The 72,089-nt window shown below is 34.8% G+C and overlaps 1 protein-coding gene across 2 annotated transcripts; it reads left to right on the top strand.

The window, feature by feature from the left end:
- The first annotated feature begins 37,842 nt into the window (after positions 1-37,842).
- Positions 37,843-54,085, top strand: LOC105731571 (UDP-glucuronosyltransferase 2B19). Of its 2 annotated transcripts, XM_064367608.1 has the most exons (7): positions 38,082-38,218; positions 38,337-38,607; positions 39,866-40,014; positions 44,279-44,410; positions 47,013-47,100; positions 48,582-48,801; positions 52,782-54,085. In XM_064367608.1, the coding sequence occupies exons 1-7, from the start codon at positions 38,174-38,176 to the stop codon at positions 53,056-53,058; spliced, it is 1,182 nt and encodes a 393-aa protein (XP_064223678.1). In that variant the 5' UTR covers positions 38,082-38,173; the 3' UTR covers positions 53,059-54,085. The 2 variants fall into 2 exon arrangements, with proteins under 2 accessions (XP_012328833.2, XP_064223678.1); XM_012473410.3 differs by having other exon boundaries at positions 37,843-38,607.
- The last annotated feature ends 18,004 nt before the right edge of the window (positions 54,086-72,089 follow it).

Below are 72,089 nucleotides of genomic sequence, written 5' to 3'. Positions count from 1 at the left end.
CTGACTATATAAAAATGGAATATTACATAAAAAGGAAATGGAAAATAATTGACAACTGTTTGGAATCATGGGTTAGACAGTGTATGTTTTGCAGTTTGGCAGGATCATGCTATTTTGAGCAAAGTCTCAGTATGGAGGTTAGGGTTACTTTTAAGGACAAATCTATGACCTAGTGCACATATAAGCTGGGCCATAGTTGGCCAAGTCTCTTACCATAGTGTTTAGGCAAGTCTTTTGTGTTACAAAAAATTTTAATCACATTCTTTATGAAATACAGAATATCTCCTCATGAAAATTTTCTTTGTTTCAAACATGCTAGATGGTCATAACTGACTTTCTGTCTGAAACTATGAAATCTGATAAAATATATGTTTAGAAAGTCTAAAGATGTTTTCCACTCATGGCCTTAAATGTACTTGAGTTGCTATTTTTGTTTTAGTAGTGACCCTTTGTGATTGGATAGTAATACACAAAACAAAAGGGGAGTCTAATTCCCTTTAATTATGACTAATAAATGGAGCCCAGCAAGTTTAGTCCTGTCCCTCTAGATTATAATGTTACAAGATTTCTCTCCTGCATTAAGATCTCACATTTCTTGGCCTTACCTTGTCAAGTCAGATACTTCCAACTACTTTAATACCTGACATACTGAGGATATACAAACCAGAAATGTATATAATTATTTTACTTACTATCCTCTCATAACAAATAGAAAAAATAAATTGTAGATTAAATAAAGAGCCAAATATTCTATACAACAATTTTAAAGTCTATGCTGAAGAATGCATAATAGATGGCAAAATTTCTCTAAATCTTGCCTTTAAATTTTGGTCATTATAACCTTCATACTCGGAGCAAGAATTGCAAAGCAAATCACAGAGAAGAAAAAAACAAGTTAAGAGCAGTTCTTCTGTCTGATGAGATATATCTGAACAGAAATAAAAAGCATAATAATAATTTATGACACATGGGAAATTGAAAGATCAATAAGGCAATTAGTTATATGAACCCATTTCTTTTGATGCTTATAAAGAGATAAGAAAAAGCATTAAAAAAAAATGGAGTCACTAGCCCATTTATAAAAGGATTAATGGAAGCCATAGCAGACAACTTCCATATGCTCCCATGGGGCTGGTCAGTGCTAGCTAAATCAACTTTAGACATCAGACAATACTCCTCTGGAGGGCAGAATCTGATAAATTATGTGAACTGTCAATAGCAAACTCTTTTTTTTTTTTTTTTTTTTTTTAGACAGAGTCTTGCTGTATCACCAGGCTGGAGTGCAGTGGCACAATCTTGACTCACTGCAACCTCCACCTCCCAGGTTCAAGCAATTCTCCTGCCTCAGCTTCCTGAGTAGCTGGGACTACAGGGGCCCACCACCATGCCCAGCTAATTTTTTGTATTTTTAGTAGAGACAGGGTTTCACCATGTTGGCCAAGATGGTCTCAATCTCTTAACCTCGTGATCCACTCTTCTTGGCCTCCTAAAGTGCTGGGATTATAGGCATGAACCAAACCCTTACCTAATAATGGTCACTGTTATTTCTCCCCTACCTATAATGTGGCTTTCTCAAGACCGTATTTGGGTAGAGCAGTAGCCTTTAAAGGGAGAGAAATAACACCGAGTCCATGAATTAGTTGAGGAGCAATTAACAGCCGACCATACAGAACCATCTATCAGCCCTTGGAATTCACTCAATTTTGTCATTCCCAAAAATTCTGGCAAATTGAGACTTTTGCATGACTTACAGGCTAGTAATTCTAATCTATAACCTATGAAGCCTCTCCAACAGGGACTTCCTTCCCCTGTGGCAATTCCTTGAGATTGGCCTATAATTTTTATTTACTTAAAAGACTTTTTATACTATTTTCCTGGCAGAACAGTGAACATAAAAATTTGTGTTAATGATACCCCCTATCATTAATGAAAAACCAGCTCACCAAGTTCATTGGAAAGTGTTTCCTCAAGGAAAGCTGAACAGTCTACCATGTATCAGTATCATGCAATCAGGCTTTACTCCCCAGTAGAAAGGAATTTCCTAATTACAAGCTTATTCATTTTATGAATATTACTGGCAGCCCCAATGGAGCCAGTACTTTTAAGTTTTTATCCTTCTGTCCAAAGAAATACAAAGTTAAGAGGTTTAATTGTAGCACCTGAAAAGGTACAAATGTCCTGTCCTTGGATACATACTAACTTCCCGGTCAGTAAGGCCTCAAAATGTTAAATCAAAAACTAGCAACTTACATACCTTAACTGATTATCAAAAATTACCTGGTGATATTAACTGGCTTCGTACCACCTTGGGCATAACTACTGAAAGGTTGCAAAACCTGTTTTCTATCTTAAAAGGCAATGCTGCCTTGGATTCTCCTAGGTATTTAACCCCTGCAGCAGAAAGGGAAAAATAGGAAATAGAGCAAGCTATTTCTCAGAGGCAAGTAGATCACATAGACCCAAAATACTCAGTTCAATTGTTTCTTTTTCCTACTAAGCATCCTACAACAGGATTACTAGGACAGATGACCCGAGGGCTATGCTTTCTAGAATGGATTTTTTGCTCACATACCAGGACTAAAACACTATCTTCCTATATCCAGCTAGTTAGTAAAGTCATCTATATAGGCTACAGATGATGCAATGAGTTGCTAGGTTATGACCCTGATGTCATAAGAATTTCCTTGAGTAAAAAGCAATTTGAAGCAGTCTTGCCCATAGCTGTAGATCTTCAGATAGCACTCTCTGATTATGTGGGCCAGCCACAGAGAGTATGCCCTTCCAGCTGACAAACTACTTCAGTTCTTATCTCATACTCCTGCAGTTGTGCCTACAAAGGTAGTTAACTGTCCCATACTTAATGCTTTAACACGTTTTAATGATGGCTCTGATAAACATTGAAAATTGGCTGTTTAGTCGAAACCATATCATTTCCTCACTCAATCTCGATTTACTCAAAGAGCTGATGTTGGACCCCCAATATAAGCCTTGGAAACCTTTTCTGCTCAACCCGTCAATATTGTTAGTGACTCTGCTTACTCTGTTTATTTATTGCAGAACCTTGAGACAGCCTCCATTCAGTCTCCTCTTGAGCCTACCCTGTGTGCCCTTTTTCTTCAACTAGCAATTGCCAGATCTACAAACACATCCTATTTTTATCACACATATTGGAGCTCACAGCTCACTGCCTAGCCCACTAGCTTATGACAATTATCAAGCAGACCTGCAGATTATAAAGTCACTGCTTGGCCAAGCCACCCAATTGCATCCATTTTTCCACCAAAATTGAAGAACTTAACTAAACAATTTTAACTTATCCAAAGACTAGCTAAACAAATTATCCTGCAATGCCGGGATTGGCAACTCACAGGTACGCTCCCTCTTTCACAGGTGTTAACCCTAGAGGACTAGAACCTAATCAGTTATGGCAGACAAATGATACACACGTTCCTGAATTCAGAAAACTAAAATATGTACACGTATCCATTGATACCAATTCTCACCTAATTAGCACACAATTAGTGCACTTAATTTGCATCTTAAAGAAGATGTTTAATAATATATCTGAATAATTCAGCAGATATGTTATTAAACATCTTCTCTTAACTTTTGTGTTTATGAGGCAGCCCATGAAAATTAACACTGGTAATGGTCCAACTTATGCCAGCTCACAATTTCAACAATTTTGTCACACATGGAATGTCCAACATTCCATAGGCATCCTGTATAACCCCCAAGGACAGGACATAGTAGAATGTGCCCCCTTCACCTTTAAAAATATGCTCAGAAAACAAAAAAAGGGAAAGTATGTGTAATGATTCTGCAACACTACTAGCACAAGCCTGATGCACCCTTAATTTTTTAAATTTAGATGGAAAATTTCAATCAGCCATTGAAAAGCACTTTGTAAAAGCCTCTCAAGACATAAAACCTGCAGTTTTATGGAAAGATGTGAATAGTAATGTATGGTGTGCTCCAAATGATTTGCTAACATGGGGGAAAAATATGCTTGTGTTCACACCCCCTCAGGCCCTTTTGGATTCCAGCACAATGTGTCAAACCATACCATGGTGTAGCTGGGACCCCACTTGGTACCAGAAATAAAGGAAACACCCCTGGAGGACCTACAGCCCCAGACAATGTGGCTTCCTTGGACAACACAAGCCCCAAACATTAACCTGGGGGATGCTGAAGAAGACAACTCAGAAGGCTGAAAATATCTTGCTCCAAACACAAACACAATTTACTCCAGATAATTTGTCCCTTTTTTATTGTCTCACTTTGCCTGCCACCTGTACCTGCCACACTCTATTGAGCCCATTTTCTAAATCTGGCTTTATTTCTGCCTGCTATTTAGGCAGACACTCTCTTCCTAGCCTCTAATGATGCAACTGCTTAGCAAGAAAGGATTAACATACCCATGGTGGGGTCCTTCATTAATGGCACACATTGGACTGAGGTGCCAAGTAATATTACATGTCACTCCTTGATTGGAAAAGCATGTTACTAATTATATTATGTTTGTCTTATGTTATTTACTAATTTTAGGATGCAAAGCTGGAACACAACTTATAATTGCTGTGCCTGACAAACCTGTTGCTGTACACATCTGTAGTCTTCAATCAACAAAACCTGATGCAGAAAAACAGAAAAGAGGGAGATGTAGGAAATTGGTTAGGGTGGTGGGAATAATTGTAGGAAAGACACAATCCTTCTTGGAAGGCCGAGACATTTCGCAAAAGCCTTGGGGAAGAGTTATGGCTGAAGGCCGCTAAATCCTCTTATCTTGGGGTTAGGGCAAAGTGCAGGTTACAAGAAAGTGCAAAGGAATATATCTAGATAGGTTTGTTAACTTATTTCACCAGAAACCAACCTTTGATCATCCATGCGCATGACTGCTCACTCATTGGGGGGTTGGCAATGTTAATTACCCACAAATGGTATTTTCTCAAGACTTCTTCCATTAAATCTGTTCTAAAATAAATACAAGTGTCTCCGGTGTATCAGGGCTACACAGCTGGGCTCCCTCTTTGGAGTCTGTAACCTGTGGTGTTCCCTAGCCTCATTTTCACAGGCGAAACATCTGTGTCTGCAAACTTTATTCATCTGTCTCTTGGCCAGAGTCTGTAGGTCAGACTTGGCAGGAAATAATTTTACATCACTGTCCTCTATAAATAATATTTTAAACAATAATTGGTAATGAAACTAAATATAGAATAATGACTAGAAAAGAAGTATGCCCTGAATATTTTATTAAACTTTGAACATATAGTCATTCCATTAAAAAGAAGAAGAGTAAAATACAAGGAATGAAAAAAGTAATGCATTAATGCTCTTTAATTATATTAAATATTTTTAAATGGTAAACCTCACATATAAATATTAGTCTGAGTCAATAATGAAGCTCAATATGTACTTCACAAGCTAAATTCTATTTATTTATATTTTCTTAACAAAATATCTTCTGGAAATGTATTAATGCCATTGCCTTGTCAAAATAGATCTTCTTTCCAATTCTTACACCACACAGCCAGATACATAAATCTATATCTATAGGAGATCAAAAAATACTTTTGCTTATTTAATTTTTGTCTTTTACATAAAGTGATATATACATATATGGTTAGAAAAATATGTAAACATAAAGGTATATTTGATAAAGAGTTATAAAAATCCCAAATTTTTTAATATTAAATTTAAATTTAAATTAAATAATTTAAATTTATTTAATATTAAATTTAATATTAAATTTAAATTAAAATTAAATTTAAATTCCAAAAATTGTAATATTGTATATGTATCTGTCTTTTTGATGTTGATTCAACAAGCTTTTAAATGTCTCAGCCATTAGCAATATGTAAACACATAAACTTTCAGAAGTCACATAGAATAACTGAGTTTATGTCACATTCTTTATCTCTGTGATAATCTTTTTCATTTTTATTTTGAATATGATGCTTAAAGACAGGAATATGCAAGCACCACAGAGGTTGAATACAAAAATCAAATAATTGTGAATTTAATTTTGAAAATAACATATGAAGCTGGGTCTATCTATGTCAAGGACAAACTGTATACATAGGCATTTTCTATATTAATTCCTGTGCAGAATGCTATGCTTCTCAAAACATAAATAAATATGCTAATTGCAAGTTTCCTTCCTATATTCATTAAATATATTTTTATTATTTTTAAGTATATTCTTTAAAATGCATAGTGTTAAAACCCAATAATCATCATAAAAATTATTGAATGACAGTAAAGAGTGGGGCCTTGAGAGGGATGTGTCTTTCTGTCTCCACCACCTTGCAGTCACTCCAGTATCCTCTATTAATGAAGCTTACCATTCAGACAGCTGGCAAATAAAGAATATTTACAGTGTCCTGATTTAACATCACAAAGTTTATTTGGACCTGAGGGACAATCACTTGAAAACTGGTAAAGCAAATGTCAAATTTCTCATTTGTTAGCATCCACAAAGTTCTTATACCCTTGGTCATTGACTCTTAGATTCTCATGAGTAAGAGTCATGGCTTTCTTTTGAAAATGTTTTTGTAAGTTGGGGCATATAGAGGTTCCAACAAAAATGAGGTTAGAGTTGGCCCACAGAGTTTTCAGTTCCCCTGCTGCTCAGTTTCCTAATGTCCAAGTGCATAATAAGAATTGAGATACTAGTAGGTTGTAATCTGCTTTTCTGAGCCTCTGTGTACCCTTCAACGATCACCAATCATATTCCCAACAAACTAGCCCTGGAGTCACTAGTTATTTGGTGCTTTGCCTGTGAATAAATATTAATGTTATTAATGTAAATATATAAAAATGTGTCATTGGTTTCACTGTAAATTCCTAGTTATTAATCTGATTAATCACTTTTTTGTTTATAATCCAGTCAGAATTTTGTTCCTATACTGCCTTCATTTTTTCTTGAGGTTTTTTTTTTCTTTTTTTTTAATAGACTCTACTCTGGTATAGAGACTTTACAAAAGATAAATTTGTTATTTGAAAGAGATCTAGCATCCTAAGTCATCATAACTGTGACTCAGAGTGACTGGCAAAGACACAAGGTTAATCAAGGCAGAAAAATAAGTAAAAGTTAATGAATAATCCTTGGTCAGATAAGGTGAGCTTTGCAGTTGAATTGATCAATCATTATAAGGAGATACAAGTTGCAAGAGCTGGGATAGCATGAAATAAAAATGGAAACAAACACATTGAATCAGATTATAAATATTTTAACAAAGCATCAGATGGATAGTTAAGACCAAGAAAATAACTAGAAACATGAGAGCTTTAGAAGAAAAACAAGTAATGAGGATAGCTTTAATATAAGTTGTTAGCAAACAACATTATGTTTTAATCAGTTTACTGGCAATTTCTAAAGCATTAGGTGATTCCTCTTAGGAGTTCTATCAGTCAGACATTTCATTCTATTTTATTTTATGTAAGCCACCAATATTTCATATACTTAGAGAACCCGTTTCTATTTTAAAAAATAAAAATATCCAGTTTTTTTGCTGTTTATTTGTTTTTCAGAATTCATCCTTCTCATCTCATCCTTGTCTTATGTTAGTGACTGTTTTATCTCTGAATATTTGAATCATGCTTATATACAATTGTTATTCTGGCCAGGTGCAATGCTACACACCTGTAATTCCAACACTTTGGGAGGCCAAAGTATTACTTGAGTCCAGGAGTAACATAGTGAGAGCTAGTGTCTACAAAAAATTAAAAACATTAGCTAGGTGTGGTGGCATGAATCTGTGACCCCAGCTGCTGAGTGGGCTGAGGTGAGACAATTGCTTGAGCTGGGGAGGCTGAGGCTGCAATGAGCCATGATCATACCACTGAACTCCACTCTGGGAAACAGAGCAACATCCTATGTAAAAAAAAAAATAAATAAAAATAAAACTGAAACACAAACATTTCATTCTGACTTTTTTCTCTACCTACAAACCTTGGATGCAAATCTTTCTATTGTGTATGGTTAGTTGTTGTCTTATATGGTTTTCTTTAGAAACTCTTCAGCAAGTATTGATTTCTGAACACTTCTGGTGTAAGACCATCTCTTCATATATTTTTGAAATTGCCTCTGCTTTAGTCTAGGAAGATCTCTAGTTTTATAACATTTGTTTTATTTTATTTTTTCTTAAGCAGGAAGTCAATGAATTCTAAATTTTGTTCTGTACTTCCAGGGATCGTCTCATTTGATTTCCTCCCAAAAGTCACTTTTTCATAGCTCTTACAAGCATCTAATCATAGAATTCCCTATAATGTTAACAATTTGTGGACATAATGTCTTCCTTTTATACTAGGCTGTATATGTTGTTCAATTTCATTTCTTCTTCTGGAAGTGTATGGTTCTGGAGCAGAAGTGGGAAAGAATTGAGTCACTTATAATCATCTCAGTATATTACACTGTATTAAACTTTGAAATGTATGTTTGGAGAGTGGTGCATTCCTTTTTAATCAATTATTATTTTAAAAAATTTATTGCACTGTAGTCAGATATGTCTAAAATAAATCTTTCAGAATTTGTTGAGATCTCATCTGTGACTTTGCCTGTAACCAAGGTCAAAATAATTTATGTATTTGTATTAGTCAGTTCTCAAATTGCTGATAAAAACATACCCCAGACTGGGTAATTTATAAAGAACAAGAGGTTTAATAGACCCACAGTTCCATGTGGCTGGGGAGGCCTCACAATTGTGTCAGGTGAAAGGCAAACTTTACATGGTGTTGTACATGGTGACAGGTGAGAGAGAAATGAATGCCAGCAGGGGAAATGCCAGATGCTTATGAAACCATCAGATTTCATGGAACTCACTATCATGAGATCACTATGGGGAAAGCCACCTCCATGATTCAATTATCTCCCACCAGGTCCCTCCCACAACATGCCGCAATCATTACAATTCAAGGTGAGAATTGCATGGCATGAAGACCCAGAGCCAAACCTTATTAATACTTCCATATACTCCTTCAGGGTTTGGGAGACAATTAGCGCTGCTTAACTTTAATGTGCAGTCAGAGTCAGCATAACTTTTTTCCCTCTGAAAACATAGATTAAAACATATCCCTGTAGAATTTATGTGGAACCAGAAAAATAGCAATGCCAACGTGCTTCTTGCTACAAAATTGAGTCATTTAAGAAGTTTTGCTTTCAGTACCTACTTTTCAGATATGTTGTGATATTCAACATGTTTATAAAACACAGTTTAAACTCAGAATTCTTGTTTTATATAGCCATAATTTAGATGAGCATGTCTTATTCCTTCTCTCTTTCCTCAGAAGACTATTGCTACGCTCTTTTCAAAACACTAAATAATTTGGCATGATTAAATACAGGGTAGTAACAAATTTCTTTTAAATCTAGGCATACTGTGGTTAACCATAATCATTAATAATGCAAAAAATACAAAAATTACAACAATCTTATGGATATTCACAGGGATATCCCAGGCCCTTCTGAAGGCTATATATAAGCAAAGTACTTTACGATGAAAATTTTTGTGTTAAACAACACCACCACAACAAGTTGTCTTTATTAGTAAGAAAACTATCATTCTAACTGTGCAAGAAATATTCTCCAAGCTGAAGCATGAACTTAACTTGAAAACATATTAAAACTTTGACACTAAGAGAATTATCGAAAGAGTTTACAACAGAATTTTTAACTCATGCAGATAATTCATATATTTTTAAAGAAAAATAGAACTAATATACTGCCATCATAGGTAATATTTTCTAATTTTTCACATAATCCAAAATTAATTTTTATCAAACCTATTCTATAAGACATGTAACAAAAGATTGGTATCCACTGTACAGTAAAACTAGTAAAAACTATCAACCAAAAAGACAAATAGACCAATATAAATATAGGTAACATGTGAACAGGCAATTCACAGAAGTAAAAAAGGCAAATAACATAAAATACAGTCACTGATATTTAGAGAAAAAGTATAAATCAATGAGTTGTTTTTCCAGAGATGATTTGCAACTTATAAGAATCTAAGATTAATTTTTTGATGAAATGTAACTTGGAATAATCTTTTCACATTAAATGTGAAGATGCTGTTTGGCTCCATAATTCTCCTTTTGATCCCATTTATCTGTGTTTGCTTTGGTTGCCTGTACTTCTGCGGTATCACTCAAGAAATATTTTGCCCAGATCAATCTCCTGGAAAGTTTCCCCAATGTGTCCTTGTATTCATTTTATAGATTGAGGTCTTATATTTAAGTCTTTAATCCATTTTGAATTGATGTTTATGCAAGGTAAGAAGTAGAGCTTATATCATTATTCTATAGATGAATATTTGATTTTCCCAGCACCATTTATTAAAGAGACTTGTCTTTTCTGTACTGTATGTTCTTGGCAAGTTTCTTAAAAATGAGTTCACTCTATGTGTGTGGATTTGTTTCTGGGTTCTCAATTCTATTCCACTGACTTATGTTTCTTTTTGACACCATTACTGTGCTGTTTTGGTTACTATAATGCTGTAGTCTAATCTTTGATTATTCTGGGTTTTTTGTGACTTCACATATATTTTAGGGTTTTTTTTCCTATATTTGTGAAGAATGTAATTGGTATTCTGATAGGGGTTGCATCAAATCTGTAGATTGCACTGGGAAATATGAATATTTTAATAAAATTGACTCTTCCAATCCATGAAAATAAAATATCTTTTTATATTTTGTGTCCTCTTCAGTTTTTTGAATCAGTGTTTTATAGTATTTATTTTAGAAATCTTTCATTTCATTGGTTAAGAGAAATTTTAGGTATTTAATTTTATTTGTGACTCTTGTAAATGAAATTACATTTTTATTTATTTTTCAAATTGTTTACTGTTTGGCATATAGAAATGCTACTCATTTATGTGTGTTCATTTTGTATCTGCAACTTCATGGAATTTATTTATCAGTTTTAATAGTTTTTTGATGACACCTACAGGTTTTTTGAAATATAAGCTATATCATCTGCAAACAAGGATAATTTGACTTCTTCCTCTCCAATTTCAATATCCTTTATTTCTTTCCTTTGTCTGGTTGCTCTACCTAAGACTTTCAATACTATGTTGAATGCCAATGGTGACAGAGGGCATCCTTATTGTGTTCCAGATTTAAGAAGAAAGACTTAGTTTTTGCCTCTTCAGTATGATACTAACTGTGGATTTGTCATATATGGCTTCTATTAAGTTGAGGTATGTTCCTTGTATATTCATTTTATTGAAGCTTTTTATCAAGAAGATATATTAAGGATTAGCAAATGCATTTTTGGCATAAATTGAAATGTTCATACAGATTTTGACCTTCATTCAGTTAATAAGATGTATCACATTGATTGATTTGCATATACTTAATTCTCCTAGCGTCACTGCGATAAATTCCACTTTGTTGTGATGAATATTGTTTTCAATGCGTTGTTGAATTGGATTTCTTAGCATTTTGTTCAGGATTTTTGCACCAATGTTTACCAGGGATATTAGCTTGCAGTTCTCTCTCTCTCTCTCTCTCTCTCTCTCTCTCTCTCTCTCTCTGTCTTTTTAATATGTCTTTTCCTGGCTTTCTATTTGTCCCATAGAATGAGCTTGGAAAGGTTCTTCTTATTCTATTTTTGGCAGAGTTTGAGATGTATTGATGATAGTTTATTTTTTTTTAACTTTTTAATGTTTGGTAGTATTTAACAGTGAAGCGATTGGGTCCTGGGATTTTCTATCCTAGAATATGGTTTCAGTCTTGTTCCTTGTTATTTTCCTGTTCCAATTTTGAATCTTTTTATGGCTCAATTTTGGTAAATTGTATGTGTCTAGGAATTTGTTTATATTTCTTCTAGATTTATTTTTAAAATTTTGGCTTATAATGGCTCATAGTAGCCACAAATGATACTTAGAATTTCTGCAGTATAAATTATAATGTCTCATTTTGCATATCTTATTTTACTTATCTGTGTCTTCTTTTTTTTTCTTAGTCTAGCTAAAGGTTTGTCAATTTTCTTTATCTTTTCCAAAAACCAACTTACTGTTTCATTAATATTTTGTGTTTTTTTCTTTCAAATTTATTTACTTCTGCTCTAATTCTTATCCTATTTTTCTTCCACCAATTTTCTATTTGTTTTGCTTTTGCTTTTCTAGTTTTTGAAGATGCATTATTAAGTTACTTATTTGAAGTTTTCTTTTTTGTTGCTGGCACTTACAGGTATCTTTTTAGTACTGCTTTCACTGAATCCCATCGGTTTTGGTATCTTATGATTTTATTTTTTTTTTAAGAATTTTTTTTAATTTTCAAAAATTACTTCATTGATCCACTAGTCGTTCAAAAACATATTGTTTGATTTCTACGTGTTTATATAATTTCCAAAATTTCTCTTGTTGCTGATTTGAAGTTTTATTCCAGCATGGTTAGATAAGATGTTTAATATTATTTCACAGTTTTTCTAAATTTTTAAAAATTTGTTTTGTGACCTGACATATGGTGTCTCCTCAAGAATGATTTATGTGTTGAAGAGAAAAGTGTATTCTTCAGCCACTGGATAATATGTTCTATAATTATATGTTAGGTTCATTTGGTCTATTGTGAAGATTTGGTTCCATGTTTCTTTGTTATTTTTTTTTTTTCCTGCGAGACCTCTCCAGTGCACAAAGTGTGGTATCAAAGTCTCCAGCTCTTATTGTATTGAGGTATACCTATTTCTTCATCTCTAATAATATTTGTTTTATATATCTGTGTGCTCCAGTGTTGGGTGCATATATATTTAAAATTGTTATATCATCATACTGAATTGACTGCTTTATTATATGGTGTGCCTCATTTCTTTCCTATAGTTATTGTATTGAAATCTATTTTGTCTGATGTAAGTATAGTACCTCCTGCTCTTTTCTCGTTTCCATTAGCATGAAATTTCTTTTTTCATCTCTTTATTTTAAGTCTATAAGTTTCTTCCTAGGTGAAGTGTATTTCTTGCAGGCAACAGATCAATGGCTATTTTTATTTTTTACTCATTCAGTCATTCTACATCTTGTAATTGGAGAGTTTCATCATTTACATTCAACGTTATTATTGATAAGTAGAGACTTACTCCTTCCAATGTGTGTGTGTGTGTGTGTTTTTGTAATTTTTCCCATGGTTTTAGCCTTTTTTTTCTTTCCTTTCTATCTTCCTTTTAGTGAAGGTGATTTTCTCGGGTACTATATTTTAATTTCTTGCTTTTTAATTTATTTTGGTTTCAGTTGTATGTTTTTCTATTTGAGATGAACATGAGGCTTACAAGTACTGTCTTATAATCCATTATTTTAAACTGATGACAACTTAACACTAATTGCATAAACAAACAAACATGCAAAAAGGAACTAGTAAAAACTCTACACATTAACTTTATCTGTCTGACTTTTAACTTTTTGTTTTTTCTCTCTATGTCATATTGTACCGTCTGTCTTGAAAAGTTGTAGTTATTCTTTTTGATTGGTTCATTATTTATCTTTCTACATACCACAATTGCAGTGTTACACTATCCTGTGTTTTCTGTGTGCTTACCATTACCAATGAGTTTTATAACTTCATATGATTTCTTCTTGCTTATTGACATCCTTTTCTTTCAGCTAGAACTCCTTTTAGCATTTCTTATGCTACGTTTCTATTGTTGATAACTCTCTATAAGCTTTTGTTTGTTTGAGAAGGTCTTTATTTCTCTTTCTTTATTAAAGGGTGTTTTTACCAGACTAACTATTCTTGAGTAGAAGTTTTACTGTTTAACCTTTTAAAAATATACCATTTTCTCCTGGCTAGTAAGGTTTCTACTGAAAAGTCTGCCAGCAGACTTACTATAATTCTATTACATATTATTTTTTCTTTCCCTTTGCTGTTTTTAGGATCCTTTCTTTACTCCTGACCTTTGGGAGTTTGATTATTAAATGCCTTAAAGTAGATTTTTGGAAGTTAAAACTGTCTGATGTTCTATAACCTTCTTGAACTTGAATGCTGATATCTTTCTCTAGGTTTGGGAGGTTTTCTGATAGCCCTTTGAATAAACTTTCTACCTCTGTCTCTTTCTCTACCTCCTCTTCAAGGCAAATAACTCTTTAATTTGCTCTTTTGAGGTGATTATCTAAATTTTATAAGTCTGCTTTATTGCTTTATTGATTTTTACTCTTTTTTTCTTTTGTCTTTTCTGACTGTGTATTTTCAATTATCCTGTCTTCAAGTTCACTAATGTTATTATTATTATTATTATTTGGAGACTGTGACTCACTTTGTCACTCAGGCTGCTGTTCAGTGGCTTGATCATAATAACTCAGTGCAAACTTGACCTCCTGGGCTCAAGTGATGCTCCCACCCCAGCCTCCTGAGTAGTTTAAACTATAGATTCACATCACCTTCCTTGGCTAATTGTTTTACGTTTTTGTAGAAATGAGGTCTCTCTATATTGTCCAGGCTTGGTTTAAACTCCTGGGCTCAAATGGCCCTCTTCCATTGGCTTCCCAAAGGGCTGGGATTACAGACATAAGCCACCATACTCAGCACTAATTCTTTCATTTGCTTAATCAATCTTGCTATTCGGAATTCCGATGCATTCTTCTGCATGTCAATTGCATTTTTCAATTCTAGAATTTTTGCTAGATTCTTTTTATTAATTTCAATCTTTTTAAAAAATTTATCTAATAAATCTTGAATTTCTTCTCTGTGTTATCTTGAATTTCTCTGAGTTTCCTTATAACAGTTATTATGAATTTTCTTTTTGAAAGACTATATATCTCTGTTTCTCAAGGATTGGTCCCGGGTGACTTAATTAATGAGGTTGGTGTTGATGGTTGTAGATGTTTGTTGGTGTCTGCAAATTGAAGAGTTAGGTATTTATTGTAGTCTTCATGGTCTGAGTTTGTTTCTGCCTGTCCTTCTTGGAATGGCTTTCCATGTTTTCAGAGACTTTGGCCCTGAATGCAATAATGCTGTGGTTTTTGCAGACTCATGGAGGTATTACCTTAGTGATTTTGGATAAGATCTGAAAAACATTATCCAGATTACCAGAGCAGAGACTCTTGATCTTTTCACTACTTTCTTCCAACCAAATAGAATTTCTCTCTCTGTGCTGAGCCACCTGGAACTATAGTATAGCCATCTATACTATACTGGAATGTATAGATGTTAGCAACCCCCTGACCACCACCACCCTAACTTTGCTGGATTAGATCTGAAGTCAGTTCAGGACTGGGTCTTGCCAAAGCCCATTCTTTCAGGGTTGTCTGTTGGCTCAGGACCCAGGCATATTCAGAGATGCTGTCTGGAAGCCAGAGACTGCAGTCAAGAATGTTAGAAATTTACTTGATATTTTATTCTGCTCTGGCTAATCTGTCTCTCAAAGCATAATACAAAGACTTTTTTTGTCTTTCCTCTCTTTCCACAGGCAAAGAATCCTCTAAGGTGCCCACTACCACCAGTTTACAATGCCATATCACCACTGATGTTCACTATTGTGCTAAGCCTCCAACCAAAGGTGTACAGCTAGTGTCACAATTGCATGGTAGTTTGCACACTGGTAAGGCAGAGGAGCCCTTTTTCATTAATGTAAAAACAAATATTGCAGGAGTTTAATTGTATTATTTTCTATTAAAATATATTACTATGTGTCCTTGGCTCTTGGCTGTAATCCTAGCACTTTGGGAACCTGAGGCAGGACGATGACCTGAGGTCAGGAGTTGGAGACCAGCCTGGGCAACATGGTGAAACCCCATCTCTACTAAAAATACAAAAATTAGCTGAGCATGGTGGCCATGCCTATACTTAGAAGGCTTGAACTGAGGATGTGGAGGTTGCAGTGAGCTGTGATAGTGTTATTGCACTCCAGCCTGGACAACAAGGGTGAAATTCTATCTCAAAAAGAATAAAACTAAACATTAAAAACCCCATATATTACTATGTATCCTATTTCTAAAAAAATTATTCTTAGCCCTATTAACAATGGAAGGTATAAACAAGAAGAAAATAATACTCAATGCTTGCCTAAGAGAAATGGAGGTCATTTTATTAAAAAACTTCAGCCATAAAAAAGGATGAGTTCATGTCCTTTGCAGGGACATGGATGAAACTGGAAGCCACCATTCTCAGCAAGCTGACAGAAGAACAGAAAACCAAACACCACATGTTCTCACTCATAAGTGTATGTTGAACAATAAGAACACAGGGACACATGGAGGGGAACATCACACACTGGGGCCTGAGGGGTGGGGAGGGCTAGGGGAAGAATAGCAAGGGATGGGGGGATTGGGGATGGATAGCATTAGGAGAAATATCTAATGTAGATGACAGGGCGATGGATGCAGCAAACCACCATGGCACGTGTATACCTATGTAACAATCCTGCACAATCTGCACATGTACCCTAGAATTTAAAGTATAATAAATAAACTATTAAAAAATGTGGTTGTAAATTGTCATACTGCTAATTTCAAAAACAAAGAGGTCAGGACTCTCTTGGGCTTCCTTACAAATAATATTTTACTGTATTTGTAAACAACTTTGTTGGTTGGTTAAATTATGCTGTTCAAGTAACAGTTTTATGAACCATGAGAAGAACTATCCTTTATTAACTACTCACATTTTTTCTAATCCTTTATTATCTACTCAAATTTTTTTTAATCCAATTTTATTCCATGCTTTTACTTGTGATTACTGATAATGTATTTAAGCCATAAGTTTTAGAATCATAGTGATTCTTCAGGAGATTAGACAAATCTATGTGTGAGAAGAAAGCATCAGCCTATGTCTCTGACATTTCTTTACTGTTTCTAGTTAGAAGTGTATATGAAAATTTTCTTTCCTTTATGATCTGGATGTTGGTAATAGAGAGAATTTTACCTTTACAGGAAATATAAGAGTTAGGACAAAGTTTAGGTCAGTATGGGGTCGTTTCTTTTCTTTAAGATCAATGGTCAAATATCTCACAGAAGAAACATCAGCCTTATTGCCTGATATGTTTTTTCTGTGTCACCACCCAAATCTCATCTTGAATTGTAGCTCCCATAATTCCCACATGTCATGGGAGAAACCTGGTGGGAAGTAATTTGATCATGGGAGCAGATCTTCCCCTGCTGTTCTCATGATAATGAATAAGTCTCATGAGATCTGATGGTTGTGGAAAGAGGAGTTCTTTCACACACCTTGTATTGCCTGCTGCCATATAAGAGGTGCCTTTGCTCCTCCTTTGCCTTCAGCCATAATTGTGAGGCCTCCTCAGCTATACGAAACTTTGAGTCAATTAAACCTCTTTCCTTTAATTGGCAGTCGTTTAGTCATAGATGGTTTGTAATATTTTGAGGTATGTTCCTTCAATGCTTATTTTTATTGAGGGTTTTTAACATAAAGAGATGTTGAATTTTATTGAAAGTCTTTTGTTAATCTATTGAAGTAATCATGTTTTTTGTGTTTAGTTCTGTTTATGTGATTAATCATATTTATTGATTTGCATATGTTGAATCAACCTTACATCTTATGAATAAAGCTTATTTGATTATGGTGGATTAGCTTTTTGCTGTGTTTCTGCATTTAGTTTGCTGATATTTTGTTGAGGATTTTTGCATCTATGTTCATCAAAGATATTGGCATGAAGTTTTCATTTTTGTTGTGTCTCTGCCAGGTTTTAGTATCAGAATGATGCTGCCTTCATATAATGAGTTGGGAAGGATTACCTCATTCTCATTTTTTGAGACAGTTTAGAAGAAATGGTAGTATCATCTTTTCTCTATACATAGGTAGAATTTGGCTGTGACTCCACCTGGTCCTGGGCTATTTCTGGTTGGCAGGCTTTTTATTATTTATTCAATATAAGAACTTGATGTTAGTCTATTTAGGGATTTAATTTTTTCTGGATTCAGTCATGGAAGGCTAAATGTGTCTAGAAATTATTTCTTCTGGATTTTCTAATTTGTGTGCTTGGAGTATTGTGTTCATTTTAGGCTCTGATGGTTTTTTGTTTTTCTGTGTGGTCAGTGGAAACAACACATTTGTCGTTTGTAATTGTGTTAACTGGATATTTGCTCTTTTTTCTTTTTACTCTAGCTAGAAGTATATTTTCCTTTTTATTTCTCACAAAGAATTAAATTCTGTATTCATTGATTTTTTGTTTGTTTGTTTTTGGTTTCTTATGTGTATCAATTTTCTTCAGTTCAGCTGATTGTTTATTTTTTGTCTTCTGATAGCTTTGAAGTTGGTTTGCTCTTGCTTCCCTAGTTCTTCTAGTTGTGCTGCTAGTTTGTTAATGTGGGCATTCATGCTATCGACTTCCCTCTAAAACTATTTAACTGTGTTCTGGAGAATCTGGTATGTTGTATCTTTGTTCTCATTAGTTTCAAAGAATTTGTTGATTTCTGCTTTAATTTCATTGTTTACCCAAATGTCTTTCAGTAGTAGTTTTTTTTCAATAATTATTTTCCATGTAATTGTACCATTTTGAGTAATTTTCTTACTATTAATTTCTATTACCATTGTGCTTGGTCTGTGAGAATTCTTGATACAATTTTGGTTTTTATTTACATTTGCTGACTATTGTATTTTGTCTGATTATGTGGTTAATTTTGAAGTAGCTGCATGACTATGAGAAGAATAGAAATTCTGTTGTTTCGGTAAAAACTTCTGTGGATGTCTATTGAGTCTATTTGGTCAAGTTTTGAGTTCAGGTGATCAATATCTTTGTCAATTTTCTTCCTTGATGATCTGTCTAATATTGTCAGTGGGGTGTTGAGGTCTCTCACTACTATTGCATGGGAATCTAAGTCTTCATAGACAAAATAACTTGCTTTATAAATCTGGGTGCTCTATTGTTGGGTGCATACATATTTAAGACATTTAGGTCTTCTTGTTGAATTGAACCTTTTACCATTATATAATGTCTTTCTTTATCTTCCTTGAACTTTGTTCACTTAAAATCCATTTTATCTAAAATTAGGATTGCAAGCCCTGTTTTTTTCTGTTTTTTATTTGTTTGGTAGAATTTTCTCCATCCCTTCATCTTGAACCTCTAGGTATCATAAGATGAGAAATGGATCTCTTGAAGACAGCATGACATTGGATCTTGCTTCTTTATCCAGCTTTTCACTTTGTGCCATTTGAGGGACCCTTAACCTATTTACATTGAAGGTTAGTATTGATATATGCAGATCTGATCCTGTTATTGTGTTGTTAGCTCATTGTAATGCAGACTGGTTTGTGTGGTTACTTTATAGTGTCAGTAATCTCAGTACTTAAATGTGTTTTTTAAGGGTTGGTAACCATTTCCTTTTCATATTCAGCATTCTTCAGAAAGACCTTTTAAAAGTCAGCATTGGTGGTTAAATTCCCTGAAAATTTACCTATCTAAAAAGATCGGTAAATCTACTCTTCTTCATAATGCATTACATTGGCTGGATATGAAATTCTTGCCAGGAAATTTTCTTCTTGAAGAATGCTGAATATAGGCCCAAGCTCTTCTGGCTTGTAGATTTTCTGTTGAAAGATCTGCTGTTAGCCAGAAGAGGTTCCCTTTGTAGGTGAACAGCCTCTTCTCTCTAGCTACCTTTCACATTTTTAAATTGTATTTCAACCTTGGAGAATGTGATGATTATTTGTCTTAGGGATGGGGGGTCTTTTTGCATAATTGCAGGTGTTCTCTGCATTTCCCAAATTTGAATGTTGGCCTCTCTAGTTAGTTTGGGAAAGTTTTCATGGACAATATCCTGAAATATATTTTCAAAGTTGCTTGCTTTCTCCATGTTTCTGTCAGTTATGCCAATAAATCATAGATTTTGTCTCTTTACATAATTCCATATTTCTCAGAGATTATTTATTTTTATTTATTTTTACCTGACTGATTATTTTGAGAGTCTTTCATTAAGCTCCAAGATTCTTTCCTCTGCTTAGTCTATTCTGCCCTTACTTTTGTGATTGCATTATGCAATTTTTGTAGTGTGTTTTTTCAGCTCCATTAGATTAGTTTGTTTCTTTTTTATAATGGCTATTTCATCTTTCAGCTTCTGCATTGTTTTATTGTGATTCTCAGCTTTGTTGAATTGGGTTTTGACATTCTCCTGAATCTCAATGATTTTTTTTCTATCCATATCTTAAATTATATTTCTGTCATTTTAGCCATTTCAGCCTGTTTAATAAACTTTGCTGAAGAACTAGTTCAGTCATTTGGAAAAAAAGAAGGCACTCTCACTTTGTGAGTTGCCAGAGTTGTTGCATTCATTCTTTTTCATTTGTGTGGATTGATATTCCTTTATTATTTGAAGTTGCTGTCCTTTGGATGGAATTTTTTGCTTTTTACTCCTGTGAGTGATTATGATATTAGGTGGATCTGGCTGACTGGCTTCAATTCTAGTTCACTCCTGGGTTTTGAAGTAGTGGACTGTTTGTGTTTTGTCTCCAGTTACTGTCTCCTTGTCCTTGTTTCTATTGTTGATTGTTTTGGCCCATGGGGCTTTCTCAGGCAGGAGCCACAGTTGGCATTCAAGCCATATCCTTGGCAGGGCAGCACTAATATGTTATCTGTATGATTTCTGGGTCAACTGAGGGTTCCATCTGTCAGCAGGAATACTAGATTGGAAGCTCTAAACAATATAGATGTTTAGATGGCCATCTGACTATTGGAGGAGGGGATGATTATAGCTGCCTACCCTGTAGTCTGGGTGTTTTCAAGGCAGTAAGAGGCTGTGATGCTCAGAAAATTCAGATAGCAGTAGACTGTTGGGCAGAAAGATCTAGCAGGTTTGGCTTGCCTGGCTATCAGCAGCAGTAATTGTTGGGGACACCTACCTTCCTGTCTGGTTGCTTCCTGGAAAAACAAGAGGCTACAGCCTGAATTCCCACAGAAGCAGGACTGCTGGGCCAGAAGCATCTAACAGCTGTTAGGGAAAGTTGATCCTCAGAGAGTGTGTGTGTGTATGTCCATGTATAGACTGCAGCTACAATGACTAATCCAGTTTGCATTACCCATGAATTTTTGCCAGCTGGTCTTCTAATGATAGTCATACAAAGCAAGCTACCTGCAGAACATCAAAGAGAAGGAGAAGAGAAAGCAGCCAATATCTTATCTACTCTTTCTCTACCTTGGCCTACCTTGTTTACAGTGACTGTGCTTCTCTGCAACTCTATCATTTACCACGTTATCTTGTTTCCACAGCTCTACTGCTTAAGGAACTCTAAAATGTCACTTTTACTTTTCCTTTCTAACCTAGGGTTGATGGAGAGTTTCTTCTCTTGAAAAGTCATAGTTCCTAGTTTATTTTCTTAGCTCTGTCAACATTCCTGGGAATAGTAACAACCTAGAGTTGAATTATCATGGGGATATACCTGTGAATAAAATTAAGCCCCTAACCTTTCAAGCAAAACAAAACAAACTCACCACCCAGGCAGATTTTGTGGCTTTGGCAAGGCAGAAGGTTAGTCACACCTCAATGCTACCCTTGCTTGATAATTGCCATCAAACTTTATTTTCTAATTGAACAGACACCAGTTCCTGAAAAACAACAACTGAAAGATTTTTCCACCAACGTTGACAGACTGTCTAACATCATGATTAGACTCTCCTCCCTTACTGTGGTTTCTCTGGGAGAGCTGACTGGACTTTAAAAGCATTATTTCCGAAGCATAACAACTGACCGCAGACTGGTTCTGACCAGCCAATAATGACTGTGCACAAGATGCCTTTATGCCCTCTGTTTGACTTTTTGACAAGTTTCATTTCATTTTAATGTTAAGTCTCCATGCCAAAGCGAACATGGAATGAACATACCTGTTTGTTCATTATGCACGTGTTTGACCTTCTCATAGATATTCCTAGAATATGTATGCATAACTGGTCCAGTTAGGCATAAAGTCCAGCCTCTTTTTTGTCTCTAAATTATATGCTTTTTGTATTAGCTGGAGACTCTGTTTCCTAGCCTGCAGATTGTAACTTTGTGTAACAAATAAATCTCTCCTTTCTCTTTTTCCACATATCTCATGGTATTTTGTTAACACTCTTTCCTAAAACTCCTAAGCACCTACCTAGATCTTAAATTGACAATTTCAATACAATTCAGTAAATTATTATTATCTATGCATATATTTTAAAAAGCCAATTGAAAGGAATAATTGAGATGGGAAAAGAGACAACCAAGTCTGACTCTTTAGGATTGAATTTAAGCCAAGTGTTGAGAGTATTCCTATTTGGAAATGAACGCGTTGTTCCCTTTGTCCAGAAATCATGGTACAAAGGCTTTGAAAAGATTATTTTATGTAGACTAGGTCCACTGAAAAAAAAATACTGCACAGAATTCCATTTGGGGTTGCCTTCTCCCCTACTTCTCCAATATCAGGCTTCAATAATAAATGGGTTATTATAACTATCTTTCAAATTTGGACACTGAATAGAATAATTGTCTCAGATAACCTAGAAACAAGTTTAAGGTACCTATACAAATTTGGAACAAATACTGAGAAAGCACAATAAGAAAACACAACCTAATAACCATTTATACAATATTAATTTTTTCTAAATGACAGACTAAGAAGGCAATCAAGCATAACATACGCTATGGTCTGAATGTGCCTTCTAAAATTTATGTATTGAAACTTAATTGCCAATTAAGAGGTGTGCCTTTAAGAGGTGATGAAATCATGAGGACAGGATCTTCATGAATGAAATTAGGAGCCTTAAAAAGGGCTTGAAGGGATGGGCTTCTTCTCTTTCACTCTTTGCCATGTAAGAATACATATTAGCCCACTATTTACCTTCCATATTTTCTGCCCTGTGAGAACACCAAGAAGGCAACCTTTATGGTCTTCAGCAGATGCTGAAACTGCTGGTGCCTTGATCTAGGACTTTCAAGTTTCCAGAAATGTGTGAAAATAAATTTCTCTTCTTTATAGATCGACAAAACTCTGTTATTTTTTGTGGCAGCAGAAACAGTTTGAGATAATATGGAATCCCCAAAAGAGGATATTTGAAGTAAAATAAGGATGTGAGGGTAATGGAGACTAGATCAAAAATCTGATTTTAAAACTAAATGATAAAAGAGATAGGTGAGATGTCAAATTAAATTGTGAGAAGTAACACTTGAAAGAATTGATAAATAAATTAGAAATAGAAAGCAATGCTTATGACAAAGTGAATTTACTAATTGAGATTATTTAAGGCAATCTCAATGAGCTAAGAATAGTAAAAATTGATTAAAACAATTAGAAAATAATAATGAGGATATCAAAATATTTTAATAAGGAAACAAGTGAAATCTGATGTCCCTAAAGTAGAGAAAACATGGAACTAAAAGTTATCCTAATAAACAAAAATTAATTTCTTTTTTTTTAAATTTATAAACAACAGAAGTTTATTGCTTACAGTTCTGAAGGCTAAAAAGTCCAGGATCATGGCTTTAGAAACAGAAATACCATTTTACCCAGCAATCCCATTACTGGCCATATACCCAAAGAACTGTAAATTGCTCTATTATAAAGACACATGCACAGGTATGTTCATTGCAGCACTGTTTACAATAGCAAAGATCTGGAACCAACCCAAATGCCCATCAATGATAGACTGGATAAAGAAAATGTGGCACAGATACAGCATGGAATACTAGGCGGCCATAAAAAAGGATGAGTTCATGTCCTTTGTAGGGACATGGATGAATCTGGAAACCATCATTCTCAGCAAACTGACACAAGAACAGAAAACCAAACACCGCATGTTCTAACTCATAGGTGGGTGTTGAACAATGAGAAGACACGGACACAGGTAGGGGAACATCACACACTGGAGTGTTTTGGGGTGTGGGGGGCTAGGGGAGGGATAGCAGGGAGTGGGGAGGCTGGAGAGGGATAACATTGGGAGAAATGGCTAATATAGGTGACGGGGGGATGGAGACAGCAAACCACCATGGCATGTATGTACCTATGCAACAATCCTGCAAGATGTGCACATGTACCCCAGAACTTAAAGTTAAAAAAAAAAGAAAGAAAAAAGAAATGAAGAGTACCAGAAAAGATCAATATCTGATACATATCAAAGATCTATTTTAAGTACTTTTGTTATACACATCCTGTATTTAATAAATTATGCTTGTGTGGAAAAACAAGGACTCATAATGAAAAGTTGTCAGTTCTCCCTAAATCGATCTGTAATCTGAAAGGCAGATTCTAAAATGCAAATGGAATATCAAGAACCTAGAATAGATCAGCTTCTCTTGAAGAAGAAAAACTTGGTAGGATTATTCACAATAGACAAAAAGTAGAAGCAACCCAAGTGTCCATCTGTGGATGAATGGATAAACAACACCACATATATATATGTATACACACACACACACACACACACACACACACACACATAATGGAATGGAATATTGTGCAGCCTTAAAAAGGAAGGAAATTTTGACACATGCTGCAACATCTTGAGGACTTTATGCTAAGTGAAATAAGCCAGTCAAAACAGAACAGACTATACGGTTCCACTTACATGAGGTATGTAAATTAGCCAAATTCATAGTCAGAGAAAGTAGAATGGTAGTTGCAAGGGGCTGAGGGGAGATGGAAATAGGAAGCTATTGTTTAATAGGTACAGAGTTTCAGATGGATAGCTGTAATGATTGTACTACAATATGAATATACTTAATGCCACAGAACTGAATGCTTAAAAAATAATTACAATGGTAAATTTATATTAGATGTATTTTACCACAATAAGAAAAACCTTGCTAGGAAATTTGCTCTACTGGATTTCAAAATTTATTATAAATATTAGTAACTAAAATATTGATGTTGGTACAAAGATGGACAAACCAGTAAAACACAATAGAGTCCAGAGACAGATCCTCACATGTCTGGACACTTAATTTATGACAAAAGCATTTCTTCCATTAGTATCTACACATTTTTTCAGATTTCTTTTTCAGGTATGTCAGGTAAAAATACCACATTATAAGTAATATAAATTATTTTTACAGTATTGCTTACTTTATATCATTTCTAGCTTATCTTTTATGTATGTTTTATAATCTATAAATATATTTTTATAATTAAATACACATGTAGCAGAGGTACACAATAAAATCATTTGGGGTGCTCTGCAGTCTGAATATATGTGTCCCCTCAAAATTCCTGTTGAAATCGAATCTGCAATGTGTTGGTATTAAGTGGTAGGGCCTTTGGGAGCTGACTAGGTCATAAAGATGGAGGCCTCATAAATAGGATTAGTGTCCTTATAAAAGAAGACTGAGGGAGCTTGTCTGCCTCTTTGTCCTTTTGCTATGGAAGGACACACAGAAGGCACCATCTATTGGAAACAAAAATTAATTCCTAAAATAAAAATGAATATATTGAATCTTAGATTAACAATGTTATAAAGACACAGCATTAGCCTGGAAAATGTATAAAATTTATAAAAACATATTAAAATTAAGCTTCTAAGTTTAAAATGTAATGATTTTCTCCTAGTCAAAATGGAAACTTTAAAAAAAAGAAAATTATTAGATCTCAAAAGTTATTTAGTAGCATTCAAAGATAGAAGACTGAATATCATTTACACAGTTCTGAAGGGAAGAAAGTGAGCGCTAAGTGCATGATATTAAGATTTAGATTATGGTCATTCTTACTTAAAGTCAATGAGTAAATATTGCCAAACTTGATCTCAGAGAATTAATATTCATGAGTCTTTATTGAAAGCATATTCTGTATGATATATTCAAACCAGAAAAAAATCGAAACATTCTGGAATAATCTCTGATTCAATGGTGAGCATTGAATTCCTTCAAATATAGCAAGAAAAAAAAGTGAAGAAAATAAATATCAGAACTATTGACAAGTTATAATTATAATATAAATAATATAAATTGGGGATGAAATTACTTTCATAGCAGAAGTCTGGCGAATGGCTAAAAGTAAAATGCATGGTTAAAAATAATGACTAAAACTATGTATAGATATATCATACTATTTCTTAATAATATATAAAGATATATATCTGAAGTTCAAGATTAGAGTTCCATTTCAGTACCTTTAAGCTAAACCAAATAAAACTATATTTAAAATTTTATTTAAAAATCCACAGATAGTACTAATCCATGAGTGTGAATGACTCCCCCACAAAAAGGCTGTCACACTGCCCTTTTGCTCTTGCTGGTGGAGGGCAGCTGCCCCACACGACAAGGCAAAGGACTAACTTAGCTGTTAATGCCTAAGCCGTCCACAGATGGCTGAGCTGAAAGTGCATTGTAACACACCCTCTGGAGCTTCAAGGGGTCACAGGCATCTCTACCTTGATGCTGCCATGGGGTCCACACAGAATTTGCTTTTGCTGGCACCCAAAAGTAGCTGGCCAGATCTCATACTCCCTTGACTAGATGCTCCCTCCCACAATGGCTTGAGCCTGAGAAGTTGAGTAAACGGAGTTTGTTCCAGCCAGCACCCAAAAGTGGTTGTCCAGTTCCTACACTTGCTCACTCCCTGTTCCTACACTAGTTTGCTTGCATGCTCCCTCCTGCAAGGGGTACAGGAGCAATCTGGGTAAATGGGAAACCTCTGTTGTGAGTCCCACGAAATGATCCTGCATCAATAGGTTAGACTTTATACACAGTGGTACTTATATGGAGGTTTATTAATGACTACTCTTAAGACATTTAAAAAATTAACTCTTGTCATTGTGTTTACATTCCTCTCCACAGCTGCCACTTTGACCTTTATGTGAATGATGTCATTAGGCTGATAAGAAAATATGGGAACCCACGCCATACAGACCTATGAAAAATAGCTTTATAAATTCCCATTAGTTACATCTTAAGAGATAAATGCTTTTGTTTTGAGATGACCCGCCTTGTGGAATGGATGAGAATGAAATAAGGATTTCATTCAAGGGCAGGGCCAAGATGATAAACTACAACCAGCTCATGGTGTGCTGCTCTCAGAAACAGAAAATAAAAGGGTTACAGAACCCTGACCCTGCAGGTCAATCTTTGAGAAACCATGCAGGGATCTATTAAAGCAGCAGGGGAACACAGAGAGCTGAGAGGAGCAACCATCATCCCATCATCTACATTAGGTACTTCTCCTAATGCTATCCCAGCCCATCCCCAGGGGCTGGGGATGTGATGTTCCCAGGGGTGTGATGGTCCCCTCCCTGTGACCATGTGTTCTCATTGTTCAACTCCCACTTATAAGTAAGAACATGCAAAGTTTGGTTTTCTGTTCTTGTGTTTGCTGAGAATGATGGTTTCCAGCTTCATCCATGTTCCTGCAAAAGACATGAACTCATCCTTTTTTATGGCCACATAGTATTCCATGGTGTAATGTGCCACATTTTCTTTATCCAGTCTATCACTGAGGGCATTTGGATAGGTTTCAAGTCTTTACTATTGTGAACAGTGCCACAATAAACATAGGTGTGCATGTGACTTTATAGTAGCATGATTTATAATCCTTTGGGTACATAGCCAGTAATGGGATTGCTGAATCAAATGGTATTTCTAGTTCTATACCCTTGAGGAATCACCACACTGTCTTCCACAATGGTTGAACTAATTTACACTCCCACCAACAGTGTAAAAGTATTCCTATTTCTCCACATCCTCTCCACCATTTGTTGTCTCCTGACTTTTTAATGATCACCATTCTTACTGATGTGAGATGGTATCTCATTGTGGTTTTGATTTGCATTTCTCTAATTACTAGTGATGATGAACTTTTTTCATATGCTTGTTGGCAGCATAAATGTCTCCTTTTGAGAAGTGTCTGTTCATATCCTTTGCCCACTTTTTGATGGGGTTGTTTTTTTTCTTATAGATTTAAGTTCTTTGTAGATATTGGTTACTAGCCCTTTGTCAGATGGGTAGATTGCAAAAATTGTCCCCCATTCTGTAGGCTGCCTGTTTAAACATTTTTAAGAGACACTCCTGAGTGGGACTGTAAACCCTATGTTTTGTTCTGTATATTGGAAATTACTCTATGAATCTCTAGGCAGGTATTGAGATTGGTTTAAAATTATTGTTCAGTCCCATGAGAGCCTTATTTATCTGCTAAAATGATTTACTTGTTTTTTCTGAAATTTCTCAGTCCTTTTATTATATAGTTATGCTCATTAACAGTAGAATTATGCTACTAATGTTCATTTATATTTTTTTTGTTGTTGTCACAGCAGAATGGCCATCTCAGGTAGCATAGGTTCTTGGTGCCCATGGACAAACATTAATATTAAGTATTCGCCAGAACTGGATAGTAAATCAGGGACTATTTTTCTAATAGAGACAACATTTCAGGAAAATAGGTGATAGTTTTGCACCAAAATCCTAGAATTCTTTTACTAGATTTTGTTAAAGGTTTACTTAACTTTGGTACTTACTACAGACATAGGAACTTGGATTTTCTGAATTATAAGATGAATGTTACAAGGTGTCTATAGGCAACCTAATTATCTATCTATCTGTCTGTCTATCTACTATCTAATCACACACGCGTTCAATACATGTATATAAAAGAGGAAGCAGCCGGGTGCGGTGGCTCACGCCTGTAATCCCAGCACTTTGGGAAGCTGAGGCGGGTGGATCACGAGGTCAAGATATCGAGACCATCCTGGTCAACATGGTGAAACCCCGTCTCTACTAAAAATACAAAAAAAAATTAGCTGGGCATGGTGGCGCGTGCCTGTAATCCCAGCTACTCAGGAGGCTGAGGCAGGAGAATTGCCTGGACCCAGGAGGCGGAGGTTGCGGTGAGCCGAGATGGCACCATTGCACTCCAACCTGAGTAACAAGAGCGAAATTCCGTCTCAAAAAAAAAAAAAAGATGAAGCAATGTCATAGTAGGCTGTTCATAAACTTTATTCCAAAAAGTAAAATGAGCAATTAGGCAATTCTACAGTTACCTGCACAATTTTGGGCCTTTGGCTGGATTTGGTACTTTTTCCAAATCAAGTTTTTGTAGTTAATATAACCCAACCAGCCTTTACCATTATGGGTATCTGTTATTTCCACTGAAATTGTGGATCCCAGTTACATTTCAGCATCTTTTATTTCCATCTCTACCCTACAGAAGGAAAACACCACAGAGATTTTCAAAGATATTGATATGCCTATTACCAATGCATTTTTTTAATGTCACTGGTATGGTGAAATGGATTCTAAGCATATTTCACATAATACATGTCCTGTAACATTTTCATTTCCCTCAGCCTACAGATTATTTTTATGTAGAATATTAAAAATGTCATAAAATTTCAACTTTATTTACTATAAACCATGATAAATCCAGTCTTTAATTATCCAACCAAACGCCTGACAATGACAAAATTAACAATTTGGACCAACACATTTACTTCAAACTGCTGGATAAATGGATCTTTATAAAATGTTGGCCTGATAAATATTATTTTTAGTAGTTTAACATGAAAAATAGGACTCTAGTTCAGTCCATCAAAGTTATAAAATTGTGCTTCATGTTGCTGTATATGTGAGAGGACTTTGCAATTCTTTTCTTGAACTGAAGCATTGAGAAGTGGTAGAGTTGGATCTTACAGAATCCATAGATTCCCTTGCTAGATCACTATTGCAGTCCAAGTTATTATAAAGTCTTATACAACACAAAATTAGTGTTTTTAGATAGAGAAGGAGGGTATCATTTAGCCCATAAAAGGAGTTCAAGGAATTTTAGGAGTACAAGTTCCTAAGTTGTCTGTGTCTGCTGAAATATCCCTCTCTAAATCTTAGGGTCCTACTCATTTCTACTTAGTTTCCTGAAATAACATTAAGCAATTGGAGACATTTATAAGCTTGCGCATTGAACAGTCATTACAATTCCCCACTACAATTAGATCTGGGGCCTCATAGTCATGATTTCAATTTGACTATCTTATATTAGGTATTATTTACAACTTCCTTCCATAGAGGTTCTTTTCTTCTTTCATGAGTTATAAATTCAAAGCCCTGAGCTAATCTTTCCTTTACAATCTATGTATTTTCCAAGTTAGTCTGAAACACTTGTCTCCTTGTGGATCTTTGATTAGCATTATAACAAGCAAGTTTCAAATTTGAGCTCACAAAACTTGCTCACAATAAACATGTTAGAACATATTGCAGCCAGTGATAATTTGAAGAGTCAAGAACACTGCTACATGAAACATGTGACCAGTGTTCTATTTTTTCATAAAAAGCATTTGTGTATCAATTAAGCATGAGAACAATCTCAGAGTCAGACAAGGTCTGAACAATTAGAAACCTTGTGAAATTTCCCAGCCTCTGATAACTAGTCAATAATTAAATATTGACCCTAAATTCTTCTAGAGTCCAGATAGCCTACATACAATCAGTCTCAAACATTAGAAGTCCCAGGATTTACATGGTGAAAAAATATTTCCTATAAATCTCTATATGTCATTTTGTAATGTCTTCATAATATACTCTATTAGATGACACAGCTGGGCAAATAACCCACACTCACCAAATTGATAGACTTTTTGCTTTCATTGTTGTGATCCCAAGCATAAAAAGAATCAAGAACAAAAAAAGTCATACAGTGATTATACTTGAGAAGTATCTGAGCTGAACTTTAAATTATAGGCAACAAATTGAAAATACTTAGATAAATTAATTTTTGCAATGATGTTCTTTAAAGCCATTGAAACATGGACATTCAAAACATGTTTACATAATTTCCATAATTTTTTCCAAAATTTATTCCGTTCATGTTGATCACATTTTTATTTAGATACCCATCAATCAATAAAATAAAGATAGCCAAAGGTAGTAACTGATTCTGATTGTCTCCACATTCTTTGTATCTAGCGATCATCTGGGCACAAAGAAGAAACTTGGTAAATACTGATTGAACTAATCAATAAATAAAAATATTCACATTTACTATAGAAAGAGACTGTCATATCTGATCAAGAAGAGGTAACAAGTAAAAAATAAGAGAAAACTGTGAGGTTATGGTGAGTCATAAATCAAAGTAAGAATTTTAGTAGAGTAAAATAGTATTGAATTCTAGATTATGTCAATAAAATGACTGAAAGGTTTTTGCAATCTGATTTGAATACTTTATTTTTTTTAACTAATTCTGGAATGTTTGCTATTTCAATGAAATGGCAGGAACAGAAAACAAATTACAAAACAGAAGTAAGAAAAGAAGATAAAATGCATAAAACTAAGTTGTGAATGGAAAAAAAGGAAATAAGATGAAACTTGAATGACTGTAAGATCCACGAAACTTAAAGATAAGCTATCAAAATCAATACCAACCTGAAGATATAGCATCAAGATCAAGACCCTGTATGTTGTAGTATTGTTTTATATTAAATAATTGATGTTATTTTAAGTGGGATGTATTAACTCAATAAATTCTTAAACATTATAAAAATCATATTAGTTTTAGACAAATTTTGCCAATAAGAGAACAGAGGCAAGTAGATTATATAATTTTACAATGTTATGTTCATTGGTAGTGATTGGGGAAAAATTTACCATAAACTGATGGAGCCCAGAGTCAATACTGTTTGAAAATGCATTAACTATCTCTAATTTAAATGGGAGTTATTATGAAACGAAAGTTATGGATACAAAATAAAAAAGGAGGCATAATAGATAAATAAGGATCTCCAGAAGACTGTCCTTAATAGAAGTGAAATTCAGCATAGAAATTCATTCAATAAATACAAAAAATTAGCTGGGCATGGTGACATGGACCTGTAGTCCCAGCTACTCAGGAGGCTGAGGCAGGAGAATCGCTTGAACTTGGGAGGAGGAGGTTGCAGTGAGCTGAGATGGCGCCACTGCACTCCAGCCTAGGTGACAGAGTGAGACTGTCTCTCAACAAAATAAAAAAGAAAGGGAAGGAAGGACAGAAGGAAGAAAGGAAGGAAGGAAGGAAAGAAAGAAATTCAAAGGAAGAGGAGGAGTAGAAAAGGAGGATTATACTTGTAATTGAGATTGTGGCATTTAGGTTAGAAGTAAGCAGCTTGATTTTTTATAAAGATAAGGAAGATTCTTGTTTCACCTTTTCTTCAAATTCTATGCAGATGTTAGTGTTTTAAACTTAAGCTATGCACTACGTATGCTCTTACTTATATTAAGAAATGTATTATTCATTTCATATGTCATTAAATTTTACCTGAAAGTACTAACAAAAAATTTACAACTTTCATGTGTACTCTGCCTCTCTTCTTTGCTCTGCAGTGACCTCCTACCTTGTTTTACTATAAGTGTGTCAAAGTTTTGTGAATCATCCCATATTCCATCTTCTCCAACAAGGACCATACTCCTTTTTTTTTTTGCCATATACAGCTATTCTCACATGGTGGTGGGAAATAGTAAATGTGTAGGGGCCCTACATAACAATCATATTATTTTAGATTTCCAGGTCCAGATGTAGAACCAAACATTCATGAAAGTAAACAAGTACTTTTCACATAATCTTGTCTCTTTCTTGCCACATCTTCAAAATATGAATGTAATATCATACCTCCTTTAGTGAAAATCTTGAGGTTTCTTGTTAAAAATTAACACTAAATTTTAATAGCTCTAGCATCTTAACTTTTTATCTTTCCAACTACATTCTACTGTGTGTGTTTTTCTGGCTATAACTGTCATCCTACCAGTTTGTGGTTGGAAAAGTAGATTAAATATTTGCATAGACCATGGAATGACAAATACCACTACAACAGAAACTGGAAAGTGGAAGTCTTTATATCTTGCTTTGGAGGTAAGTGTTTGGCTAATTATCCACATGTTACTCAAATAGCAAAGATGTGACTTCTGATTCTTTCTCCCATCTCTGGCTAATGAGTAAAATCTGTGTGTCTCTGGCTAATAAGTAAAATCTGTGTGTCAATAAGGCAATAAAGTAACTTAAAAATATTCTATGTCTAACTTCTTCAATGTTTTCTAATTTATTTACATTTTTGCATATCACTGTAGTTTGTTCATTTTTATACTATAATATTCCCTTACCTAAATATACAATTAATTAAACCAAATTTGTGTATATACTACATAGAAAATTCAAACAGGTTTCAATATTATGGTTTCTTTACCACAACCAAGTAGCTATAAAAAAAGGACCCACTTAATTTTTTACTTTGTACTATATATGGACTCTTCTTCCTCAATGAGAATGAAGAAAAAAAACTCCCTCATTATTACTGAACCAATGAGAAGTCTTTATCATACACATGTACCAGGGACAACTCATAGAAATATTAGCTATTTTGGTACTATCCATGATAATGGTTGTATTAGTCAGGGTTCTTCAGAGCGATAGAACTAATAGGATATATGTATATACAAGGGTGTTCATTAATAACAGTTGGCTCACACAATCACAAGGTGAAGTCTCATGATGGGACATCTGCAAGCTGGGGAAGAAAGAAGCCAGTAGTGGCTCAGGCCAAGAACAAAGTCTCAAACACAGGGAAGCCTAACAGTACAGCTTCCAGCCTGTGACTGAATATCCAAGATAACCTGGCGAACCACCAGTGTAAGTTCAAGAGTTCGAAGGCCAGAAAACTGGAAGTCTCATGTCCAAGGGCAAGAGAAACAGATAGAAGACTCTAGCATAAGAGAAAAATAACAGCCAGAAGACACAGCAAGTCAGCTTATTCCACTTTCTTCCTTCTGCTATGATCTAGCCATGCTGGGAGCTGAGTTGATGGTGCTCACCCACATTGAGGATGAGTCTTCCTCTCCTAGTCTACTGACTCAAGTGTCCATCTCTTCTGGCAATACCCTCACAGACGTATCCAGAAACAGTACTTTACCAGCTAGCTATGCATGCCATTACCCAAGTGAAAACATATGGTATTTGGTTTTCAGTTTCTGTGTTAGTTTGCTGAGGATAATCACTTCTATTACCAGGATGCAGGCATCCCTGCAAAAGGCATGATCTCATTCCTGTTTATGTCTTCACAGTATTCCACAGTGTATATATAACACATTTTCTTTATCCAGTCTATCACTGAAGGGCATTTGGGTTGATTTCCTTTGCTATCATGAATCATGCAGCAGTGAATGTATGTGTGCATGTATCTTAAAAATATAATAATTCAGATTCTTTGGGTATATACTCAGTAATGGGATTATAACAATATTAACCTTAAATGTAAATGGGATAAATACCCCAATTAAAAAACACAGAATGGCAAGCTGGATAAAGAGTCAGGACTCATCAGCATGCTGTATGCAAGTGGCCCATTTCACATGCAAAGACACATAGGCTCAAAATAAAGGAATGGAGGAAAATTTACTAAGAAAATGGAAAGAAGAAAAAAAGCAGGTCTTGCTATCTTAGTTTCTGATAAAACCGACTTTAAACCAAAAACGATCAAGAAAGATAAAGAAGGTGATTACATAATAGTAAAGTGTTCAACTCAACAAGAAGAGCTAACTATCTTAGATATATATGCACTCAAAACAGAAGCACATAGACTCATAAAGCAAGTTCTTAGATAGTTACAAAGAGACTTAGATTCACACACAATAATAGTGGGAGACTTTAACACCCCACTGTCAATATTAGACAGATCAATGAGACAGAAAATTAAAAACAACATTCAGTACTTGAACTCAGCTCTGGATCAAGTGGACTTGACAGATATCTACATAATTCTCCACTCAGAAAACAACAGAATATACATTCTTCTCAGCACCACATGGCACTTACTCTAAAATTGATGACATAATTGGAAATAAAACACTCCTCAGCAAATGCAAAAGAACTGAAATCATAATAAGAAGTCTCTCAGACCATAGCACAATAAAATCGGAACTCAAAATTAAGAAACTCACTCAAAAACCCCACAACTACAGAAATTGAAAGACCTGCTCTTGAATGACTCCTGGGCAATAATGAAATTAAGGCAGATCAAGAAGCTCTTTCAAACCAATGAGAACAAAAAGACAATGTAGCAGAATCTCTGGGATGCAGCTAAAGCGTTGCTAAGAGGGAAATTTAAAGGACTGAATCCCCACATCAAAAAGCTAGAAAGACCTCAAATTGACACAAACATCACAACTAAAAGAACTAGAGAACCAAATACAAACAAACCCCAAAGCTAGCAGAAGACAAGAAATAACCAAGATCAGAGTGGTGCTGAAGGAGATAGATATATGAAAAACTATTCAAAAAATCAACAAATTCAGGAGCTGGTTTTTTTTTTTTTTTTTTTTTTTTTTTTTTTTTTTTTTTTTTTTTTTTTGGAAAAAAAGAATAGCTATCTAGACTAATAAAGAGGAAAAGAGAGAAGAATCGAATAGACACAATAAAAAATAATGGGAATATCATCACTGACTCCAGGGAATACAAACCACCGTCAGAGAATACTATAAATACCTCTGAGCAAATAAACTAGAAAATCTAGAAGTGGATGAATTCCTTGACACATACACCCTCCCAAGGATGAACTGAGAAAAACTTGAGACCAATAACAAGTTCTAAACTGGAGGCAGTAATAAATACCCTACTAACAAAATAAATAAATAAATAAATAACCCAGGATTAGATGGATTTACAAATGCCTTATTTTTCTCCATTCTCTGTGGATCAGTTGCTTCCTTGATTAGTCCCAATGCAAGTACCGGGATGTTTCAGTTGAAGGTGCTGTATTTACCTGCTCCATCTGTTTCTCTCCATGAGAGCCATGCATATTAGCTGCTTCTAGTTGACCATTTTGGCCACTCCCCAACTTATAATATTTTTCAAGAGTACATCTCATATGAAGTGATTTTGCTAATACAAGACATACTTCTGAGATGTTGCAGATTTGGTCCCAGACTACTACAATAAAGCAAAACCTGCGATAAAGTGAGTCACACAATTTGGTTTGGTTTCTCTGGCACATAAAAGTTATGTTTACACAATGCTGTAGTCTATTAATTCTGCAATAGTATTACATTCATAAAAAGTACATGCCTTAATTTAAAAACCCTTCGTTGCTAAAAAGTGGTAACACTCATCTGAGCCTTCAGTGAGTTGTAAATTTTTTGCTGGTGAGAGGCTTGCATCAATGTTGATGGCTGCTAACTCATCAGAGTAGTGGCTACTAGAAGCTGGCATGACTGTAGCACTTTCTTAAAAGTAAGAAAACAATGGCATTTGCTACATCCACTAACCCTTCTTTCACAAAGGATTTCTGTTTAGCATGCATTGTTGTTTGGTAGCAATTTTCCCATAGTGGTGCTTCTTTCAAAATTGGAATCGATCCTCTGAAAGTCTAATGCTGCTTTATTAAGTAAGTTTAAGTCATATTCTAAATTCCTTGTTGTTATTTCGACAATGTTCAGATAATTTTCACCAGGAGTGGTTCCATCTCAAGAAACAACTTTCTTTGTTTTTCCTTAAGAAGCAACTCCTCATGTATTTGTTTTATTACGAGATTGAAGCAATTTAGTTACATCTTCAAGTTCCACTTCTAATTTGAGTTATCTTTCTATTTCCACCATATTTGCAGTTATTTCCTCCACTGAAGACTTTGCTATAGGGCCAGCAGTTTCATATGCCCACTCCGCAATAATAGACCAATTACACTGAGACATTAGATTTTGCGGCAAAGAAAGAATTTAATAATTGCAGAGCACTGAGCAGGAAAATAGGTGGAAACCCTCAAATTTACCTCCTTAAGGAGTTCTGGGCTAGAGATTTTAAGGGGATAATGGAAGGTGATGGACTGAAAAATTGAGGTCATAGATTAGCCAGGAAAATGGAGATAAAATCATCAGAACTTGGAAACTGCATTCTTTGGTGAGTCAGTTCCTTGTGGGGTCCTTTAGAGCAGCTGGCATCAATGAAGTCCTTCAGATCAGCTGGGATTAGTGAAATCCTTCAGATTATCTGGCATCAGTGAGGTCCTTCAGACCAGCTAAGGCAGTAGTTTCATCAGTATGTTGGACCTGAAGGAATACCTCAAAGAGAAGAAAACATTTTAAAATGTTTAAGTTATTATCTATAGAACAGTTAAGATGAACTATAATATTGTTACAGTGTCTGCATAATTCTAAGACAGTAGCCAAAAAGCCCAGGAGGAAGTGAGTCAGAGAGCAAATGAACCTAACGATTAATGCTGAACGTACTGCAGACTTACTTTGCTTTTGTTTCTTCCCCTCCCGCTATCCTTGATTAATTCAACAAAGTCTATAGGGATAATTTCATCTTGAAACTCTCTAAATCATACATGATGGTCTTAAAAATCAACATATAAATGTGATATCATAAATGAACCTTTAAAATATTATGCTAAGTAAAATAAGCCAGTCATAAACGATCACATGTTTTATGATTCCATATATTAAAAAATGTCCAGAATAGGCAAATCCAGAGATAAAAATTCAATTAACAGTTGCCCGGGATAGGACAAATGCAGAAAGTAGGGGTAGGGAGAAAATGACTCAAGAGTATAGGGTTTATTTTTAGGAGATGAGAGTTCTCTAAAACTGACTGTTATGGTAGATGCATAATTCTGTGAATATACTATGAAACATTAAATTTTACACAACAATTGATAATTATATAATTATATGTCAACAAATTTACAAAAGTTTTGAATCACGTTTATTTATCTTTAGTTCTGTGTTAAAGAGACTGCAGGAACGTGAGCCTCTCACTGCTACTCTTATGGACAATATTCTACAATATATTACATGAGTCAGGTAATGTGTCCATGCAAGATTATTAATATTAGTTGAATTATAGCACTTAAAAATATAAAAAGGACATTGAACTCACTTGTGTAAGAGGCCATCTACTTTTTATTTGTCTCCTGTCATCCACATGCTCAGACTGTTAATATAATGTATTTACTTTGAAGTGTAAAAGTTACATTTTAACTTTGTGACTGATTTATCCTTGTATATCACCATGAGAAATGACAGAAAGGAGCAGCAACTAGAAAACAAGCATTGCATTGCATTAGGATGTCTATGAAATGGACTTCAGTTCTTCTGCTGATACAGCTGAGCTGTTACTTTAGCTCTGGGAGTTGTGGAAAGGTGCTGGTGTGGCCCACAGAATTCAGTCATTGGATGAATATAAAGACTATCCTGTATGAGCTTGTTCAGAGAGGTCATGAAGTGACTGTATTGGCATATTCACCTTCTTTTCTTTTTGATTCCAACAACTCATCCGCTCTTAAATTTGAAGTTTGTTCTACATCTTTAGCTGAAACTGAGTTTGTGGATAACATTATTCATCTGATTGAGAGATGGTCAGAAATTCCAAAAGATACATTTTGGTCACATTTTTCAAAATTACAAGAAATTATGTGGACATATAGTGACCTAATTAGAACATTTTGTAAAGATGTAGTTTCAAATAAGAAACTTATGACAAAACTACAGGACTCAAGATTTGATGTTGTTCTTGCAGATGCCGTTTCCCCTTGTGGTGAGCTGCTGGCAGAGCTTCTTAAAATACCTTTTGTGTACAGTCTTCGCTTCTCTCTTGGCTACATACTTGAAAAACATTGTGGAGGATTTCTGTTGCCTCCTTCCTATGCACCTGTTGTTACGTCAGAATTAAGTGATCAAATGACTTTCATGGAGAGGGTAAAAAATATGATCTATGTGCTTTATTTTCGATTTTGGTTCCAATTATTTGATATGAAGAAGTGGGACCAGCTTTACAGTGAAGTTCTAAGTAAGTAATTTTTTCAATTGGTAGCATGAATATCTAACCTTCTTGTGCCTTTGAAGCTGAACTTGTATAAAGCCATAAAGTCAGGGTAGTGGGATTTTTTTTGTGTGTAAGTGAATTTATCATATGAAAATATAAGATGATCTATCAAACTCACAGAAGCTATAGAAAAGGTAAATTATAGGACCAGTTAAAACCCTGTGGCCATCACTCATACAGAACACTCCAGTGAGTCATAAACCTGTAAATTAGTGCACCTTAGATTTCTGTAATCAATCACACATCTGTTTTATTATACATTTGTTTCATCTTAAAGTCAAATCTATCAAGAAACATCTTGCTGAATGCATACTGGTAGATTGAGTAGTTACACATTTTTCTAGAACTATCTATGTATCATTACAGAAGTTGTTTTTTTCTTGTATACCTCAGTCTCCTTGTTTACTAATTACAATATATACCCATGCTACCAGAAGATTTTCTCTACAGTTGAGAGAAATGTCTTCATTTCAGAATAAAAGAAAAAATACAAGTAATTTGAAGTTTCTAATGTTTCTATACACCTTCACTAAAGGATTAGAAATCATTTATTTCAAGTCCAATCATCTTGTTGAAGTGTGAACATTAAGTTATAACTGTATAGTTTTTTTTAAATTATGTCTATTTAAAACTATGAGCTTAATTAAGGTTGGACACAAATTTCTATTTTGATAATTTCTCAAAGTTTTCTAGCTAACATTTGCAAACATATTTACTTAAAAATGAATATTATTAAGATCTTAGCATGAATCAAAAGTAGTAGTAGGTACAAGGATTTCAGCCATAATTTCAAAATAATCAACAGTTCATTTGAAGAACCAAAGATGAAAAAACTAAATTAGTGAATTATGAAAATTAGTCTCTTCCTTAGAAAATTGTTTATATAGGTAGAATTAATTAATCATGGCTCAAAGAGTGGTTTTTATGTATATCTGGTACTATTGAAGGTTTAACAAATAAAACAGAGATTAATTCTCTATGGCTTGTTTGTGATTGTGAATATATTGATGTGATATATCTCTCATGATTCTCTACCACTTTGCCTTTCTTGTAAATACGCATGGAAAAAATGTATAATACATAAAAATTAAATTATGACTATATATGCATATATTTTTCAAGGCACAAATATTTCACCTACATTATTCTAACTTCTTTCAGAAAATTACCTTGTGTAATTATCTTGTGTCATCTACATTTTCTTTTCTTTTTTCCCCATCAGGAAGACCCACTACCTTATTTGAGATAATGGGAAAAGCTGAAATATGGCTTATTCGAAACTACTGGGATTTTCAATTTCCTCATCCACGCTTACCAAATGTTGAGTTCGTTGGAGGACTCCACTGCAAACCTGCCAAACCCCTACCTAAGGTAAACTATTACTGTTAGTTTTGTTTACTTTGATTGTTCAGTATGTATGGTTCTACATTCATTCAGAGTGTTTGACTTACACTGGCAGAAAGATGAGAAGTGGGAAAGGTAAAGCAGATACTGATTAAAAACTCACGTACATGTACATGTTGATACAATCGCAAGTTTGTGAATTTCACCATTATTACAGCTAAAGAGGGATACTAAGGAGACTTTGAAAATAGGGTTGGTAAATTAAAGCTTTGATTATGCAACATATAAGAAGGTACTAGCCATTCATAGAAAGAATATAAACGGATTAGCACACATAACAGGTAAGTGTGTGGAACACAGTGTCTGTCCCAACACACCTTACAATCTACTTTGAAAGACAGAACATATGCAAGTAATAAAAACTATGTAAAAACTATTATCTCCAGGGAAAAAATGATGCTAAGGAAGCACCTAGTGTAGATACTAGAAAGTATTCTGGGGTCACTGATATTAACAATTAAGATGAGAGCTGAACAATATGCAGGAATAGGTGAAAGAATGAGGGAGAGAAAAACACAAAAGGAAAAGCAGGTGAAGTGGTCAGGACAGTTCTCAAGACTCAAAGTTTAGTTTGCAAGGGAGATACTGAGTAAGAATCAGATGATGCTGACAGGCAAGATAAGAGCCAGATACACTTTAGAAGTTGAAATTTATTAAGCACATTTAGGAACTACTAAAAAGAGTTAAGGCAAAAGAAAAATATGTGACAGTATTATATTTTTAAAAATCCAAGATATAGGTGAGGGGGAGGAAGGCAGCAAATCACACCGCCACGTATGCACCTATGCAACAATCTTGCATGTTCTTCACATGTACCCCAAAACCTAAAATGCAATAAAAAAAAAATTTAAAACAAATCCAAGATATTCAATGGATTAAATTGCAGAAGGGTCAGACTGGAAAGATCTGACTATTCAGGAAATTTTATGCGAAATCAGGTAGCAGATGATGGAAAAGTGGATTAGAAAGTAGATGGAAATAAGTATGCCTACTTTTACAGTAATGCTACTAACTTCATATTGTGTTTCATGGAAAAAAGTTAATACAAATAAACCACTTAAAATGTCTCTGGCTTACAGTGATTCTGAAATATTAATTTTGCAATTGTGGTTATTTTTGTATTGCTAATACTACTAATTACTTAACATGTGTAAGTCACTTGAGATATCATTCCTCATTTAATAGAAACTAATTATTCAGTATTTCAAAATTACATTCTCTAACAAAGTCCTACTAGTTTTCTATATGACAGATACCCTTTGGACTTGATTAAAAGGAGACATATCAGTTTTGACAGTAAGATGAGCAAGATAAAATTCTAAAATTCAACCATAAATGATAAGGATCTTCACCAGTATTCTAACTTATAAGAAAATAGTTCCTTAACAATAGAAATGTGTGATCCTATATTTGCAGCCACACCCAATGTTCACTTGATTTTAATCAAGTATTTAAATCATTCTGCATTGAGATCCCAGAGGTTTACCTCTTAGCATAAACATACCCTATTAGAGCAGGTGTTTTCTGCCTTAAGATGAGCAACGCAGTAAAGCTTCCTGGGATAACTTGTGTCTCAACATCATAACTGCCTAACAAAGAAGCACAGAAAAAAATGAGCAATGCATGTATAATAAATACCAAATAATTTCTACCACTTATATCTGAATAGTGCCCTTAGTTTACAATAACAAAATAATTCTGTCATCATTTAACCTTATATTCTTTATGAAGGAACATAAGAACTTTATATATTTTAAATTGATGTCACACTTCTAAGAACTAGGTAGAAAGTAAGCATTCTTTATTACATTATTATATAATCTCTTACGAGATCATTTTTGTCTACCTCCTTATTAGCAGCAACGTGAAACTGGTAGTTTATTCCATGGTTAAAATTCAATATCTATGTTGAATGCAAATTGTATGGGCTCTATATGGTTGGTAACTTTCTAAGGAGACAAAAGCTGAGGTAAGACTAATGAAATTTCTGTGCCATCCTACCCTACTCTTGGAAGCTTTCACCACTCACATTAAGGGAAATGATAGTGCCAGTCGGAGGGGAAGAGAGTAGGACATGTAGAAGGACAAGGAAAAGGATGACTAGTAGTACAATAGCAATAATTACTAATACTAGCTATTGTTATTAACTTGCAGAAAGCTTTGAATGCCAGTCTATGGTGGTGAAACCCATTCTCTAATTGTTTATTATGTAAAATAATTGTAAACCCAAGTTGCTTTCTAGTCAATTAAATATTAGATTCTCAGATAATTTATGTATATTATAAGAGAAAAGGACATTCGGCAAACGTATCAAGTGTTAAAAATGCGTATAGCCATTGGTTTCCTAATATATTCACATGAAATCATATAGGTAAAAAAAAGAAATCAAGATGTACATATTTAATATTTATGGAAAATATTCATAAAATAAACACTGGAAGTAAACATAGTAAATGAAGGCGTAATTAAAAACTTACACTAGATGCATACTATAGCATTACAATAATTTTATCAACAAAATGTTCAATTACAGTCAGCTATACTACAAGTAAAGTGAGGTAGAAAATCATAAATATTACAAGATGATACATTTCTTGTAGGAGGAAAAGGTATATTCAATAAGAATAAAATTGTCTAAATAAATGTCACAAGTGTACATTCAACTCTCAAAATAGAACAAAAGCCACGATGAAAACATACAGAGTTTACTATGGCAACATCTCTAGACAGATATTTTAGAAAAAAATTATTTTCATTTTAAAACTTTTAATACTTTTATAAATTTCTTACATAAATAGTGTATTTTTTTAAAGTTGTCACAGAATGAGAAACAACCAGTCCACATCAATAATGAATCTGTAAAAAGAGTTATATTATTTTAACACTGGGTGGATGAAGAAGGCTCTAGGCATCGAGTCACTGAGACAAAACAGTGAACAAAAGTTACATTTAATGTGGCTACAGGTAATTGCAATCACACAAGATACCTGGATATCCCATGTATTACCTGGAACAGTAGTGCAATGACTCTCATTTCATTAACACTGATGTCTTAAGATTAAAAATCTTATTTTTAAAAATACTCAGCCATATGTGATCTGTAAAGTAAACATCTGGAATTGTTTTGTTTTGTAAAGAACACTTAAGAAAAAGTCTTACCCCAATGATTATATCTGAAAGTACTTAAATCAAAAAATTGGTGTAGATTGAGGAACACAAGTCAGAATGATTCTCAATAAATTCCAGCCAAGTACATCTTCCACCAAAATTTTTATGTAGTGTGAGTAAACTACTCAAGAGGGTAACCAAATTTCTTCTGCAGAAAGGCCTGGTAGTCACTTCCATTGAGGTGCAAGTGCTGCTGCCTCTGAGACACAGCAAAGTGATGAGGAGAGTTCCTCACAGGCAGTTATAAATAGCGCATAAATTTAACAGTGTGATTTCAGGGAAAAGCTGTTCCACTTAAACAGTAACATGAAACGTGATCATTCAACTATATAACTGTCCAATTCTGTATTATATATACTGTACAAATCTGTATTATGAATGAGACTCTTATAATTAATTCATAGAAATTCCAAACCACAATGCCAGACTCCAGTGTTTCTTAACCACCATCTCTTACAGTTATTAATTTTTTTTTTTTTTGAAAAAAGCCTAGAAAACTCTGACAAACTTTAGGTGAAATGTAAAGGATTATAGAGTAAGAAAAATGTAGATATAAAATAATCCCAGCTGTGAGTAACTGTTCCTCAGTACTCATAGTCGGGGAAGTCAACCACTAATGACTTCAAACTAAAATAATTCTATAGAAAACCTGCCTAAAATAAACATGTCTGATTTAGTAGAACGACAATATAGCATTAAAGACAAGTGGTGCCACTTTCCAAGAACCTATGTTAGTAATTACAATATTACAAGTGAAGAATTTGGGTATAATGTTTTCTAATATTATCTCCCCAAATATGATGTAATAGCTCTATTTCATTTCTCCCTTTCACACATACATACATACACACATATATTTACACAAATACCCTTAACAGAGGCAACCTATCTCATAATATACATCTTGTAAAAAATCTGAGTAATTGAGTCAGTTAAAAAAACATCGTTTACTCCAATAATTCCTGATAATACTTCATTTTCTCTCTTTAGTTTTTGTACCATTTATTCCACATGTGCTGATACTCTATCATGATAGAACACATTTTTTTTTTTTTCCCCACAGGAAATGGAAGATTTTGTACAGAGTTCTGGGGAAAATGGTATTGTGGTGTTTTCTCTGGGGTCAATGATCAGCAACATGACAGAAGAAAGGGCCAATGTAATTGCATCAGCCCTTGCCAAGATCCCACAAAAGGTTAGATAAAGTGTCTTAATAGTGTGGAAAATTACTGAAAGAGGCTGCTAAAGTTTGTAAAGAATCCAAGTATAGAAATTTCCTGCCTATAAATTCAGCTGCTGGGAAAGCACTAGTTATCTCAGACATTAGTTCCAAATCAAATATATATACATACACAAGATCTAAAATAACACAGGGGATATTTTTCATTGATAATAAACAGTATTAATATTGTGATCAGAAATAAACAAAATTAAGAGTCGTAGGTAAAGTTTTGGTATTATCATGATATTAGGGTCAAGTAAGAGCTATCATCAAATTCTGCCCCTGTCATTTGATCCTTTTGTTTAAAGATTCCTGAGGGAGCTGTACACACTACAGATGTTAGAAAAAGTTACATGTTAGTGAGTAACTTCGCTAGCACAATAATAGCAGGTATTTCAAAAAGTCTGACATGCATCATGCAGTTTAGATTTGCCATGTTATCCAGCCTCATTTACTTCCTGGTCATTTTAGGATAGGCCTATTCGAGTGATGTTCGGGGCACTATCAGAGAAAGGACAGCCTAGGCTGACTGACAACTAGTCTAAGGACCCACCCAGTCAGGTAGATTTAGAGAAAGAGAAAAAGCAACCTACCTTGCTGGGCTGGATGTTAAGTAACAAGAACTACTCATGCTGATGTAAATAGAATACTCACATTTCATTTTTTAAATTTTTATAATTAGGTATATAGGGAAATCATAATTTTTCAATGAAAAGTTCAAGTATTAAAAAACTTGTTACACTTCTCAAAAGAAAACCTATGTGTGGCAAACCACAATATGAAAAAAGTTTAACATCACTGATCAAAACCACAAAGAGATGCCATCTCACACCAGTCAGAATGGCCTTTATTAAAAACTCAAAAAAATAACAGATGCTGGTGAGGTTGTATAGAAAAAGAAATGCTTATACTCTGTTGGAAGGAGTGTAAGTTAGTTTAACCATTGTGGAAGACAGTGTGGTGATTCCTTAAAAACCTAGAGGCAGAAATACCATTTGACCCAGCAATCCCATTACTGGATCCTGCTCGGAGGATGGACCCTGTGCAGTATAAAGTGTGAGGACTCTGCACTATCAGATTAACGACTCCTCCCAATGGAGGCAGCAGCTGGAAATATAGGAAGGAGCCAAACAAAAAGAAGCCAGGCAAATTGTCACTTGAAATTTTTCGTGGATGTAGTGCTTGATAATTTGTAATTTCAAATAAGTTATACATGCTACCTTTGCAGCATTGACTCCTTCCAAGTAGCTTATTTTATAGACTTGCATTTTTGTCAATCAAAGGACATCAAACTCTTTGATTGATGGTTAAACTAACTTACACTCCAAATTATTTTCATTAAAATAATTTACAGACAAGTAGATATACGTGAACCACTTCCCATATTACTGAAAAAATTTAATATTATATTTGATAGATGAAAAATAATATAAAATACATAAAACAAAATAATCATGTAGGTCATTAGTAAATTGTTATTGCTTTGTCACATTAGAATTATGACTATCTAAAAATTTTTAATGCATATAATTATTAATTTTTAAATCTTTTTAAAATTTAATTAAATTTTATTTTTTAACTTTTAATTGCAGGGATACATGTGGAGGTTTGTTACATAGGTAAACTTAGGTCTTGGGGGTTTGTTGTACAGACTGTTTCATCACACAGGTATTAAGACTATCACCCATTAGTTGTTTTTCCTGATCCTTTCTCTTCTCCCAACCTCTACCCTCCAATTAAGCCCCAGTTTATGTTGTTCCTCTCTATACGTTCATGTGTTCTTATCTTTTAGCTTCCACTTATAAGTGGACATGTGGTATTTGGATTTCCATTCCTGCATTCATTTGCAAAGAATAATGGCCTGCAGCTCCATTCATGTTCCTGCAAATGACATGATCTTGTTCTTTTTTATGGCTATGTAATATTCCATGGTGTGTATGTGCCATATTTTCTTTATCTAATCCATCATTAATGGGTATTTAGGTTGATTTCATGTCTTTGCTAGGGTGAATAGTGCTGTATGAACATATGCTTGCATGTTTTAATTTATAGTCCTTTGGATATGCACCCAGTAATGGGATTGCTGGGTCAAATGGTATTTCTGCCTCTAGGTTTTTAAGGAATCACCACACTGTCTTCCACAATGGTTAAACTAACTTACACTCCTTCCAACAGAGTATAAGCATTTCTTTTTCTATACAACCTCACCAGCATCTGTTATTTTTTTGAGTTTTTAATAAAGGCCATTCTGACTGGTGTGAGATGGCATCTCTTTGTGGTTTTGATCAGTGATGTTAAACTTTTTTTCATATTGTGGTTTGCCACACATAGGTTTTCTTTTGAGAAGTGTAACAAGTTTTTTAATACTTGAACTTTTCATTGAAAAATCATGATTTCCCTATATACCTAATTATAAAAATTTAAAAAATGAAATGTGAGTATTCTATTTACATCAGCATGAGTAGTTCTTGTTACTTAACATCCCTTGTTCTCATTGTTAATCTCTTTAGAGTGCTAACATTCTATAACTTTAGAGTTCCACTCATGGAATAAGATATTTTCTTTAATGTAACAGGTTCTGTGGAGATTTGATGGTAATAAGCCAGATACCTTAGGACATAATACTCGGCTGTACAAGTGGATACCCCAGAATGACCTTCTTGGTAAGTCTCTGGAGAACAAATACTTAATATATTCATAACAGATCATTAGAATGTTAATGGTTCATCATGAAAGAAGCTTGTTGAACATTTGTTATAGAAAAACTTAAAAATAAAATAAAATAAAATGAAACTTCTTTATATTTATTTTTCAGTCCAGGGAAAAAGAATAAACTATAATTGTTGGCATTTTGTGATATGTACTCACATTCTTTATGATCACAATCAGAGTATCTTTATTTCAGGTGTTATTACCTCTTACAGAATTTTTCTGGCACTTCCTGGGTTGTCTTCCTTTCTCCTATTTCTACAACTTTACACCTGTTCTTTCCTCTCCTTCAGGGATATTTCAGGTGCCACTAAAAATAACCTTCTGCCATCACTAGGGAAACTGCACTTTCTGTAGGATTAAATCCCTAATCTTAATCATACAGTGATGACACATTTTATAATGAAGTGTGACCTGTCCTTCCTCAATTCTAGCACCATCACCTCACTGCCCGCTGCCTTGCACACCCCACATACCATACTCCATGACTGCACTTAAAAGAACACATTCTGGCTGGGCATGGTGGCTCAATCCTGTAATCCTAGCCCTTTGGGAGGCAAATGTGGGCAGATTGCCTGAGCTCAGGAGTTCGAGACCAGTCTGGGCAACATGGTGAAACCTTGTCTCCACTAAAATACAAAAAATTAGCCAGATGTGCTGTTGCACCTGTAGTCCCAGCTACTCAGGAGGCTGAGGTAGGAGAATTGCTTGAACCCTGGCGGGGGGAGGTTGCAGTGAGCAGAGATTGTGCCACTGCACTCCAACCTGGGCGACAGAGCAAGACTTTGTCTCCATTAAAAAAAAAACATAATAAATAAATAAATTAATTAATAACACAGTCTTATGTTCTTATCCCTTTTCTTTGCTTTTATCTTTTTGGCACATTTTATGCCTCTTATTTAAATTGCACTTTTTCATTAGTCCAACTGGTAATCTTGTATTAATTTTTTTTTTTTTTTTTTTTTTTTTGAGACAAATCTTGCTCTGTCGCCAGGCTGGAGTGCAGTGGTATGATCTCGGCTCACTGCAACCTCCACATCCTGGGTTCAAGCGATTCTTCTGTCTCAGCCTCCTGATTAGGTAGGACTACAGGCATGCGCCACCTTGCCCAGCTAATTTTTTTCATTTTTAGTAGAGACCAGATTTCACCATGTTGGCCAGGGATGGTCTTGATCTCTGTACCTTGTGATCCGCCCACCTCAGCCTCCCAAAGTGCTGGGATTACAGGCATGAGCCATCTCACTCGGCGTAATTTTTTTAGCCTGAAGTTGCCCACACTATATAAACTTCACTTACATCTCCAGCAGAAGTAGGTGCTCAATTTCAATTTAGTTCAATGTGTTATATAGAAAACACTGTCACTTTCAGAGCCTTCCATTGTGCATTTCTCATTTTAGTCCTATGAATAATTTTGCTAAAATTCATTCAATCCTAGGTCATCCAAAAACTAAAGCTTTTATAACTCATGGTGGAGCCAATGGCATCTACGAGGCAATCTACCATGGGATACCTATGGTGGGCGTTCCAATGTTTGCCGATCAACCTGATAACATTGCTCACATGAAGGTCAAGGGTGCAGCCGTTAGACTGGACTTTGATACAATGTCGAGTACAGACTTGCTGAATGCACTGACGACTGTAATTAATGATCCTATGTAAGTATAACTTTTTTTTTAACTAGGTGGTATTTATAGGTAGGTTCTCTTGTCAATAGTGAGTATGACTTTTATCTTTTTTATGAGACTGATTTTGAAAGAATTTAAACGATGGAACCAATCTGAAATCTGATTTTATTTTTGAGTGGTTATTTTAAAATTGTATTTGAACCACATACATTTAATGAATAATCAATTATTAAAATACTTTTCAACACAAAAATAATTTTAAAGTGATATAGATAATAAAAAGACATTTTAAAATAAATTTGACAGAATCAATCCACAGTAGAAAGGAAAGATAAACTTGATGAAATATAATAAAATATTTTAATTCAATGTCTAAAATGTCTCAAACTATGTATGTTTTCTTACTGAAACATTTATTTTTATTATCATTATTGTAACAGGCTTGATAATTCAATTTAACTTCCATAGCATAAATCCCTCCTATTTGAAGTATAAAATCCAAATGTATTTATACTTACAGTCTTGAAGCCATCACCATTATATAATTTTAGAACATTTTAAACCACATTATGTAAATTGTAATGGCATAGAAGTCATTTCCCATGACCCCTTAGCTCTAGACTAACACCAACTTGCTTTCCTTTTCTATAATTGGTTTTCTCTATATATTTCATATAAATTGAATCATACAATTTATGATGTTGTATAAATGACTTCTTTCACCCAGCACAATTTTTGTTGTTTTTTTTATGGTTTTTAGATTTATTTATTTTGTGTGTATTGATATTTCATTTATTTTTATAGCAGTATATTTTATAATATGGATGTGCCTTATTTTATTTGTCTCTTAATTAGCTCATTAGCCCTTTAATTGTTTCCAATTGTGATTATTAGGAACTTTTTTTTTGCATGGATATGATTTCATTTCTTTTGGGTAGATACTAGAAGTGGAATTCCTGGCCCCTATAGGAAGACTTGTCAAACTGTTTTCCAAATGCTTGTTCCATTTGTCATTACCACCATCAGTACAGGAGGGTTCCAATTCCTTCACACTGTTGCCAACGCCTGTAATTATTTGTCTTTTTATTACACCATTCTTGGTGGGTGTGAAATGATCTCTCATTGTTGCCTTGGATTGTATTTTCATCATGCCCAGAGATGTTGAGAATCTTTATATGTGCTTACTGACCATGCATATATCTTCTCTAGAAAAATGTCTATTCCAATCCTTGGAACATTTTTAAACTTTGTGACTTGTTTTATTATTGAGTTTTAATAAGAACTATTTATATATTATAGATACAATCCCATATCACATATATAATTTTTAAATATTTTGTCTCATTCTTGGTGAACTAATTTCTTACTTTTTTGATGATGGTCTTTGAAGCACGAAAATTATACTTTTAATAAGTAAACTTTTTGATAGTTGATTTATTCATACTCCAAAGAAAACAATGTGCAAAATTCCTTGCCCAACCCAGCTACTATCAATTCAGCATTTATAACTACTATTAATAATGTTTTTATATAAGAAATGTTACACCTAAAGGAATACTTTAAAACTACTTTATCACAAATAACATAGAAGGATAATGAATGATAAAAGTACCTTTAAAGACCACAGGAAATAATTGTGAAAGAAACATAAAACAGGTTGAAAAAAATAGAAAATAAATATAAAATAAGGTGGTAGATTTAAATGTGAATATACAAATACTTTCATTAAATCTAAACAGACTTGAAAAATAAGATCAAATAATGAGTAAGAACATAAAACATTTGAAGAACACAATTAACAATTGTCACATTGTAATGTAACACACACACACACACATATATAATACACATATATGTATTTTGTATATCAACCAGAAGATACATTACTCTAAAGCATGTTGAATAGTTAATAATTATTTGAATTTACATGTAGTGGGTCATAAATCAAGACTTAGTATGTATGAAAAGATTCAGTATCATAAAGAAAACATGATCCAGCCCTAGTGGATGTGAGAAATTATAAAAATGATAATGAAAACATCTTTAAATTTTGAATATTAAATACACTTAAAAAATTTTTAAAACAAAAAAGTAAATCATAATTATGCATGCACTTTTATCTCAGCAATTCCACTTTTATCTCAGTAATTCCACACTCACACCCAACAGATATGTATAAATGTACAAATCTATTGCTATATACAAAAATGTTTATACAAAATTATTAATAGTTTCCAAAAATTGTTGGCAAACCAAGTATCTATTGATCATAAAATGAGGAGCTAATCTGTGGTATTATCAATTAATGAAATGCTACACAGCAACAGAATTAAACCAACAACTGCTACATTTTTTAAAAAAAGACACTTTGGGAGGCTGAGGCAGGCGAATCACAAGGTCAGGAGTTTGAGACCAGCCTGACCAAAATGGTGAACCCTTTTCTCTACTAAAAATACAAAGTTTAGCTGGGCATGGTGGTGCACACTTGTAATCCCAGCTACTCAGGAAGCAGAGGCAGGAGAATTGTTTGAACCCGGGATGCAGAGGTTGCAGTGAGCTGAGATTACACCACTGCACTTCAACCTGGGTGACAGAGTGAGGCTCCATCTCAAAAAAAGAAAAAAAAGACACAAATGAGTATGTATTATATAATTTAATTATACAAGCAAACAAAGCTTAAGCATGATATTCGAAATCAGGTTAATATTTAATTGGAGGACAAAAGTAAGTGACTAAAATGGTCCAGGAAAAGAGAGTTCTTCTAAATAGATTCTGATATCCTCTATCATGATCTGAGAAATAGGTGAATTAGTATCTTCACTTCAAGATATGTTCAAGATGATGACACCTTTTTGAGCTATGTGTATGCACATTTATTTTATGTATTTTATAGTTGAATGTGTATTTTAGAAGACATGTAATGCATTTTAAAATTCTAGGCACCAAATAATTTCAAAATAAGCACAAAAAATAGAGGAAATCCTAGGGGTTCTATCACAGTGTGGCCAGAAAAAGCCTCTCTTAGAGGTAACATTTAAAGGATTGCCTCCCAAGAGATAGAAGTGTGACTTATGTTGTTGCAATAAGGAATACTCCAAGAGTGGGAAGAGGAGACAAAATGCTTAAAGTGCTAAGACGAAAATACCTTTGGGAGCTTAAAGAAAAATATAAGGCCAATGTCCCTAGAAGACCTGGTGTGCGTGGGAAAAGTGTTTGGAGAAGAGCTTGCCAGTATCTGATAATGCAGGGTCCTGAGGACAAAATAGCAGAGTTGGATTTTATTCATAATATGATCGAAAGCAGAGAAAAGTCTTAATCAGGGGAGTGTCATAATCTGACTTTTATTTCAAGAAAATCATTCTGGCTACTGGGTGGGAAACAGTAGGACACAAAAGATTGGAATAGAAGCAGCGCACGTGGCTATGAGGCATTTCACCCACGTGGCACAATTCCTCTTTAGAAAACTAAAGATGGTAATTATTAAATTGTATTTTAACTATATATCATTCAGCACTTAAAATGGCTCAAGATGTTGAGCATGATTTTATATGCCTGTTTGAAAAATAAAGGAGTGTAATTGAATTTTTCATAACACAAAGGAAAATACTTAAGGGATGGGTACCTTTTCTTCATAATATGATTATTTTACATTGCAGCCTGTACCAAAGCACCTCATATACCCCATAAATGTGTACAGCTACTATGTGTCCACAAAAACTAAAAATTAGAAAAATAAAAAAATAAAATTGTTCATAATATGTTCTCTGCCTCAAATAATTAACCTTCTCATCTGACCTTCCATTTCTACTTTAAAAATATTCGTCAATGATGAAATTTCAATTTAAAAGTCAAACTTTCTATGACGACTCAAATTAAAATACACAAGTTCTATGTCAATTCTATGACATTTACTTTAAATCATGTGACACTTTAAAAAGCATTCACGGACTTGATATGCTCGGGCAAATTAACTTACTTTCAATGTTGATATTGTTATGTTTATCATTCAGATATAAAGAGAATGCTATGAAATTATCAAGAATTCATCATGATCAACCAATGAAGCCCCTGGATCGAGCAGTCTTCTGGATTGAATTCGTCATGCGCCACAAAGGAGCCAAACACCTTCGAGTTGCAGCCCACGACCTCACCTGGTTCCAGTATCACTCTTTGGATGTGATTGGGTTCCTGCTGGCCTGTGTGACAGCTGTGATATTCATCATCACAAAATGTCTGTTTTGTGTCTGGAAGTTTGTTAGAACAGAAGAGAAGGGAAAAAAAGATTAATTATGTCTGAGGCTGTAAGCTGGGAAAACTAATAAATGAGACTCCAGTTTATTACAGAAAGAAGAGATTGTGATGCAAGATTCCTTTTTTCTTGTGACAAAACACCTTTCAAAACTTAACGTGTCAAGTCAAAATTTGTTTTTCAGAGATTTAGTACCTGTTTAACAGGTTGCTAAAACAGGAGGAAAACACTAGGGAAAACAAAAACGATATAAAGCCATATGAGCTTATATTGAAATTTGTTGTTCTAATTCACAGGTTACATGAAAAAAAAATTTATTGAGCTTAATTACATTTCACACATTGTAATGGAAACAAGAACATTAAGAAGTCCACTGACAGTATCAATACTGTTTTGCAAATACTGAAAATACTTTGAATTCATTTCCTGCAGAATTGTGTTTTAATTTTTGCTGAGGAAACTATTAAATAATTAAGTTGTATAAAAAAACTCTCTTCCTCTCGATATTTTGATGTGAGAAGTGCTGCTAGGCTTTTATTGTGCATCCAGCTTTAGCATCACATTTTTTCCTATAAGGTATGGTACAGTGCTTCCCATTTTAGAGCTTACGTCATTGCCCAGTGGAAAGTATGTGGAATTAGAAATATAACAACTCCTACCTGCTCTCTACTACAAAATGAACTAATTTTACAATGTGTTTGGTTTTTTGAGCCAATTCTATTTTTCTGGTTATTTAAAAATATTCATCCGTTTTATTTTATTCTCTTTTTTTTATTATTTCAATTGTTTTTAGGTGACAGTTGTCTTTTGATTACATGGATGAGCTTTTTAGTGGTGCTTTTTGAGGTTTTGGTGTACCCATTACTGGAGGAATCTATATTGTACCCAGTGTGTAGTGTTTTATCCCTCACTCCCCTCCTATCCTTCCCTCTGAGTTCCAAGAGTCTGTTATACAATTCTTATGCCTTTGAGTCTTAATGGCTTAGGTTCCTAAAAGTGAGAACATACATTGTTTGGTTTTCTGCTGCTGAATTACCTCACTTAGAATAATGGTCTCCAACTCTATCCAGGTTTCTGTAATACCATTATTTTGTTCCATTTTATGGATGAGTAGTATTCCATGGTGTGTGTGTGTGTGTTTCTGTAATACCATTATTTTGTTCCATTTTATGGCTGAGTAGTATTCCATGGTGTGTGTGTGTGTATATATGTGTGTGTGTGTGTGTGTGTGTGTATTTTATAATGGGTGAATAAAGAATAGGTGATAGATATATATATATATAGAATAGGAATATCCATTAAGAATAGGTGATATATATGTGTATATACACATATATATAAACACATATATATCACATATATGTATATATATACACATAAATATCACCTATTCTTTATCCATCCATAGGTGATATCTATCTATCTATCTATCTATATATATATATATATCTGAATATATATATCACCTATGGATGGATAAAGAATAGGTGATAGATATATATATATAGAATAGGAATATCCATTATATATATTTTATCCATCCATATATATATATCATATATATATGTGTATATATATTTATATATGTCACCTATTCTTAATCTACCCATTGGTTGATGAGAATTTACCCTGGTTCCATATTTTTGCAATTGTGAATTGTGCTGCTATAAACATGTGTGCATATGGGTCTTTTTATGTAATAACTTATTTTCCTCTGAATAGATGCCCAGCAGTGGAATTGCTAGATCAAATGGCAGTTCTACTTTTAGTTATTTCAGGAAACTCTGTATTATTTACCATAGTGGTTGTACCAGTTTACATTCCCACCAGCAGTGTAAATGTGTTCCCTTATTACCACCATGCTAACATCTATTATTTTGAAAGTTTTAAATTATGGCCATTCTTACAGGAGCAAGATGGTATTGCATTGTGGTTTTGATTTGCATTTCAATGATCATTAGTGATGTTGAGCATTTTTTCACATGTCTTTTGGCCATTTGTATATCTTCTTTTGAAAATTGTCTATTCATGTTCTTAGCCCACTTGTTGAGGGATTATTTCTTTTTCTCTTGCTGATTTGTTTAAGCTTTTTGTAGATTGTGGATATTAGTCTTTTGTGGGATGTGTAGTTTGTGAAGATTTTCTCCCACTCTGAGAGTTGTCTGTTTACTTTGCTGATTATTATCATTATTTTTCTTTTTTGCTGTTCAGAAGCTTTTTAGTGTAATTAAGTTCCACCTATTTATCTTTGTTTTTGTTGCCTTTGTTTTGGGGTTCTTGGTCATGAAGTCTTTGTCTCAGCCAATGTTTAGAAAAGCTTTTCTTATGTTATGTTCTACAATTTTTATACTTCCAGGTCTTAGATTTAATTATTTGATCCATCTTGAGTTGATTTTCGTATAAGGTGAGAGATGAGTATCCAGTTTCATTCTTCTACATGTGGCTTCTCAATTATCCCAGCACCAATTGTTGAATAGGATGTCCTTTCCCCACTTTATGTTTTTATTTACTTTGTCAAAGACTAGTTGGCTATATGTATTTGGCTTTATTTCCGGATTTTCTATTCTGTTTTGTTGGTCTACATGCCTGGTTTTATACCATTACCATGCTGTTTTGTTAACTATAGCCTTATAGCATAGTTTGGAGTTGGGTAATGTGACATCTCCAGAATTTTTTTTTTATTTCTTTTTTTTTTCCCCCTTAGTCTTGATTTGGCTATGTGGGCATCAAAGCTGAGAATCAAACCAAGAACTCAACACCTATTACAACATCTGCAATAATAATAATAATTAAATAAAATACTTAGAAATATACCTAACCAAGATAGTGAAAGTTCTCTACAAAGAAGACCACGTGACTCTTCTGAAATAAATCATAGATGACGCAAATAGAAACATATCCCATGCTCACTGGTGGCTTGAATTAATATTGTGAAAATGACCATACTGCCAAAAGCAATCTATAAATTCAATGCAATTTCCATAAAAATACCATCATTATTATTCACAGAACTAAAAAAAAAATCAACATTCTAAATTTCATATGGGTTCTATTCTCATTTTTGGCATTTAATGACAAATGTAAGTTCTTAATTTTGGGGTTTGATAATATAGGAATTTAATTGTAAAGGGACTTCATATGTTTTTAATCTTGCTAAACATACATGTACATAGACATGTCCATTATTTTCAAAACAAGACACAGCATCACTTAGTTGCCTAATATATATGTGGTGAAATTCAATGTGTTTATTGAAGACAGTTTGAAGTAATAATTATTATTCCACATATTATACTTCAAATGATCTTGTCTAATTTTTCTCTTTTTCCACAGGGTCTTTTGATCCATTTCTTCTATAAATATAAAATAGAAACATAAAATCATTTAGCATGACAAAAAATATACAAAGTTTATAATAAGTTTATGAATTTTGTGGAAAATAGCTAAATCAAGCCATAAACCTTTAATCTACACATCAGGGAAACACTTTATGATGAAAGTGGTCCAGATAGACAGAAACCTAGTTGTCTTTGTTCATAAGAAGTCTTACTATTAACCAATTCTCACATAAATATTCCTCAGCCTAAGGCATCATTTAAATATACATATATTATGTATATATACATATATCACTACATATGTATATATATTTATACATCTAAATATAAATCATGACTATACACACACACACACACACAGAGTATAACACTGATGCTAGAGAAATTATAGGAAAAAATTATAACAGAATATCTCATACAAATCATCTAGAAATCAATGCTAGAGAAATTATAGGAAAAATTCGTAACAGAATATTTTATACAAATCATCCAGAAATTGATATATAAATAAACACAGAACTTATATAGTACCAAAGGTTAATAATGCTGTTTTATCATGCTTACAAAACCTGTTTATTTACATTAAACCTATCCTACAACATATGTAACAATAGATTGGTATCCATTGTTTAGTGAGAACTATAATATAACAACCAAAAAATAAAATAAAATAAACGATCTAATAAAAAAGTTGATGAAAGTCTGAATAGGCAATTCAATGTAAAAATGGCAAATAACATAAAAGTTGATAAAGTTACTGATGCTCAAATAGAAACAAAGCCAATAAATTATTGCTGTAGAGAAGGCTTGCAACCTATAAAAAACCCAAATAGAAGAGTCAGCATAACATGATGGTTAAGAGCTGGCACTCTGAATTCAGGTTGCCTTGATTCAAATATTTGAGAAACCACTACATAATGATGTGGGTTGGACAAGTTATTTAAATTTTATTTGCCCCAGCTTTCACACAAATGAAATGGCAATGGTTGTCATAGTATTATCTACTTCATGGAGTTGCCGAAATGAGGAATTCACTCATATTGCAAAGCACTACAAACAATTTTATGTACATTAAAATAAAATTTGCACTATTATAATTAAACAAATCAAAAAAATTTCCACAATGATTTTACTTTTCATAAAATTACATAGTATAGGCCAGGCTCAGTGGCTCATGCCTGTAATCCCAGCACTTTGGGAGGCTGAAGCAGGCTGATCAAGGGGTCAAGAGATTGAGACTATCCTGGCCAGCATGGTAAAACCCCATCTCTACTAAAAATACCAAAATTAGCTGGATGTGGTGGCATGTGCCTGCATCTCAGCTACTTGGGAGGCTGAGGCAGAAAAATCACTTGAACCCAGGGTGTGGAGGTTGCAGTGAGCCAAGATTGTGCCACTGAACTCCAGCCTGGCAACAGAGCAAGACTCCATCTCAAAAATAAACAACAAAAGAAAATTGAATAGTATAGTTTGAGAACATGATATGTTTGTAATGTAAACAATAAAAATGACATTATTTACTATTTCAAATATGTGGGAAGTAAATTTATAGAATAAACCAAGGGCTGATACTCTATGGCCTTTTGATCAAATCTGGCCATCCATTTTTTTTTAAAAAAAGTTGATTTATAATTTTTATGCCACAAAATTAAACACTATAACCATTTAACGTGTACAATTCATTGGCATTTAATATATTTGCAATGTTTTGCCACTACCATCACTATCGAGATCCACAGTATTTTTTTCACTTCACAAGGAAGCTTTATGCCCATTAGATAATCATCTCATTCTCCCATCCTCCATCTGTTGCAACCTGACATTATATGTCGGCATCATTCTATAGCCTATTAGGTAATTTTTTTTTTTTTTAAAGGCAAATGGGTATGTAACTTCAACAAAGTGTTTTATTTTTTCTTATTTTCACATGTTCTGTTTGTTCCTAAATAACAATTCTGTGACGTATAAAAATTAGTTTTAATTTCTTAATTGCTGTTATTAGACATATTCAGCAGTGTTGTAATTTCTATTGTTATAATTTCTCTCCAATTTTGTACTGAAGTCTGTCCCTTGAAAATTGCAGTAAATCAAGACCCCCTGGAAAGCTCCCATGGAGGTGAGGAAGTGAGATTCAGATATATGTGACAGATAAAACACAATGAAATAAAAAAGTAAAACCAAAAGGCATAAAATAGAATAAATTTATTACTCACGGTTCCTAGAGATATTAAGTATAATGACAGAAAACTGACAGAAAATTTAGAAGGGGCAGAGAGCTCAACCAGCTGCCTGGAAGTGGTAAGAGAGAAGCACTGTAGGGCAGGGGAGGCGTCTATTAAGATCTATGGCATTATTTCCCAGACTTCTCTGCAGGAGCTGTGGAATGGCGATCTTAAGAAAACACACATGAAAGGGGAAAATTATTATTCGACTCTGGTATTGATCATTAAGTTATATCATGGTAATCAGCTCTGTGGTAAGTTGCATTTCTTGGTCAGTGAGATGAAAAACAAGTGGACTCTGTCACAAAAAACAACACAAGGAAGGGAAGTTTTCACAAAGCCAAAAGTGACAGGCTGTGACTAGGTCTTAAAAACTCATATAAGCCTAAAAACGGATGCTAAGGCAGTAACTATATTCAACAAATTTATGACAAGAAAGTAGAAAAGTGATTGTTCCTGCAGGACCCAGGAGACAGCCTAAATACTGTGAGTGCTCCATCTGTGAAAATGGGAAAGGGAGGTGTTCTGCCTTTGAACACACACCCTTACTAGGAAAGCTAAAGTTTCAGACCACAGGAGAAGGAGTTGACTTAATTTAGAGAATCAAGTGAAATACAGGGGTACAGGAAGCATTGTGAAAAGCCCTGTGAGCTCTCTGGGTTTCCAAGGAAGCCATGTCTGTCTTTGTGGACAGTCTGGGTTTCCGGGGAAGCCATTTCTGTCTTGTCTCACAAGGGTGATTAGGAGGGCTGCCAGAGGAACTGGGAAAAGATTACAGGGAGAAGGAAATCTCCAGCTGAACTTTGTAACAATTCCTACTGAATGTGAAGAATGGTAGAGTGCACGAATTGGTGTGTAGACTCAACAGGTGAGGAGGTGTGAAAGCCCTGCTTGCTTTCGCAGCTGAGAAGCTGGTGGCCTGGGGCAAGTTCTCAGCCCTGCTCACCCACTGACTGAAAATAAACATGGTACTGTTGGGAGGGGCATGGTGGAAGTGAGACTGGACTTTTGGGTTGCATGGGTTCTGCGTGAGACCTGTAACTGCTGGCTTTCTCCAACTTTCCTGACAACCCACATGATTAGCTTGAGGCAATAGTGAAGTTCAACATGAACTATTCAAGCTAAATTCTAGTCTATTTATGGTTTCTTAATGAAGTATCTTCTGAAAATGTATTAATGGCTTTCTCAAAATAGATCTTCGTAATTCTTAGACCATAAATGCAGATACACAAATTTATAGCCACAAGTTATCAAAGATTGCTTTCATTTGTTTTGATTTTGAAATGCCTTTTCACATAAAGTAATATATACATATATAGTTGGGAAACTATGTGAACATGAAAGTATAATTGGTAGAGAGTCCTAAAAAGCCCGAAGTACATTAAATTCCATAAAATGCAATATTGTACATATGTCTGTTCTTTGTGATTGATTTAACAAGCTTTTAAATGTCTCAATGTTAAAAATATGTAAACACATAAACTTTTTAAGTAGTCACATAGAATGACTGAATTGATGTAATATTCTTCATGATTTTTTAAAAATTTTAGTATGCTGCTTAAAGACAGTAATATGCAAGCACCACAGAAATTGAAGACAAAAAACAAATAATTGTGAACTTAATGATTAAAATAACATATGGGCCAGGTGACGTGGCTCACACCTGTAATTCCAGCACTTTGGGAAGCCGAGGTGGGCAGATCATGAGGTCAGTAGTTCAAAATCACCCTGACTAACGTGGTGAAACCCCGTCTCTTCTAAAAGTCCAAAAATTTGCCGAGCATCGTGATGTGCACCTTTAATCTGAAGTACTCGGGAGGCTGAGGCAGGAGAATTGCTTGAACCTGGGAGGTGGAGATTGTGGTGAGCTGAGATTGCACCACTGCACTTCAACTGGGGTGACAGAGTAAGACTCCATCTCAAAGGAAAAAAAAAAAGAAAAGAAGCATATGAAGAGAGCGTGTCTATGTCAGGGACAAACTGTATATATAGGAGTTTTCTGAATTGATTCCTATGTAGAATGCAATGTTTCTTAAATGATAAGATAAATATGCTGACTGGATGTTTTCTTCTTACGTTCTGTAAGTATAGCTTTAGTATTCTTAAGCATATTCTTTAACATACATATTTTTAAAACCCAATAATTTTGAAAAGTACTGAATAACAGTAAACAGTAGGTTCTACTGTTTACTGTAGGACCTTGGAAGGGATGTGTCTTCCTGCCTCTACCAGCTCTCAGTCACTCCAGTGCCTTCTCTTGGTGAGAAAAATGTTTATAGTGTCCTCATTCAATATCACAAAGCTATATTTGCATGCAAGGACAAATATAGCTTTGCGATACTGAATGAAGATCCTGTGAAGCTGGTAAAGCATAAAAATTTTAAATTCCTCATTTATTCTTATCCTAGAAGTTGCTGTACCATTGGGCGCTGAATCTTAGAATCAGATGAATAAGAGCCATGACTTCTTTTGAAAATAATGTTTTTGAAAGTGAAGGCATATAAAGGTCTGATAAAGATAAACTTAGAGTAGGCCCACAGAGTTCGCAGCCCTACTGGTGGTCACTTTCTAATGTCCAAATCCCATAATAATAATTAAGATACTAGCAGGTTGGAATCTGTTTTTCTGGGCCCATGTGTACCTTTCACTTAACTCATATACCAAACAAACCAGCCGTGGAGTTGCCAGTTATTTGGTGCTTTACCTATGAATGAATATTAAGTTTTACCAATCCAAATTATATGAATACGTATCATTGATTTCATTACAAATTTCTAATTATTAATCTGATTAATCACTTTTTTGTTTTATGATTTAGTCAGAAGTTTGTTCATGTATTGCACTCATTTTTTATTGTGTTTTTTTTGTATAGATTCTTCTTTGGTATAGAGACTTTATAGAGGATAAATTTGTTACTCATAAGAGATCTAGAATCCTGAGTCATCATGACAGTGGTTTACAGTGACTGCAAAGAAAAAAGTTAGTAAAGGTCATATGAACTAGCAAAGATTAATGAATAATCCTTGGTTAGATAAGGTGAACTTTCCAATTGAATTGATTAATCATAATAAGGACATGTAGGTTGCAAGATTTGCGATAGAATGAAATAAAAATTGAGACAAACACATTGAATCAGATCTCAAGTATTTCATCAAAGCATAGGATGGGTGGTTAAGACCAAGAAAACAAGTAGAAACAAGAGAGCTTTGGAATAAAAACAGGTAATCAGGACAGCTTTAGTGTAAGTTGTTAACGCACAACACTTGTATTTTATTCAGTTTACAGGCAAATTCTTGAGCATTAGGTGATTCCTCTTGGGGGCTCTGTCAGGCATTTAGTTCCATTTTACTGTATGTAATCAACAAACATTTCATATAACTAGGAAGCCTATTTGTAATTTCAAAAATATCTAGGGCTTTGTTAGTATTAATCCATTTCACCCCATCTCATCCTTGTCATATGTTAGTGACTCTTTCATCTCTGACCATTTCAATTATGCTTATTTAAAAATTGCTTTCTAGCTAGGTGCAGTGTTCCACACATATAATCCCCAAACTTTGGGAACCCAAGGCAGGAGGATTGCTGAGCCCAGGAGTTTGTGACCAGGCTGGGCAACATAGTGAGAGTTCATCTCTACAAACATTTTTAAAAATTAGCTGGGTATGGTGGCATGCACCTGTGATCCCAGGTGTTCATGGGCTGAGGTGAGAGAATTGCTTGAGCTGGAGTGTTTGAGGATGCAGTGAGCTGTGATCAAACCATGGCACTCCAGCCTGGGAGATAGAGCAGCATCCTATTTCAAAAAATAAAAATAAAACATAAAAATCTCATTCTTATTTTTTTCCCTATCTACAATCCTTAGTTGCAAATTTTCCTCTCGTGTATGATTAGTTATTTCCTCATGTGGTTTTCCTGAGGAAATCTTCAACAGGTTTCTGACACTTCCTCATGTTCAGTGTTATAAGATCCTTTCAGTGTTTTTAATTGCCTCTGCTGCAGTCTAAGGAAATCTTTAGTTCCACTATATTTGTTTTTTTTTAAGCAGAAAGTCATTGCACTGTGTAAATTTTGTTCCTTACTTCTAAGAACTATGTCTTATTTGATTTGCTCCCAAAAGTCCTGTATCATAGCTCTTACAATCGTCTAATTAAAGAATTCCTTCTGTTAAGAATTGGTGATGCCTCCAGCTTTGTTTTTTGTTTGTTTGTTTTTTCTAAAAATTGTCTTGGCAATATGGGCTTTTTTTGGTTCCATATGAAATTTAAAGTATTTTTTACTAATTCTGTGAAGAAAGTCAATGGTAGCTTGGTTGGGACAGCATTGAATCTATAAATTACTTTTGGAAGTAGGGCCATTTTCACAATATTGATTCTTCCTATCTATGAGCATGTAATGTTTTTCCATTTGTTTGTGTCCTCTCTTATTTCCTTGAGCAGTGGTTTGTAGTTCTCCTTAAAGAGGTCCTTCACATCCCTTGTAAGTTTCTAGGTATTTTATTCTCTTTGTAGCAATTGTGAATGGGAGGTCACTCATGATTTGGCTCTCTGCTTGTCTATAACTATAATCAGAGTGAACAGGCAATATACAGCTTGGGAAAAACTTTTGCAATCTATCCATCTGATATTTGTTAGATAGATAGATTGGTTAATATCTGGTTAATATCCAGAATCTACAAGGAACTTAAACAAATTTAGAAGAAAAAAAAAATCAAAAAGTAGGCAAACAGACACTTTCAAAAGAAGACATTTATGCAACCAAGAAACATATGAAAAAAAGCACATCATCATTGGTCATTAGAGAAATGCAAATCAAAACCATATTGAGATGCCATCTCACACCAGTTATAATGTCAATCATTAAAAAGTCAGAAAACAACAGATGCTGAAGAGGATGTGGAGAAATAGGAATGCTTTACACTGTTGGTGGGTGTGTAAATTAGTTCAACCATTGTGGAAAACAGTGTGGTGATTCCTCAAGGATCTAGAACAAGAAATACCATTTGACCCAGCAATCCCATAACTAGATATATACCTAAAAGATTGTAAATCATTCTACTATAAAGACACATGCACACATGTGTTTATCACAGCACTATTCATAATAGCAAAGACTTGGAACCAACCCAAATGCCCATCAGTGGTAGACTGGATACAGAAAGTGTGGCACATATACACGATGGAATGCTGTGCAGCCAAAAAAAGGATGAGTTCATGTCCTTTACCAGGGACATGGATGAAGCTGGAAACCATCCTTCTCAGCAAACACAGGAACAGAAAACCAAACACTGCATGTTCTCACTCATAAGTAGACATTGAACAATGAGAACACATGGACACAGGGAGGGGAACATCACACACCCGGGCCCGTCATGAGGTCAGGAGTTCAAGACCAGCCTGGGCAGCATGGTGAAATCCTTTCTCTACTAAAAATATTAAAAAAAAAAAAAATTAGTCGGGCATGGTGGCACACTCCTGTAGTCCCAGCTACTCGGGAGGTTGAGACAGGAGAATTGCTTGAACCTGGAAGGAGGAGGTTGCAGTGAGTTCAGATTGTGCCACTGCACTCCAGCCTGGGTGACAGAGCAAGACTGCTTCTTAGAAAGAAAGAAAAAAATGAGTTATGCTAAATCTATTCTGCCTGTGCTCTGAAGATGGAACATCATTGCCTAGGTGACAGCACATCTGTTTATAGCATGATTTACTGAATATTTTAAGCTCACCATTGAGACCTACTTTCAAAATTTTGCTGCTTATCGACAATGTGCCTGGTTACCCAAAAACTCTGATAAAGAGATACAAGGAGATTAACGTGGTTTTCATGTGTGATAAAATAATTTCCATTTTGTAGCCCATGGATCAAGGAGTAATTTTGACTTTCAAGTCTTATTATTTAAATATACATTGTATAAGGAGCAAGGCTCTGTCTCAAAAATTAATAATAATAATAATAATAGAGAACGAAAGTCCCTAATCTCAGTTCCTACATTGTTATAAGTATTGACATCCTTTAGCTAGAACCTTCAATTCTGCCCTGTTACTGAGTCAGCTAAAGTAAAATTGCATCCAGAAGGAAATAATGCATGTATGTTGCTTAGCACACTGACTGACATGTAGCAAACACTTAACAAAATTTCAGGAGGCTCATCCCTGCCAGCCGTGGGTGGGTCAGGATGGGATATTTGAACACTGTGGTTACCATGTTGGGTAGAAATAGGAAGGTTTACTTAAACCCATTTCAGAAGGCATCTTCTCCAATGTCAGTTCTGTGTGTCAGAAGTGGGTATATCAGGGGGCTATACCTGATCAGGTGCCATGGAGCTGACTCCTAGCCCTGTTTTCTGGAACAGGCTCCTGCTCTCGAGTCCCCACCTGCCTGCCAACCTGCATCTGATCTGAGATCCCTGTAAAATCCACAGGAAATGTGCAAAAATCACAGACTATAATGAATATGAATTAAATGAGGAAATATTAGCATGGATATTGGATATATATATCCAATAGCATGGATAACTAATAATTAGTTATCCATGCTATTGCCGTACTAATTACTACAAATAATTTATCATTGACTGTGTATAAACATAAAATTAAGCTAAAATTTCTAGAGCTTAAGGTTTATATTGACATTTTGAATCCCAATTTTATTTGCAGGTAGCTGCCATCCAGCTTCCTAATAGATTTACCTAAACACATTACAGAATTTTATTTATCCAGTCGCAGGCCTGATGAGCAAAATTGAACTTTCTTATAACTTTCTTGCTGCTTCTGGGTATTTATTATTTTTTTTTAGAGATGGATCTCACTATGTTGCCCAGGCTGGAGTGCAGTGGCTCTTCACAGGCATGACTGTAATGCACTACAGACTCAAAGGTCCTGGGCTCAAGCAGTCTTCGCATCTCAGCCTTCCTAGAAGCTGGGACTTTAGGCATACGCCACTGTGCCAGGCTTTGTTCTTGGTATTTAAAGTAGTTTATAGTGTGATTTATTTTTAAGTTCACTAATTCTTCTGTTTGTGGAAAAAATTTTTATTTAGAACCTAATACGTGACAAGCCCGGGTACCTCTTATTTTTTTTCTTTAGCAGATAAGGGGAGATTCTCATTTGAATTTAACTTGGCCACCATATATGACAGTATAGTTATAGTCTGTGTGAAGGGTTAGGTTCTAATGTTAGCCTATAAAGAGAAAACTATATAGTTAAAAATATCTATGAAAAATCCCTTAATTCAACAATAAACATAACACTCTTCAGAGAGTACAGCATAGCCATTTCCCCCACCCATCCTTTCTCTGGAACAAATCAGTTTCCTCAGTTGAATAGCAGGCTAAGTATTTGGAATTTGCTTGTTTATGGAGCTTATATTGTTTAAAATACACACTCAGGGCCTTTAGACTTAGAGATCCACTTAATACCAAATGTGTATATGCCCTCACTTTGCCCATTTCTGACTGGTTGATTGATTGATTGACTGATTGATTCATAGTCAATAAATCAGTTGATTCACTGACTGATTCACTTGGGGTAGAAAAACTTTAGAAAGACAATATCTGCTCTTGAAGAGCTCATAACATGGTGGGGACAAGAGCCATGACATGCACAAGTACAGTTGAGTAACAATAAGTTATAATGACAATGCATTGTAATGTGCTATATGAGAAGCAGGCACATTCAGAATGCCAGTGGAGAACAGAAGAAGGAGCATAGCTCTGCCCAGGGAAGGGTATGTCTGAGAATGTAGGGAGGCTTCTGGGAAGGTTGAATCTTGAATTGGGTTTTGAAGAATGGGTTAACTAAGATGATATGTTAATTAGAGGAACTAGCATGTACATGAAGGTGTGGTGGACGGTTCAGGGTGTATGGCGTGGGGATGGTAGGACCTGAGCTTATGTTTCATGTTGAGCAACGTGAATTTTATCTTCCATGTAATGAAGAACCGCTGAAGGGTCTTTAAAAGGAGAGGGATACCAAAGTTTGTTTTATAAATGGATGGATTAGAGGGGAATAAGTTCAGATCCATGGAGGCCAGTGAGAAACCACTAGTGAAAGGGCAGATGGGAATCCAGGCATCCTACACTCACATCAAACCCGAGCATGTTGGAGCTTCCCTTGACTAACAGCTGCCTTGCAGGGTGAGTTTTCAGCTATAGATATTCCTTTTCCTGTGATTGCCCTGTGGGGCATCCTCCTTTCCTCCCTTTGCTCTTACTCTGCTGCCGGTTTGGGTCTGGCTCTTGTTTGAAGAGCTGGTAGTGGGAGGGAGGAGGGGACAGAGGATGAACACGTCCACTGCTGTCCTCTGTGCTGGTGTCTTATATGGAGGAGCCCAGCCATTTCATCTTGCCTGATTCCTGTCTTAGGACCTTTCTGATTTCCACACAAGAAGCCTTGAAGAAGGGTGACTGAAAGATAAAGAGTTTAGAAGGGAGTTTCTTTTTCCTGTCCCTAACAGTAAAAACTCTGAGAAAACATTAGAAGGACAAAGTACTTGGTTTCTGACATAGGAAGGAGACTGCTCTATTCTACAATGGAGCTCTGGTCAGAAGCAACACATGGTCTTTGTGGAAGCATGTGAGATGCCCATTAAAAATATTAAGTAGTGAGAGAGAGATCCAAGATGGCTGATCACTAGCAGCTCGGGCTTGTAGTTCCCAGTGAAAGCGCAGAGAACGAGAGGAAGCCACACTTTCAGATGAATATTTGTTGCTCACGGACCAGGAGATTCCCAGCAGAGGAACCCCATGTGTCGCCAGGGCAACTCTTGTGGCTGGTGCGGCAGTTTTGCTGGTACCTTAGCGTGCCAGTTTTTGGTGCAGAGTCCGGAGATTCCTGGGCAGAAAAGCACCGTCAATCTTAACACCACTATTTTGGCTGGTGCAGTGGATTGCTCAGATTTCGGCGCTGGGATTCAACAAGTTGGACGTCTGCTCAGAGACCTAGTTAGAAAGTCAGTAATTACAAAGACAACGGATGGATAAATATATAATGAAGGGAAGAAATCAGTGTAAAAAGGCAGAGAATACTCAAAATCAGAATGCCTCTCCCTCTACAGGGGATTGCAATTCCTCATCAGTAACGGAACAAGGCTTAATAGATTACGAGTTTATTCCAATAACAGAAGTAGGTTTCAAAACGTGGGTGATAAGAAACTTCTGTGAATTAAAAGAACTTGTTCTAACCCAATGTAAAGAAACTAAGAACCTTGAAAAAAGGTTTGACGAAATGTTAACGAGAATGGACAATTTAGAGAGAAATATAAGTGAATTGATGGAGCTGAAAAACACAACACGAGAACTTCGCGAAGCATGCACAAGTTTAAACAGTCGAATTGATCAAGTAGAAGAAAGGATATCAGAAGTCGAGAACCAGCTCAGTGAAATGAAACAAGAAGACAAGATTGGAGAAAAAAGGATGAAAAAGAATGAGCAAAGTCTCCAGGAAATATGGGACTATGTGAAAAGACCTAATTTACGTTTGATAGGTGTACCTGAATGTGATGAAGAGAATGAATCCAAGTTGGAAAATACTCTTCAGGATATCATTCAGGAAAACTTTCCCAACCTGGCAAGGCAGGGTAATATTCAACTCCAGGTAATACAGAGAACACCACAAAGATATTCCTCAAGAAGACCAACCCCAAGGCACATAATTGCCAGATTTATTAGGGTTGAAATGAAGGAGAAAATACTAAGGGCAGCCAGAGAGAAAGGTCAGGTTACCCATAAAGGGAAACCTATCAGACTTATAGCAGATCTCTCAGCAGAAACCCTACAAGCCAGAAAAGAGTGGGGACCAATATTTAACATCCTTAAAGAAAAGAACTTTCAACCCAGAATTTCCTATCCAGCCAAACTAAGCTTTATGAGTGAAGGAAAAATTAAATCCTTTGCGAACAAACAAGTACTTAGAGACTTCACCACCACCAGGCCTGCTTTACAAGAGCTTCTTAAAGAAGCACTATACATATAAAGGAACAACCAATATCAGCCTTTCCAAAAATATATCAAAAAGAAAAGAACATTAACACAACGAAAAATTTACACTAACTAATGGGCAAAACAGCCAGCTAGCATCAAATGCTAGTATTAAAGTTATATATATTCTAATTGGATAAAAAGCCAAAACCCATTGCTATGCTGCATCCAGACCCATCTCACATGCAACGATACACAAAGACTCAAAACAAAGAGAAGGAGGAAGATTTATCAACCAATCAGAGAGTAAAAATAAACAAATAAAAAGCAGGAGATGCAATTCTCTCCTCTGATAAAGTAGACTTTAAAGTAACAAAGAACAAAACTGGCAAAGAAGGACATTACATAATGGCAAAAGGATCAATGTAACAAGAAGAGCTAACGATTTTATAGATCAACGAGACAGAAAATTAACAAGGACATCCAGGACTTGAACTCAGACCCGGAACAAGTAAACTTAATAAACATTTATAGAACTCTCCACTTCAAATACATAAAACATACATTACCACCTCACACCTATTCCATAAGTGACTACATAATTGGAAGTAAATCACTACTCAGTAATCGCATAGCATTTCATAGGTTTAAATGAAATATTGGTTGGCTGCTCGTTTGTTATTTTCTTCTCTTATTCCTTCCTGTTTACATCAAGTATAATTATTGGTATAAAAGAGGTTTTCGATACCCATTACTAAACTGCATTCTAGCCTGGGCAAGAAAGCAATACTCCCATTCTCTCTCTCTCTTTCTCTTCCTTTTTCCTCCTCTTCTTTATTCTTTTTCTTTCTTTCTTTCTTTCAAAAAAAAAAAAAGAAAAGAAAAGAACTTTCAACCCAGAATTTCCTATCCAGCCAAACTAAGCTTTATAATCGAAGGAAAAATTAAATCCTTTGCGAACAAACAAGTACTTAGAGAGTTCACCACCACCAGGCCTGCTTTACAAGAGCTTCTGAAAGAAGCACTATACATATAAAGGAACAACCAATATCAGCCTTTCCAAAAATATATCAAAAAGAAAAGAACATTAACACAATGAAAAATTTACACTAACTAATGGGCAAAACAGCCAGCTAGCATCAAATGCCAGTATTAAAGTTATATATATTCTAATCGGATAAAAAGCCAAATCCCATTGGTATGCTGCATCCAGACCCATCTCACATGCAATGATACACAAAGACTCAAAACAAAGAGAAGGAGGAAGATTTATCAACCAATCAGAGAGTAAAAATAAATAAATAAAAAGCAGGAGATGCAATTCTCGCCTCTGATAAAGTAGACTTTAAAGCAACAAAGAGCAAAAGAGGCAAAGAAGGACATTACATAATGGCAAAAGGATCAATGTAACAAGAAGAGCTAACGATTTTATAGATCAACGAGACAGAAAATTAACAAGGACATCCAGGACTTGAACTCAGACCCGGAACAAGTAAACTCAATAAACATTTATAGAACTCTCCACTTCAAATACATAAAACATACATTACCATCTCACACCTATTCCATAAGTGACTACATAATTGGAAGTAAATCACTCCTCAGTAATCGCATAGCATTTCATAGGTTTAAATGAAATATTGGTTGGCTGCTCGTTTGTTATTTTCTTCCCTTATTCCTTCCTGTTTACATCAAGTATAATTATTGGTATAAAAGAGGTTTTCAATACCCATTACTAAAATGCATTCTAGACTGGGCAAGAAAGCAATACTCCCATTCTCTCTCTCTCTTTCTCTTCTTTTTTCCTCCTCTTCTTTATTCTTTTTCTTTCTTTCTTTCAAAAAAAAAAAAAATCTATTAAGTAGTGTGTGAGTGCAAGTGTAGGCTAAGCCAGGGACTGTCCTGAGGAGTCATCAGCCCAGTCCTCCTTTCAACACCGAATACCCTCCCCAGCACTTTCTCCCTTCATCTGTCACCTCCCCTGGCCTCCGAGCCTTTTCTTACCCCAGAGTCTCTGGCTCCATCCTTCTACTAATTATTTTCTTGTCTTTTGCTGCTGAGCCTGCTCCAGCCTTTCAGAAGTCAATCAACAATCTGAAGACAGAGTTTAGGAGAACTGGCCTCAGCATGGAGAAGGTGGAAAGGGAGAGTTTGATCTTAATCGTTTGAGGGACAGTTTATCTGTGGTCTCCCCAGTTAAAAATCCCATGCATTTGCTCATGAGAAAGAATTGTGCCCTTGGTGTCTGTAGGAGTGATAATACTCTATTCTCTGGGCCCTATGAACTTTATATTTAGATTTAACTAAAACCAATTGGATGTATTTACTCTAAAAAAAATTATTTAGTTCCCCAAACTTACTTCTGAAGTGGTATAAGCTCATTTTAAAAGACACTGAAGTGAGAGGTTAGTTACCTTTCTAAGCTTACACACTTACCAAAGTGTGCATCTGGGATTTTGTATTCAGTTTTGCCTGATTCTGCATCTGTGTTAGTGGACCAGCTGATTGGACCTGACTACCATGCTGAATAATGTTTCTAGGGGAAATTAAAAAAACAAAGTTACAAATGAGGTTTTTTAAATTGAAAATTTTATTGAGGTAATTGTAGATTCAAATGCATATTTGAGAAATTATACGGAGAGGTTACTGGTGCAGAAAAGCTCCACTTTGCCAGTTTTTCCCAAGGTTAACATTTTACACAACGAAAGTACAATATCATAACCAGGATATTGGCACTGATACAATTCACCAAACTTATTCCCATTTCCTGTTTTACTTGTATTAATTTTTCTCTATCTTCTCTGTCTGTATTAAGTTCTATTCAGTTTTATCACCTGTGTAGATCCAGGTATCCACAGATAAGAAACTGAGTAGAGCCAACACCACAGGGGTCCCTCTTGTTGTCCTTGTTAAGAACAAATACCTCCATCTTTAACCCCTGGCAAACATGAATCTGTCCTTCATTTCTAAAATTTTGTCACTCCATGTAAGTGGAATAATATAGTATGTAACATTTTGGGATGAGCTTTTCTCACTCAGCATAACCCCTGGAGGTTCATTCAATTTGTTGTATCAGTAGTTAGTTCATTTTTCTTGCTAAGCAGTATTCCATGGTATGGATGTACCATAGTTTAACCACACTCTTGTTGAAAGACATGTGGATTAATTCTGGAGTTTCCTACTATATTTAGAGCTGCTGTGAACATTCATGTACATGTTTTTGGGTGAACACAAGTTTTTATTTCTCTGGGATAAGTGCCCAAGAGTACAAACGAACTTTTAATACAGATTTAGGTTTGGTGTAGTCCTGCTCTGTGTTGCATTTTCACCTTTTATCCAGCTCTCCGTCTGATTTTGTGTGGGACTCTCACCTATTTTCCTCTGGCCCTGGGCCTGTGTAAATTTCCAGGCTGATTAGGGTGCTCCTGAGTTCTGGAAGGAGATTTGCTTTGCTTTGTTGCCAGCAGGTCTCCGGGAGTCATCTCTGCCATCAGTCATGCTAGTCAGTTTTGCTGCACTGATGTCCCTTTCCCCCAGCATGGATGCCCAGAGCTCCAGCGGTCTGCACAGTTAAGTCAGCAACTGTGTTCTGCCTTACT

This window comes from Aotus nancymaae, unplaced genomic scaffold, assembly GCF_030222135.1.
Source record: "Aotus nancymaae isolate 86718 unplaced genomic scaffold, 86718_ANA_hifiasm-v0.15.2.pri h1tg000006l, whole genome shotgun sequence".
NCBI classification, from domain to species: domain Eukaryota; kingdom Metazoa; phylum Chordata; class Mammalia; order Primates; family Aotidae; genus Aotus; species Aotus nancymaae.
Note: the sequence above shows the minus strand (reverse complement) of the source record. Positions and strands in the feature narration are given on the sequence as shown.

What these genes read in the sequence shown, in the direction of transcription:
- LOC105731571 (XM_012473410.3), top strand. Translation starts at nt 37,887, where the DNA reads ATGTCTATGAAATGGACTTCAGTTCTTCTGCTGATACAGCTGAGCTGT. An exon ending in GCTTTACAGTGAAGTTCTAA is followed by an intron (nt 38,608 to 39,865) that starts GTAAGTAATTTT and finishes TTTCCCCATCAG; the next exon opens with GAAGACCCACTACCTTATTT. An exon ending in ACTGTAATTAATGATCCTAT is followed by an intron (nt 48,802 to 52,781) that starts GTAAGTATAACT and finishes TTTATCATTCAG; the next exon opens with ATATAAAGAGAATGCTATGA.